The sequence below is a fragment of the Mercenaria mercenaria genome, chromosome 7 (genome assembly GCF_021730395.1).
Source record: "Mercenaria mercenaria strain notata chromosome 7, MADL_Memer_1, whole genome shotgun sequence".
NCBI classification, from domain to species: Eukaryota; Metazoa; Mollusca; class Bivalvia; order Venerida; family Veneridae; genus Mercenaria; species Mercenaria mercenaria.
The window spans coordinates 53,064,409-53,136,497 of NC_069367.1; the positions used below are offsets into that span (position 1 = coordinate 53,064,409).

The 72,089-nt window shown below is 34.9% G+C and overlaps 1 protein-coding gene across 2 annotated transcripts; it reads left to right on the forward strand.

Annotated features, from left to right (window-relative positions):
• Positions 1 to 9,699: 9,699 nt before the first annotated feature.
• LOC123554149 (major facilitator superfamily domain-containing protein 1-like) lies at positions 9,700 to 41,361 on the forward strand. Of its 2 annotated transcripts, none has more exons than XM_053548405.1 (13): positions 9,700 to 10,114; positions 12,708 to 12,916; positions 15,088 to 15,155; positions 15,333 to 15,441; positions 16,131 to 16,227; positions 20,414 to 20,525; positions 21,269 to 21,325; positions 21,618 to 21,774; positions 31,595 to 31,692; positions 32,728 to 32,840; positions 33,283 to 33,330; positions 33,642 to 33,730; positions 41,017 to 41,361. In XM_053548405.1, exons 1-13 carry the CDS (start codon positions 9,958 to 9,960, stop codon positions 41,017 to 41,019), a joined length of 1,317 nt encoding a protein of 438 aa, XP_053404380.1. In that variant the 5' UTR covers positions 9,700 to 9,957; the 3' UTR covers positions 41,020 to 41,361. The 2 variants fall into 2 exon arrangements, with proteins under 2 accessions (XP_053404380.1, XP_053404381.1); XM_053548406.1 differs by having other exon boundaries at positions 9,954 to 10,110.
• The last annotated feature ends 30,728 nt before the right edge of the window (positions 41,362 to 72,089 follow it).

Here is a 72,089-nt window from a genome sequence, read left to right on the forward strand (position 1 = left end):
AGCTACCATTAGATCTAACAAGAGAGGCCAATATGCTCAAATCTTGGGCTAGGTCAAGTCGCCTAGGTGAAGCATTGCCCATAAATAATACAATCAAAGCACAATTAAAAACGGTTACGCTGGTAACAAAGAACTCAGAATACAATCGTATTCTCGAGATGGTAACAGGTTACTAGATAAGTATCATATGTACGTAAATGTACAAGAGCCGGTGTTTACATATAATGCTGGGATTAAGGTCACGACCCCTGATTTAAGTCTTAAATGTTTTATTAATAAAAAAGAAGATGTCACTCTGGCCAAAGATGTAACAGAATCGCATATAATGAAGCATTACAGGTCACATCAGCGTATTTATACAGACGGAAGTAAAAAACCCCATCGAAAATAAAGCGGGCTCGGCCTTTGTTGTTTTTGATTCCTATTGCAAAGAAATTTGCTCGTCAACCCTCGAACTTGACCCCAGGGTCTCCATATTCACGTGTGAGGCAATAGCCTTTCAATTGGCACTGAAATCGATACCCGAAAACAGGCCCAATAACATAGCTGCATTCAGCGATAGTTTGTGCTTTCAATCAATAAGTACAGGCAGGTCACAAACAAGATCAGAAATAATAATCGATATCCTACATAAAATCAGCCATCTCTATAAGATAGTTATAAACGTTTCCCTAGTACGGATCCCGGGTCATATAGGCATTATGGGAAACGAAAGGGTCGATCATTTAGTAAAGCAAGGGTCTGAAAATGGAACCCAGCAGAAGGTCAAATTAGCAGTTTCAGAAGTTAATAGCATAATAAAGGCCAAATCGAGAGAGTTTTTAAGTAGAGATTGCTTCAACAAGACACAATGCGTTGCGCCCTTTCAGAAAACATTCCCAGTAAGATGCAAATTTACAGTACGAACTCCGGCCATGATAAGATCATAACTAGATTAAGGCTTGGGCGGAACGGTCTGGGCTGGGAGAACTACTCAGATAACTATCTATGCCCACACTGTCCAGAATACGAAACATTCAATCATGTATTCTTTGACATAAAGAGTGTACACGGAATGCCGAACACAAGTTGGAACTTGAATGTGGACTCCTGAAACTCGGGTTGGTCTGTATTGACAGAAAAACTCTCCTCTTCCCTCCAAAGGAAGTGGAGCAACAGGTCTACAGTCTCCTAATAAAATTCATCCCTAAAATAGGATATCTAAATAGGATATAAACAAAACATCAAATAACACATAACTGAGGCCTGACCGAGCAACTAATTTATTATATCTGGCCTTATTTCAATAACACAAAGTACCAGGGGGTTCGAATCTCTATATGCAGCTCGTCTGGGCGTACCATGTAAGGCTTACGGCACTGGTATAGGCAATAGAGGTGATATAACCTCAGGGGAAATTGTTAAAACATATAAAATATCCAAATTGAAAGCAAAAGTGATAACGCAATTATCAGTGGGGTTGAGCTCCTATATACACCTCGTCTAGGGGTACCATGTAAGGCTTGTGGCACTGGTATAGGCAATAGGTGCAATATATCCACAAAGTGAAGGGCGTTGTAAATTTAAGTTGTTGCGGTCGGGCCTCAGCTATGTGTACCGAAAACATAGTATCAGGAGCTGAAACTTAAGTGAACATAACGTTAGGGAGTAAATAGCCCGAAAGAGGTTTTATTACTATTGATTTCATTATGTTATTTTATCTTATTTGTTTAATATATGATAAATGTAAATATGTTTTCTTTACACTGTTTTAAAACACGAAATTAAAAGGCCTCAACTGCAAGTTATAACTTTATTAAACTTTTAGATTATACCTAATTTTAAACTTATACATAATTTTAAGCCATATAAAGGCTGATTTTAGATTACAATTTTAAAACTAGAATACATATCCTTGCACCTACTTTACATTTCGGCAAGGATGGTCACCTTTTTTTACTAAATTAGTTTAAAATATACTTTTAGAACAAAAATTTTAAAAAAAATATTTAGGCACAATAAAAGTCAGAAATCTGAGTCTTTGTGTTTTCGTTTTTCGGCAAAGACCGACTCTGATTTTATCAAATTTTATCAATTTTTACCAAATTTTACACATTTTTAACACATTCTAAACATGATAGAATCAAAGGTTATAACATTATTAATAATGGCTCCAAACGAACTTGAAATATAATATTTGTCACAAAATAAACTTAACAATAAAAGTTAGGCCAGCATTTATATATATGTGTGTTAGGGACCTATGGTGGCATACAGCGCACGGTCCAGATCAACAGCTATATGAAAGAGGCCACCATAGGAAATCCAGTAGTGAGGATATTTAATACACAACCAAGACGACGACAGACCAGTCAGTAAACAGGTAAATTTTAGTTTTATATTATATCGCGAAATTTAGGCGGCAGGTACTCAGAAAACGCGCGTAGAGCTTTTATCATTTAATATAATCGCTTCAAGCTTTCAACATTGCTAAAGAATAGATATAGCAAGATTTCTATTGCATTTTTAATAATAAACTAACATAATGTTAAGCAAAATTATATGAAAACGGCCGATTTTAAATAAAATTACCTGTAAATTTTGATACAGCGCGATCGTAAATAGCTATTTTGTTTTTTTTTTAAAGTAAACAAATGTAAACCGCTGCGATCATTATGTTAAGACTTTCTGCCAAAAAATACAAAAAGAAAAAGAGTAGAAAAATATATAATAATGAAAAAAACGACATCAATTTAAAAACAGAGTAAAACGGTATTGTCAAACATACTTAGTATGTTTAATAGGCGTGTAGTTTATAAATAAACCAGCTGTGTACGGACAAATATCGGTCGTAAATAAAGTGATTTAAAACTGCGTTTTACAAGTTTTAAATAATTAATGTTTTAAATGTATTATAATAAAAAGTAGAGCTTTGTATAGTTTTCCATGGTCATGGCACGTTTTTCACCTTGGATATTTTTGTGTAAAGCCAGGAGGGGAACCTCAGGTTTCTTTATAGATGTTTTTGTTAAATAATTACTATGAAAACACAACAATCATACATTTTGTATTACTTTATTTATTTAGCTTTTGGAAATTTAGACAAAATTGATAGGATAATAACAGATAAAACATTACAAAAAAAAAACAAAATTACAAAACCTCCACCAATACCCAGATATGTTCTAAAATAACACCTGGGCCTTGAATTAAGGCCCCCTTTTATACATGATACAGATATTACAATTTGGAACATATCCAGGCATGGACCTGTATTTGATATAAAGTCTCAAAATGCAAATTTCGCTGGGCCTACGATTGACTAGTCAAATAAAAATGAATAAAACAAAACAAAGAAAGTTGTCAATAGCAAGATGAACGCCATTGACTGCGCATCTCTCAACCAAAATATGGAATTTTACGAAAACCGGCTTATAAAGTTTGAAACCTATCCAAAACAGATGCTTCCTGATAAATATGAGCTGGCAAGTGCGGAGCTGTTTTACAGCAGAAAAGCGGACGTATGCGAATATTTCCGATGTCCCGTGAAGTTAGGCGCTTGTGAAAGAACGGACTGCGCCTTCAAAGAACATTATAAATGGTCTCCTAACTGCGAATATATCAAAATAGTGGACGCCCCTCAACAGAAACAAAGCGGATGTGGGTATAGTACCGTACTAGGCGGCTTGGGAATGACAAAGAGGCCATTTTGTGGGTTTGGAGCATTTTGTTCATCTACGACGGGTGTAAATTTGCTCCTAATAAAAACTTTAGAAATAATTCAACAGATCAATCGAATTAAATATGTTGACGTTTGTATATATTGCCGCGACTTTGTTAGATGATTGGTTTAGACACTATCAGTTTAGACGGGAATATCGTGAAGCTATGGAACAATTACTCGGCATTCTAGGACAATATTTAGAAGACACTAGAGTAACGCCTGCTTTGTACTCCACTGTATATGTTTTAATAACGTTGTAAAATACGTTTTGGTAAATGTTGTCAGTAAAAATATAACTAACTGAAAGCAGTATTTGTCTTTTTTATATTTTGACCCTGATTACTCGTGCGTAGAATACAACATTTATCCCTTATTCTTGGAACGACTACAGCGGCGTTTGGAATCAAATGAAAGGGTTTTACCAGCTCTAATTACATTTAAAAAATGTGCGGTCACTCATGCGTACAATCCATCGAAGTAAACTTACCTGATCCTTACACTTTGATATCCAGCATGGCAGTGAATGAATTCTCAGGCAACAGAGTCAAAGTAATGTTGCGATTGGCCCATATAATAAATAGCGTTAAAGCAGTATACTTATTGGTTTGTCATACGACGCATTCCGATTGGTCACTCACAAATCACACGCGTGTAACTCAAAAGTCAATTTGACAACACGGAAGCTGTTACGAGTTACTGCAAACACTGACAATTCCACCTCCTCCTCTTCGCAAAGAAAGCGTAACAATGGCTAACAAAACAGAATAAAGCAATGTTTTTTTATAAAAGTAATTCTACATCTGTCACACAAATGAATAGGTACCCTGTTTGCCATCAGTCATTCTCTAGGACTGACAACATGCGGATACATCGCAAAAGCAAAGAAGAATAAACGATGGAGGATAATAATGAAGGCGAACGAGAATCAGATGAAAATGAATAAATCTTGTAAGTATGATCGTCTTGCTTTAACTTTCACAACACTGAAACGGGCTCCATAGAGGTGTACGATTATAAACAGCAAAAATGAGTAGGGCATGTCCCGGACCCAGAGAAGTGGTATCAACATTTCAAAGATTTGAGGAACGGTTATGTCAAACCCGATCATAGAGGCCGTTACATTGTCGGTAGCGGTAATCACCTTAGAAAAGTGGCCGAGTTTGAAGAGAAACGAGAAAGGGATGCTATAAAACAAGAACAAAAAGGAGAATAACTTCCCGTAGTAAAACTAGTGACACCTGTAGCTCAAGCGGTTGATATCGCTATGTCGGAAATAAGACGGCGATCTGAAGCGACATAGGAACGAAATGGACAGAACTATGAGCTATGATTTGGACAGCTCACGACGTAAGAAATATCGCAAAAGCATGACGCAAGACACTATAGACTGGAACAAATATAGATTTTAAAAATGAATAACTATGAAGTCGAGGAAATGTTTAAAAAGTACCCCGTGATAATATGTGCTGTGGATCAACTTCAAATACGTAGGGGACAATACGTCATTTCAAATACCGACACGAGCCAAGGATCGGGAAAACACTTTTCCTAAGAGAGGACAGACAAATTTTTCGATTCACTGGGTAACAGACCAGAGCACTACAAAGTTCATTTTAACCAAGTGTTAAAGAGATCTTATTGGATGAACTTCTGTCAGATACAGGATACAGATTCAGATACATGCGGGTTGTATTGCATATATTACATCATGAACCGATTCTCGGGACAAAAAATGAAGGACATTTTAAAACCGTTTGATGTGCACCGTAAGAAGTCGAATGATGACTTTATTTTGTCTTATTTTAGTTGAAACACGTTGTCTGTATTAATAATACAAGCTTGGGCAATAAAAGATGTAAAGAAAAATATAGCTTTGTCATTTATCAAAACAAATGTTCTTTTAAATACCTTTCAGAAATAATTAAAATCGCAACCCTGGGGAATCCTGTATCCCCCAAGTCGCCGCAAAATTCATCAGCTCATCTGCGTCGGTGAAAGTATTCACAATATGTTCCATATTGACCGGTTCTAATGATAAAACGGCGCAAACTGGCAAAATAGCCTAAATTATCAAAACGAGACTGTCAGTTATTCTTTCATAGCACTGTGTTAACTAATACAAATCGAAAATGGTTACTTACTCTAACAAAATCCTGATCCAAAAATCGTTTTAATAATAAATTCTTAAATCGCAACGGTGAGCAATGTCTTTTAATCAAATGTAAACTCCCTTATATACTGTACAAAACCACGCCATTAAAATGTAAAAGTTGAATATTAAACTAACGCACTGGCATTTATAATTGTTTAAAAATAGGGGTACACTTTGCTAAGGATCAGTCCCTAAAGTTTGACGTTTATTGCTATTGTACCTAAACTTGTCGACTGAAGTTTATGGTCTTTTAAAAATGACATTTATATTTGTTTAAAAATGAGGCGTATTAATTGGAACGATTCCGAATTAATGTCTGACGTTTATCAATATTTTACAAGTCTAAAATTTCCCGCAGAAGTAAGTTTTGCTCGTTAAGAATCAATCTTACTAAGTAAAAGCGCTATATACGCGTCACATATATTGATATGTGTTAACAAAAATGGGTTAAGTGATTTGACGGTGTGTATTTGTCCGCAATAAAAAGAAATTTAGCAGTAGGGCATTTTGCCAAAAGACGTTTGTTGCGCTGTATCACTGTAACTTAGCATTACCGAGACAAGGTTAAAAAAAAACTTTAAATGTTCAGTGCCCGTTTATGGTGTTTACAACAGAATCGCTTAAATACAGCAAGGCACATTAAAATAAGAAGCTTGTTTAGTTATTTCATGAACAGGTGTAAATAAAAATAGAAATATTTCTATATAAGAACAAATATCAGAAGTATACCGAGTTCACCATTGTATTAACTATGAGTGTACAATGTATGAGGTCTATTTATTTAATACATGCAATAAATTTTTATATTACACCAATATATATATGTCATTCATGAATTGGTACACAAGTTAATATATTGTAAAAGTAGCTAAAAAGACACAAATTTCCACAAAAATAACATTTGTAGGGCCTGAATATATTAACCTCAAAAATTTATTTGTACGGCCTAAGTAAGGTAAAAAGGTTTCGTGTAACACGTAAAAACGCTTCAGAGATTTATAAATGCCTGGTGTAAACTACACACTGTCTGTATTGATATAACTGGATTACAGTATAGTTATTTTCCTGCCAAGTGATAAGGAAATATTACTACAATTGAATACAATAAAACTGTGATGACTTATTTAATGTACTCATTTTAACACTGAAAAAGCCTATGTTTTTCTTATATAACTGGTATATGCGCTGTAACATATTTGGTCGGTGTTGTGTATGGTACATGCATACCTACAAAACAAGGGCAACTTGTTGGAAATACTGACTGGCATTATGTGTAACAGGTTTTAAAGTAAAAACAACTTTACATATTGGGCTATCTAGTAGAACAGGTAATTTCTATTTGGTTGCTATTTGTAATAAATTTAGAATGCTTTTGTCTAAAAAGGGTATTTCTTGGTTATGCAAAAAAATAAAACGGTCAAAAGATCAGCGAAACTTTTTTTATAGACCATAAGAAAAATCATGTTTACATTATATGTCAGACATGGGCGTAACTGGATGATTTTCAACTTTACGCCAGATATGAGCAGCATAGCTACGGACACAGACACTTGGGGTCAGGACCACTCCACCCACCCCACTCGCCTCCGCCCCTGACCAAGTTTGACGAATATATTTTAGCATTTTAACATGTATTGAGCATATGTGACGATCATAAAACGCATTTTGTAGGCATAGGAAATAGAGATCAATATAATTGCACCTTTACTAATCCTACCAGGTGTTCTGTATTACAAAAGTGCTTCTATTGTGACATTTTGATACAAGCAAAACTGTATTATCTGCACTATCATTTACTTACAGGTACTTCATTTTATTATTGGCTTGTTAAAAGTTAATTTTTTACCATATGTAAGTTGACAGAATTATTGGAACCATGTTTTGAGGGGTAAATCAAACATAAATGAATAAATCCTAAATGTTTTTATTGTGCAAAATGGATGATATTGTGTCTAAAACAGCTTTCATTTTCCACTCAATTGTGTAATTGCAAGGGAAGTAAACTAATAGATATCTCTGCTTATAAGTACTAGCCCAAGGGAAGAGTTGTCATTCTTTGTGGATCACAACTTTAAATTAAAAATTAAAACTTCTGTTATTGATATTAACAAAACTATCATAAACTCCACATTTGTGAAATCATTTTTGGTTATTTCAAGGACTTGGAAATCAATTTCTAGACTTTATTTTATGTATTACTATTATTGAAAATTTTAGGGTCTATCTCCACATTTTGTAACATTTCAGCGTGTTTTAAAATAATGCATATTTAATGCCTGTATACCTTAATTGTGAACCTTACATTGCTTAATAAATCCAGTTGAATCTGGATTTAACCAGTAATAACACTTGAGTTCCATTATGGTGTACACTTCATAGAACGGATTAAATGCCAATGCAATAACAGAGTCATGTATGCAGGGAAAGTCGAAAAATGTGTCTTTGGATAAGTCATTTCATTAAAAAAATGATTATGTCATATACTGTAATGTAACAGATTAAGGGAGTTAATTTTGGTGTTCCCTACAAAAACATTCAAAAATATCCGTTGAGGAGCTTCTCTTTTTAATATAAATATATAGCCCTCATTATTACATGTATAACAGTTCATATTTAAACCAAATACAGCGTTACTATTTTCAAATGGATGTTAGAATGAAACTAGTACAGGATTGAAAACTGAATATTAAAAAAATGTGAAGCGGACTATTCATGTAAATATATATATTTTAACGATTGAAATAAATCAATTTGCCATTAGAATGAGATTGAATTTTTTTAAACAATTGCCCCTTTAAGGACCTCATATCATTTTTTCTGAGTCGTGTATTTTAAATGTCTATAAAATGTAATTGAATAACTTTTGTGTCAATGGTTATATTTGATCAAGGTCCTGAATTTACTTTTTGGAAATAGTTCTAGATATATTTGATTGAAATAAATAAAACGTAGTTCCCCTTTGGACCTCTTTTTTTGGTTGATTCAAGCAAACAAATCGTATATGTAATCCTTCCCTGATTCAGTATACTTTATAAAAATTAAATACAAACTTTAATGCTTTTTTCATAAGAAACCTATTTTCGCACTCGGTTTTGAAATTCTACATACAGTAAATATCTGATTACGTCCCTTTTTAGTGTGTATCTTGGGAAATAGAAGTATTTTGGGGTAAAGTTTGTATATTTGTCAATACCAACTAGTTGTCGCTCTGTGTCAGTAATATGTTATCAATGATTAGATAATATGAAACATTACTATATAGATAAATTCCATTTTAAAGGAAAAACTTTTTTCAAGACATTTTTACCTCCCGTTTCTAAATTGATTTAAAAGGAGGTTCCAGAGCAGACAGAGTGTATCTCCTCCTGTTGTAGGATTTGGGATCCCTTAATTAAAAGTAATTTAATGCAAACTCTTGTGCTTTCGTCACAAACGGGAACATCTTTGCCATTTTTGTTCCATATCGTATTCGCTAAAACATTTAAACAATGCGGTAAACTAAGCTTTGGGTACTGAGAAAATATATCGGGGGTTTTGCTCGTGAACTGCATGTCTTCCCTCGCGCATTATTAACTTTATTATTAAACATCAAACCCAAACGTAAGGTTAAAATTAACAAGCATCATGATGTTGCTAAAAAGATAAAGGGCTGCCAACAATGGTTGTGAAATATCATTTTTATCTGATTTTCTCTATAGTTACAAGTCAGTCGTTACTACAATTATAAACATGTATGACAGAAATTTCAAGGTATGTCTGTTTACAATATATGAATGATTTAATTGGCTTAATACGGGTAGATTGAAATGAGATACGTGTATTGATATGATTGTTATGACCTTGAATATGAACTACAAGTCGATAAGCAATTAAATCACTCATGTACAATATATCACTCAGTTTATCATCAAAAACACTTTCAACTCAAATATAGAAGTGATATATATTTGTCGTCGCTTAAACTACCCTAGCTACACAACTTATTGTACATTTGAGGATGAAATGCTAATTTCTGTAAAAAATTTAAAACTTATTGCAAGTATGTTGGATTATAGAAAACAAAAGAAAATACCAATGTAGGACAAAACATACGCGCGAAATCATGGACGATGAGACAGACACACAAGCCTTGCTGAATGAAACTGAAAGCAGTAGTTCTACCAGTGAGAATTTATCAACTAAACAATGCTCGCCTTGTGATCCTAGGACAGCACTTCATCGATACATAATTCTTGTATTTATATGTATTGTTGGGGTAGGTACGTATATATTTATGATAAATCATATCATGAACTTTAGCACGAAATATTTAGACAGAAAAACGATCTGAAGTTAATCTAACGATTATTCTAACTGTAGTGTACGCTTTACTGCAGAGTATATTGTATATTACTTTCTTATCTACCTAGCAGAGAAAGATATGTTTACCAGGATAGCAGATCACCTTGTTTTTTCCCAAGGGGAAATGTAACATTAATGTGTTTATTGACGTCATACATTGTATAATGGCGTCGTATTGTATGAGTTTCTTTTTTTATTTACAATATCTTTGAAATATTTAACAATGTTATTCACGGTAGACAAGAAATATGGTCTAATATGTCTGATTGAGTAAGGCATGTGTTTTCCCAACCCTCGAGACAGCATGGATAAAAAACTTCGCTAGCGCTCGGTTTTCCAATCCAGCTGTCCCTCGGCTTTTGCCTTACACGGGTAGTCTTATAAGATCATAATAAAGTCTTATAAGATCATTATAATGTTACACCAGATTTATATAGCGCCCTTTTCATGACAAACACGTACACATAAAGGCACCCACTCAATGCGCCATAGTGTTCAGTATACATTGACTTCTGTTTGAAGCACATAAAATATTTAACCAAATCTAATTTAAAATGTCAAGAAATAGTAAATCATTCCAATAATTCCATTTGTTTGGGATGTTTTCCATTACAAATTTCATGCTTTCTGTTCAACAAAATCAAGAACAAATATTTATACGATTTAAACGTTTGAAAGAAAACATGTTGACCAGATTGTTTAAAATAGTTCTGCACATTTGATTAACAGGAAATGATGGGGTAATGTCGTTTATCCGGAAAACATAGAATAATGACTGGTATTCGTTATAACAGAAGCATAAATGTTGTTGGAAAACTTTTATGTCCTGTGTATTAAGTGTTAAAAAGTCATCGCTAAAAGTCTTCCCTACGGTTAGTTCTGACAATAGATAGGTGCAAGATATAAAAAAAATAACATAAACTTAGCAGAAATATAAGAACTCAAATTGATTTATTGCGAATTTTGAAAACTAGGGGATACAGACCTATGGGATACAGACCTATGCATTCTATTTGGTTTCTTTGATTGAAAATATGTAAATCTACGTCTACAAAAAAAATGATTCATTGAAATGTACACTGTGGAATTTTTCTAAAGAAAATGGCATCAAAAGTGCTATTTTCCTATAGACGCCGATTGTGAAAATTGACTAAAGGACCAATATTTTCAAATTGGTCTGACAAGAAAAAAATACTACACAAGACCCTATCCTTTATATTGACTGAGTTTCCTTCTTTGAAAAACAGTATTGTTTACTAAATTCTACTTTGCAATTCAATATGAGCTTACGTGCACAATTACCTGAAAAGCAGTCGCGTTAAAATATATATGAAGTTCAAAATCGTTTTATGTTCACCACGCAAAAATCTAAGAATAGAACCTTCAAAAAATATCAGGAATAACCTATTTTACATTAGGTGGGAAAAAACTGAAAGAATACAATATGCTAAGATATCAACTGTCTGCATTAGATACAAGTACACACGTTGCTGCAAGATGCAGCAAAAGGAAACTCCGCGCCAAACAAAACAGTGTACGTAGTACTGATAGAACAGGAGATGATTTAACGATACTTGTGTCTTTGTGGTAGACCCTAGGCAAAAAGACAGTTTGATGGCGTTTCATGAATGCTGGCGAAAAAAAAACCATTGCCTTTGTAATGTGAGCAGGATTTGTATTGTTTTATTTAGTGACCTATATATTGACTGATCTTGACCCATATGCATAAGTTTCGGTATATGGAATGAAATGTATTGTATACACAAGGTTGTTCTTAAATTCAGACATACGTAGTTGTAAATCCGAAATGACTGAGTTTCAAACTTAGCTCAGATGTTATCAAGACCATATTGTACTGATAAATGTCTAATTAGGAATGCGGGCACTATATGATACTTTTCAAGTTAAATGTTGAATGAAACAAAACAGACATCATTTTATCCCGCCTAGGGGCGTGAAACTTACGGTTTAAAAGGAAATTGGTTATTTGCGCTGAGCGATTTACAAAACGCGCAGATTCGTTATTTGCGCGTAATATTTGCGCAAACGGTTATTATTACAACACACTAAACACAATATTTAGATATGCTTACATTTAAAATAAAATTGGTAAGCCATCAATATGTGCTTGAAAAATGCATGTTTTAGAGTTAACGGAAAAACACGCTTGTCAATACTATTTCTTTCTCGCGCATTCATCAGACTGTAAACGAAAGGAATTTTCCATGTGATGCTCTTTGATTTCTTTCCTGCTTCTTTTCTTCTAGTGGAACTTATTTTTCTCGTTTGTGTTTTTAAATCTGGTGCCATTATTATACGCCAGGTCTTACATTTAAAATAAAAAATGAAATTTTGCGAATCGAAAGGAAAAAAATTGTGATTTACCCATTTACCACATACATTGCACTCACACACAAAAACACATCACAAATTCTCCGGAGAATAATAGTATAATAGTTGAAATCGGTCTTAAATTATAATAGTCGTTTAATTAAATTAAATTTATTTCAGGAGATTATTTCTGCGCGGATAGTCCAGCTGCGCTACAAAATCATTTTCTGCGGGATCTGAATATATCAGAGACAAAGTTCATGACTTTTTTTTCAAACATACAATGGGCCAGTATAGTATCGGGTATATTTGGTGGCTTTTTGATTGACAGAATATTTGGAAACAGAGTTGGCATGACGTTGTTTTCGGGTTTGACCACGTGTGCTCATGTAAGACAGTCTTTATATATTTCCTTTATCCAAGAAGCCTCCGTGGCCGAATGGTTAAGATCAATGATTTTGAATCACTTTTATTTCACCGATGCGGCTTCAAGCATCGTTTTGGGCATTTAATTCTTCTTGTAAGGAAGCCATCCAGCTGGCTTACGGAAAGTCGGTGTTCTACCCAGGTGCCCGCCCGTGATGAAATAATACACAGGGTTGCTCCTTGGGTCTTCCTCAACAATTGAAAGCTGGAAAATTACCGTGTGACCTATAACTGTGTCGGTGTATTGTGTTAAACCCAACAAATCAAACCAGACCTGTGTCCATATTATAGTACGATCTTTTGTACACATAGAATGCAACCGGATAAATCAGAATCGATTTTATTTAGTCTGTTGAAATGCGAAAAATACAACACTTTTATATTTAAACAAAGAATTTGAATATTGATACTTGTTCGATCGTTTCACGTAGAAATTGATTGTATGTATCGTTTAAACACGTTTCGTACATTTTACTCTACTAGCTTTGACTTGTTTCCGTTGTTAATTTGTTAATCTTTTCAGAAATATGTAAGGCATTTAACTCCTTTCAGGAAATCAATTTTATACTTTACTGTGCTCTTTGCAAATAATTAATGTGCAACAAATGTAAACCAAACGCCAAATTTTCAGAGAGCGATTTTGTTTTATAGTTTGGATTTATTTCGGTTTTTCTATTAACAGGTAGATTTTAAACACACACACAAAACATATATACATATATCTGCGAAATTCAGTCAAAATCTGTATTTTAGGCAGCTCCAAGTCTAGAACTGCGACAAAAAAGTGACGCAAAGAGTGAAATCACATTAATGCTGGGTCTGAATGTACGTTGAAGAACGCATATAAATTTTAGATACATCATGCCTGAATTATCTACGACTCAAATATGGCGTAATAAAAGCGAATACTCTGGGTGACGATCTGTGTAAAATCATTATGCGTTTTCGAAAAATATATTTTTCAGAGTACATGCAGACCAAATTTCATTAATGTACAATGTACGTTACATTTTGGCTTTTTCTTCTAAGATCTAGTGACTCATTGGCGCAGATGTTACTTTTCTACATTAAGGTATTAGATCCATTATTAGCAATTAGATCCTGAAAAAAAACATAAATATGGAAAAAAATATTTAAAGAAACATTAAGTCATATTCATTTTCGTCCAGCCAATTTTTCAACTGAAATCCCTTAGTTTCCAAAATCTGCTAAATGTGAATACGCGATGCAAGGAATATTATAGATACCTCATTGTGTGATATGTAAAAATCAACCAAATTTGCTCTTTTCGGATTTAATAAAGCACATAAACTCTCCCTTGGCGGTGGTCGTTAGAACAAATGTAACATCTAACAGGAGTGCTATCTAAAATAAACTTTTATGAAAATGTCGAATAACTATAGGTTATTAGCTTTGTATCGGGAAATATGCACGAGTTCTGCAGCGGAAATATTGCGCAATATTCCTCCACTTAAGAACGAGTGCATATTTCCCGATGCATAGATAATAACATTTCTATTACATACGTATCTACACGTAAAAATGTAGATATTATGAATTTGTTCAACTGAATGAATAAAATTGACCATACTGAACTAAATAAAAGATTTAATGCATCGATACATATTAAATAACATCACGCACCGATATGAAATTCAGGCGTCACTGTATGGAAAATATTGACGTTTCCGGTTCCATTGTAAGTAAACGGGGAATAGAAATGGTTATGTAATAAAGATATATGCAACCAATTCAAGTTAATAAAATCAAAATTTCACCGTCAAATGTTTTAAAGAATCAGATTTCAAATTTGCTATAGCCAGATTTTGCATCCCTGCTCCCTGTGATAATCATGTTCAATATCTTAATCAATTTGTAAAAGAGAGAAAAATCCATGAAAAGTGATCATAGTATTGAAAGGCGATTTTCAGTGAATAATCTTAAAGCACCAATCTTAAAACATCTTGCTTCGCGGTATACGATAATTTAGTTCATTTCAGTTTAAATTTCAAAAATGAATATACTTTCTTTTTGTGATTTTCTTAGCAGTGATAAACCGTTCTACATAACTTTCAATAACCTACATATTGCAATCGTTAGGTCTTGAAGATTATTTAGATATATTTTACTTCAGGCAATGTTTTCTGGTGGAGCTATTTCGAACAGTTACTGGATGATGTTTGTGGCGAGAGCCATTTATGGGTAAGCACCTTAGGTAATTAGAACTGGAGTATTCCTTTAAATATGGTTAATGTTAAAAAGGAAAAACATATATTCAAATGATCAATAATTTTGACAAAAATTCTTTTGTCCGAACTGGAAAAGTTTGTTTAAGCAAGGCTTCTGCAAATTGTTAAGCAATGTTGTTCTTTATTTCAGGTTAGTAAATGGACCAATGTCGATTGCAAACCAAAATATGGCTGTCAAATGGTTTAAGACATCAAATATAAATTTTGCATTTGGTCTGAAAACCAGCATAGCTAGAACTGTAAGTACATGTTTATCTGTCTGACATTTTCCAAATATAATAGTCCGCGCGTTCCATGCACTAGTTGAGAAGGCTCAGTATTTGCACATGATACAAGTACCAAACCTAAATTCAGACAATACATGGATGTATTCAAACGGCGATATACACGGAACTTTAAATGATAGAGAGCAATCCCATGAAAAGCGGCGTATGGTCCCCGGTGAAAACAACAGACTAGTCCTAAACGAGAAAACAATGGGCAGAGCTAAATACTAGAATTTAGAGAGAATCTGGAGGTAAAGAGTCTGCGTATTACAAAAATCTGTCAAACACGAAAATAAAAAGCAGGCACCATATCTAAAGGGTGATGAAATAATATCAAACAACAGTGAAAGCGAGAGTATTTGAGACCACCAAAGCCAAAATGTTCAAGCTGTAAAACTGAACAGAACTATTAACACATCATAAATATGCTGAACAATTTGAAAAGATAAAAATATAACAGTCCTGTCTATTTATGTACGGGGAAACATTTAATGGCCGTAATATGGCACAAACAGCGCTTCCAAATTGTACTGAAACGCCAAATAATGTCAGTGAAAAGGCATATTTTGTCATGCTTTAGGAATTTTAGAGGTATTTTGCCACGGCGCAGATATGTCCAAAATGTATAATATGTCATAATATGTTGAAAATACTTTTTGCAGAGCAGTGTGGTTGTTATAAACGTGATGGATACCATTTATGACTATTTCGGAAAGCGTTCCCATGGGCATGTATGTTTAGGTATTACATTATTTACAGGTAAGCTATGACTGAATGTTGTGTTTCAAAGTTTATTTTAATATCAACCTGAGAGTTTGTCTAAACTTGAGCAAATAGTTGTAATGAAACTAGCAATGGAGCCATTTAGTTGGCATATTTCAATTATTTCTCAATCTGTGACTCTAGCTACCTCCGCTAATAGTCCTCACATCGGGTATTCGGCTACTTACTCATGTGTGCGATACCGTCCTCGTGTGATTTATATACATGTAGATGTACTGGATATTCACACCTAAAACAGTTGTTTATTCCGCATTTTACTGAAGATTTGAAAAGTTTTAATATCAAACCTTAACTATATCCATAACAAATTTCTATCTCATATGATATGAATTGTAAAAAAAATACTTTTTTTATGTCGCGAAAATGAAGATATTTTAAGGCAATGCTATCTATTTTCAAAGATAGTGGTATCATTTAGGATTATATTAGGAAATTTGTGTTAAGAAACTGAAAAGCAGGTATTCTGTGTGTTAGCCATTGCTTTCGTTTCACAAAATCTGGAAGCGCAGTAAAATTAGAGCGGTTTTTTCGAAGACATTGTGTAGAAAAATGGATACCTCTGACCATGTACCATGATACCATCCTCGTTGTTTCTGTCAGTCGAGCGGATACCGTCCTCGTTATTGAAATGAACATTACATTGACGCAGACCCCTTTTCTAAAATTGAGCGATAACATTCAATGACCAACCAAGATAAAGATAAAACTTGGGTCTTCAGTTACTGGAAGCAGCCTGTCCGAAGAAAACTTCTTCTCGCATAATTTCTTCTAATTTGCTTCCAAGATCCATCCACATAGACCTATTTTTATATGTACTTGGCAATTGCGACTTCAGAAGCAGCATAGTCTGTCAGTAAATGTTGTTTTGTCTTGTTTAAAGTATTAATCCATCAAGGAGAAGATATAAATTCGGCTGTTCCACTATTTCATTGCAGCGGTGTCTACAGATAAGTATTGCCTATAGACATTGTGACGCTCCCTTACTGGAGCTGTAAATTTGCTTTGGCAGGTTTTCTGTCCCTTTTGTTAATGTTTGCTACTTGAAATAACACCTAAAACTGACTTTTGTAGGTACAGTTTATATATTTCAAGTGCTCGTTCCAGTCAGACCCGATTTACGAGACACTCCAGCATCTACGATAAAATCACCATACAAGCATATTTACCAATGCAATCTTGCTTCATTTCAGTGTCAGCACTTGTAAATAAATCGCGTAATGAGCACTACCTTAATGGAGGGTGCGCCTATAAACAGGGACGAATATTACCCGATACGATGTAAGGCAAATTGATGTAGCCAAAGCCTCTCCCTATACGCATACATACGCAGATCAGGAGAGGGGATCCGAATTCCCTTTCGGGAAGAAAAGGCAGCTCTTACAGTACGCGCAGGTGCACGGTCCGTCCACAAGTTTTGTCGTTTTTAGAAAGAGACTGAAGGAAAAAAAGAAGTAGAACTTGAAGAAGACGAGAGGATAGAATGTGTAGGAGTGGAGGCTGGGTGTTAGGGAAGGGTTAATATTGGTGAAATACTGCAAACACGGTCCACTCTCACTTCTTTACATCTTACATTTAATAGTTTTATCATATAGGTCTACTAACGGTCGGGTTTCACATGATGTACTCTATCATCTAGTTCTTATAAATTACCAAGCTCCTCACAGCTGTTACCTTCCATTGCGTTCGTTTAGAGTACCGTAAGGGGAAGTTTTATAAATGTTCATTGACATAACGAGGGCGGTATCTTTGTGAAAACTTGTAGGTATATCTTTGTTTATTTTCATCCATCGTCAGAGATATCATCAAAAAGAGCGACAGGGTGCATATAATTACAATTTTATCAACAAAAATAAATTGCAGGTATAGGATCCGTACGTTTTGTAGATGAGTATGTATAGTTCTACCAAGAGTGGCAAATTCAGTTATCTGAACATTGAACAAAGAAAAATGCGTCTCAAAATGTCAAAAGTATATGAATTTCGATACATTTCTTCAAATTTTATAGTCATATCAATAATATTGATGACTGATATTTTCACCAGTACGAATACATGCATTGCCTCGGACGAGTCAGTCTATAAAATGTTCAACATCTTAAATATTTGTCATACGGTGGCATTGTTTTTATCTATCCTAAACAGCCTACATGAAAATAAATCACACGAGGACGGTATCGCTCACACGAGTAGGTAGCCGAATACCCGGTGTGGTCCTTCCACCTAGTAACAAGCAACGGCTATTACAAATCGGCGTAGTCGTGGGACTTCAACCTTCCAGACATGATTGTTAACACAGTGAGGATTTAATGACGAAAACGAAAGCAAATTTTCTCCACATGGTTTTGTGCAACACATGATGTGTAATGTCATAAGCATTTCGTAGTATTCTGAAAAAGTCACTCACTGACACACATCATTTGTTTGTTTTTCAACATTGATGACGTCACGTCCTTATATGTCACTGTAGCCGCATTTCATTCATACGTATCTGTGTCTGATAGCAGTTATTGGTAAGAACAACGTGTCAGGCAAATTCAAAGTACATCACCGTTGTTGCAGTTTTATTTTATAAGGAACTATTATTTACTGCCAGAAATTATAAAAACTACTTTTATGTAGAGATCTAGCTCCATAACTTATGATTTCTATTTGTCTGTTCTTTTACGAACGTCCCGTATAACTTTTTGTGGACAAATCGAGTCCGACTGTGCTAATTGCCGTACCGTATATTCATGCATATATTTTATAGCTGTTTGTTTTTCCTACAAATTTTATGCGGAATAAGCTAAAAGCACTTATCTAGACACATGTTAAGCAAATCAAAGGGTTTTTACTTGTTTCTTACATGATAACCCCAGTTTTCAGACGTGGCTGTGTTGGATGTAAAACTGATATTAATGAAATTGATAAATTACGTTACGAGTTGGACTAATTTTAATGCATACAATACTGTTTGTTTCATGTGTTATGTGTCTCTACAGTTGTATCGTTTGGTTTGATCATTATAATCATTTTTATGACAGTCACAATACAACTGTTTAACGCCTCTTTGCTATTTTAAAGAAAATGTACATATTTCAGGTGTGGTTGTTATGTTCCTGTCGTTTCTTTCCGCTGTTGTTGCGTCTGTTTTAGATCGAAGAGCTGAAAACATGACTGACGTCGTCTTCGAAAAGGAACATGTAAAAGATGGTATGAATTTTATCAAAGATAGGTTTAAGTGTGCTATATCCTGTCTTAATAAAAGGACTTATTGCTGAAAGCTGAGGACGGAATTTATAATAAAAAACAAAGACAAATATTAAACAGGGAATGCCACGTGCCAAAAACGCAGCCTCCCCTAAACGAAATCCACAGCACGCAGACGTGCACACCACAAACACACACACGCGCACACAAAGCCAACAAACGAGGACAAAACGAACAAACAAAAGAACACAGTGGGGCACCGCCTTAGAACGGTCAGTGACAAAAACACCACTGGGGAGCTTAAATCGATTTATGGTGCACTCTTACCCCCACCATATTCCAAAGACACGGGACAGTGTAAATAAAAGTAATCCCCTCCAGGTGAATCTCTAACACACGTAATGGAAACAAAAAGGCATGGCATGTAAAACACAAAAATGCTCGTGTATAAATATATAGAAAGCAAAACTTAAGAACCAAAAACATATGTGCTCAGTGCCTTTGCAGAAGACAGAGCAACAAGAGAAACACCCTTAAGGGCCAGAAGACATAAATCAAAACAGTTCAGTCCTGGTGGGATTTAAAAACTGCTTATCATAGAGTTCTCCCTCTCTTCCGTTAGACACAATCAAAGAGGGAAGCGTAGTGTCCAACTGTAAACGGGTTGAACACTAAACATGCGGTATGTCTCAAAACAGTTGGGTCGTTAACCTCTTTTAGTAAAACGTTTTATAATTTAACCAAATACAGTTGGAAAATTTCCATGACCCAAGATCTTACTATGTTTGTATACCACATCCCCATAAAAAACGGGTTTTGAAATACCTTCTCGCAGAAGTGTCTTTAAATTACTACTGAATTTTAAAACCACACCAGAATTACGATAGTAAAATTTAGACACTTGTAACATAAAATAAATTGGTCCTACTATTTGATAAACAATTTTATTGGTCTTCCTATTTGATATGTTTCAGATGTCGTAGTACGAGTTTCTGATATTAAAGACTTTCCTGCAACATTTTGGCTGATATCAATGACGACAGCATGCTACTACTCAGCGCTGTTTCCATTTGTAGGGCTCGGACAGTAAGCTATTACACAATGCACTTAGTCTAGTTAATGCACACTGGTGCTAAAGTTTCATCAGCACGACAAAATCGGTCATATTCACCAACACTAGTTACTGGAGAGCTGGATATTCCCATCAGTTACAACCAATTACAGATTATTATAGTAGTAGTACGGGATGTTTTAATTTTCGTTTCACAAGCCTATGGTATTATTTCATTGTTACAACGTCCGTTGTTATAGTTTAGAATTAAAAGTCTGTTCATGACAAGTAGTGAAATGTGCAAACCCCTGAACGCACTTTAACAAGGCCTGAAGCGGAACATGCATGTTTATACAGAAAAATGGACTCTTTGATCTCAAAGGACCATACGCTGTAACTACACTGGATGCATATTACTATTACACTTTGCATTTCTCGCATTAAATATTGTTCCATTGTTTTGCACTGGCATTGTTACAGCTCTTTAAATAAAAGGTAGTTTTGACGAAACGAATGCTTCATTTGATTTTGGTGGGTTAAACCTCACACTGACAAAATATTATAATACAGATTTAACAGCAGCTTTCTAAATTTAAGTGGTGGAGGAAAACCTTTAAAATAACGTGTGGACAATATACTGCACATGAATGTTTTCATATCGTTTTCATATCATGTCAATTGCGATTGTAACACAAGTTGTTTACATGTCAATTTTGACATGATTCAGATTTTTGAAATTGAAACACTACAGTACAGATATGATTAATTTAATTTTCAGAGTATTTTATGAAATGAAATATGATCGGGAACCTCAGGTAGCGGATAATGTAAACAGGTATGATTTTAAATGACACGTATTTGATATATTATGAATAGTCAACCATTGTCGCCCTAGACTGTTTACACTGAAATTATTTAATATATTCCGGTTGATTTGAAAGCAAACGGAAAAGTTTTCTTTCAGTACAAGTTTCACTCTTTCAGTTCTTTTTCTGAAGCATTTGATAATTCTCAGTCTAAATATTAGTAACATTGTAACGGTGACCTTGTATTGCTTTCCGCCAAACATTTATTCATTGCAATTGCTCTTGAAATTAATCGAAATTTGAAAACTTTCTTTTTTGCAGTATGGTGTATTTAATGGCTGCGATTACAACTCCAGTATTTGGTTTATTGATAGATAAACTAGGACGGAGTCTTTTCTGGATGTTTGCTGGCATTATTCTATCTACTGGAAGCCATTTCATCCTGGCTTTTACTTTCATAGAGCCATATATTGCTACTGTAAGCCATTTTAAAAATTATATATCATTTTGTGATTCTTCGTTGAATAAAATCATCGTTTGGAGTTCCGATGAGAAGGAATTATATCACGAGGGCGCATCCCGATTGATATAATAAAACGTATCTGAACGACACACAATGATTTTATTAAAGAGCAAATCAATGTTTTAGATATATTATTCCGATTCCAACAGGATACCAAAGATTTTTAAGTACTCCTTTACGACATCCATCAAATATTTGCATGTTTTCTGTTGGTTTCTTTTCCAGCGCGCCACTGTGCCGTTTGACGTTATGACGTAATTCAGTAAAAACTCCGAAAAATGGATCCTCCAAAAACCGGAATCCACTGAAAATCGGATGATTTTCAAAGTCCCAAGTTTTTCTCAATTTGTTCAATTAAAAAATCACTCTGAATACCAGAAACTCTGAATTCTGAAAACCGGACGGTTTTTCATGGCCACAAAGGAATATTATACATAAAATATCCTCTGAAAGCCGGACATTTAGTGTCAAAACTTACGTGTATTATCACTTTGAATTGATTTTCAAAACATAATCTCAAGCAGGTGACAACTTTTTGTATACCAACTCACAATCACAAATGTTACCTAAGTAAGAATGAGAAACATTTATCTGTATGTTTTTATTTTGTATATTAGCTATAAAAGATAAGCTTATAAAGTGCAAAACATTTTAATCTAATAGGGAAAAGTTAATTGATCTGTTGGTGTACAGGTGACTTTTCATAAAAAAATATTTTTTTTGGGGGGGAATATGAAAAAGATTCTTATTCTTATTAATTATTATTGGTATTGGTATTAATCATTAAATACCGATATTAACACGATGCATGTTCTATGATTTATAGGAGCTAGACTATTTATATCGCCACGATATGCAAAACATTCTTTTCATTATAAATAATCATATTAAGGTAGTTCGATACATTTTGTGCGCATGCGCGAATGATCTCGGTTTACGTAAAGTCGAAAAATTTAACTGTGTTGAATTTTACTTATTTCTTGCTTGCTTTCCAAGAGAATCTTCAATAATCGGTGTCTTAGTGGAAAAGGTAGAAGGAAATTATTCGTTGAGGCTTTAAATCTAAGTTTATCGCGGGATTTTTAACGACATTCCCCGGTTTCGTAAAGCGGTCGTTTGTTTTGGCGCAATGCGGAAGTGTCGTCTTGATGCAGCTTTTTGGCTAAAAAGTTGACGAATCTTCGTCTCACTACGTCTGTCATTTGTTTTACGTTTGCCATCAGCTTAAGGCAGTAACTGTTAGCTGTCAAGAGTACCGGAACAGACTGTGAAGTATTTCTATAGATGTAAATATGGTTCGTAAAAAAAGGACAGTTTGTGTGGCATTCGGAATTCCTACACTAGTGATCCATGAGGACTTTATCCAGTTTCCAGAATGCCAGGAAGGAAGGACTTATTGAATGGGACCACTTATCAAGGCAGCTTACAAAAGTCAGAAATTTAAAAGCAGCCACTCGGCGACAGTAAGCTTGTCTACATTTTCCATAAAATTTCCAAAATAAATACTGGAAAAAAACATGGAAATACATATGTCATCAACACAAAATAGCGCAGCACCAGAATGAATGCGGAAGTTGTCATGAGTGGTGTGGCATTGTTCCTGTTCATTTATGGTTTACAGATTCCAAAAGTCTGGTGAGTCATGTAAAATATATTGTATTGTCATTTGATAGTAGATCGTACTGTACTGTAATTGTTTATTAATTATTTTAGTTCATTCTAAAGCCCTCAACAGACGGTAGGTTTTTGTTGTACAATACCAATTAAATTTAAGATGTACAGCCAAATGTTATCGTGTGTACGATGCTATTCCTTGATTTCGTAAATCTTTCTTGACCTACAGATTAGGACATGTTCTATTTTGTATGATTTGAGCCGCGTCATGAGAAAACCAACATATTGCCTTTCCGACCAGCATCTGCGCAGTCTTGTCCATGCTGTTCGCTATGAAACGGTTTCACTAATTGCAATAGACTTTGAAAGCAAACATCATTGATCCTGATCAGACTGCGTGGATGTACAGGCTGGTCTTGATCCATGCTGGTCGCAAAGCCACTATGTTGGTTTTCTCATGGCGTGGCTCATTTGTGTCATGCAGAATCAAATTCATGGGATATTATTTTTTATTAAGAATGGTTAAATTCTTTTCAGTACCTAATGCACTATGTTTACTAGGTAAAGCTCTGTTATTTAAATGGGAGTGGAATACTGTCTGAATGTGAAAGATGTACAATTTTAAAATTGTACATCTTTGAGATAATTAGTGTTGTACAACTAGAACTTAATATCTGTTGAGGCCTTAAGGTTCTTTTATCTTTTCTGGAGTAATGGACCAGTGTGCTTTAATATGTTTTATCATGATGATTTATGAATGAATTAATAAAGACCTAGTATACATAATTTTAAAATATTTAATTATTAGTAATCAAGTTAGTATTCTGTAACAATGCGAATTGTATTGATTGTCAATTTTCAGAACCAGATATGATTATGTCTATTTTCAGAACCAGACATGAGTAGAGTACAGTTTGAGAAATGCCTTGGTAGAACAGATACTAAGGAAATAATAAAGAGCAGGACAGACCACATTTCTCCTTCTTATAACTGGTAAAGTTGCAAGTAAGGGCGAGTACAATAATGCAGCCCCAGTGAGAGTTCGTGATGAGGTGTCAACTGTAAATGTGTGGTCGTTAAATGATGTGCAGTCAGATTGACAAGTATTTGAAGTAACATTAAGTTATAAATTACCAATTCTGAGAAAAATTTTTGCTGAGCTTTGTGCAGGATACTCTTTAAAAAATACGTGAACCAGAATTTTATATTATAAGTACAATGTCAGATGTACTCCAGACTTCACACATATGTTGATGTTTATACATATGTGGTGATTAATTTGTCAAGTGAAGAAATTTTATGAATAATGTTAGTGTTGACAAAGTCAATTACAGAGGTCGACAACATGAGTTTAGGATACAGAAAAAATCCGGTGATTCTGACGAAACAACATACATAGAAAGATTATACTAGTAAAATGAAAACTTTTAGTGTATGGAAAAGTTTTGAAACAGGTTTACCATTGACAGAAGAGACAGTATTTACAGACTGGTCTAAGTTATTTTGATTTGACTTTTACACGGTGATTCCTCCAGTAAACAGCTAGTGATCTGAGAGAATTGTGTTCATTATATCATACAGGTTTAGAGTGAATGTAAAATTAATGTGTATTTAAATCAATCAAATTTTTTCAAAATTGGAGGTTGAAACTTTACAACTGTTAAGTATTTCAGTAATCAGTTAGGATTTTTGAGTGATTTCAATAAAGTACAAATGAAAAAAAAAAAGAATCACTATCAGCAAAGATGATGTGCTATTGTAAAAGATAGAAAGAAAATTCACAAGTCTCATTAACTTGGTAAAGGGGATTTTAACAGAATTAAACTATAATTGGTGAAGGATTCTGCATGTTGTATCAAATAGCTATAATGTATTTTGTAGTTCTTTGGATGTATCTTCTATCTATCTCTTTTCAAACTAAATTTTATCTCTTAAATCTATTGAAACTGCCATCAAAATAAAAATTTCTTTAAAAAACAATATATTTAACAATTAAAAGGTATATTCAACCACAGGCAATCGGCGTGTGACTTTGACTCCTTATGAATGATGGACCCCCCACCCTGTTCTCTACAACCCAGATCCCCAACAAAATAACAGAAAAACACATTTCCAAAAAAAAAAAAATGCTATATATAAAAAAAATAAAGGTATGGTACTTTACGGCAAAACATTAAGGAAAAAATGGAATGACCTCAGTAACGATCTCACTGCGTACACAATTTTCGGTCGATTTTTGAAAATCTGGTCTTAATCAACGCATAAAGCATAAATCTTAACGGTAAACATGCACTTTGGTCACAAGGCTGCATCATTTTGATGCAGCGAGACGCTATTCTTTGACAAAATCATCTCGTGCACGATGTGACCTAACCCGTATATTTCTCGGGCCAATAGACAAGTCAATGGCAGCCACCTATTCCCTTCGTTATTTCCAAGCACAATCGTGGCAAGCCTTTAGAAACAGAAATAATTAGTCGCTTACCTATAATTACTTCGTCCAGTTTCCGTCATTAACGATGCATCCAGTCAATTTCCCAACGCTGTATTTCTCTCAAAACATCAGCTGCCATGTTTAAACCAGCTCACGTGGAGAACACACCTCCAGAATCGACCAATGGCAAAAAGGCTACGTAGTAAAAACCAGTTCCGGGTCGCCGTATAAACATGGCAGCTGATGTTTTGAGAGAAATTTCCCAACGCTGGATGCATCGTTATTGACGGAAACTGGACGAAGTAATTATAGGTAAGCGACTAATTATTTATGTTTCTAAAGGCTGGCCACGATTGTGCTTGGAAATATCGAAGGGAATAGGTGGCTGCCATTGACTTGTCTATTGGCCCGAGAAATATACGGGTTAGGTCACATCGTGTACCAGATGATTTTGTCAAAGAATAGCGTCTCGCTGCATCAAAATGATGCAGCCTTGTGACCAAAGTGCATGTTTACCGTTAAGATTTATGCTTTATGCGTTGATTAAGACCAGATTTTCAAAAATCGACCGAAAATTGTGTACGCAGTGAGATCGTTACTGAGGCCATTCCATTTTTTCCTTAATGTTTTGCCGTAAAGTACCATACCTTTATTTTTTTATATATAGCATTTTTTTTTTTTTTTTTTTTGGAAATGTGTTTTTCTGTTATTATGTTGGGGATCTGGGGTGTAGAGAACAGGGTGGGGGGTCCATCATTCATAAGGGGTCAAAGTCACACGCCGATTGCCTGTGTATTCAACAAGCCAGTACTTTGTTACTAATCTTAGTCAGTGGAATTTATTTTTAGAATTGTCCTATTTTTTTTATTCAGTTTCTGGATCCCCATTTATTAGTTACTGTACACATTTTGGGATTCCAGCAAATTTCCACATCCTCATTACAAGGTAGTACTGATTTTTCATTGGTCCTGTGGTTAACTAATTTTAGCATAAAGTAAAACTGTTCTATTTATAGATTTTCAGAAAATCTGTTTGAGTATTTATAATATATTGTCCGTAAGTACTAATCCCCAACGATAACAAGGTTTCCGCCGAAACGCAAGGACGATTCTATTTCATGATAACCGATGAAATACCAACCCATAATGCTTACACATTACCTTCTAAGTAAATATTAGTATTTCTTTCATCTTAAATATACTATGATTACATGGAAACATAGCTCAGTCGGGTAAAACGCAGATAACAATTGAACATAAGCAAATCATTTTGTGGGTTCGAATCTTCGTGATTTTTTTTTTTTTCAATTTTTGTCTTTTTGTGTTTTTTTGTTTTTTTTCGTTTTCATTTTTACTTCCGTATTTTTGTTTCTTTCTTTGATGATTTGTATTAATAAACTTTGATAATGTGACAAATGACCTCAATACAATCGACGCTGTTAATTTTCCAAAACAAGTAACTAATAATTGCTTTGCAATATAGCTCCAAGATAATTTCATGATGGTTTATCTTTGAACACCTCTGGACTTATTGGACTCAACTACCACATTATGAAAGTTTATTAGTATCTGTATGTATGCCTTTATATAACACAACAGTATGTTTATTATTTGCATGGCTTAAATGCATGCATTTAGTCAACATCATCTTTAATATAATGCTAAACTTTTCTGATCTGCCATATCGGCTTAAGATACTTCTCTGTTGTGTCATAGTTTATGAAGCAATCTACATGTTTATAGAAATAAAAATCGATGCTGAGTTTCGAACCCACACGGCAAAAGATCTGTTTAACATGGACTGTATGCTTTACCACTGAGCTAATTTCCAATTGGTACAAAATCTAGAAATATTTAGACTGTAACATGTTAGAAAAATGTTGAATTCCCTATGTTCCATTTTAATCTATTTATAGTCATGTTTGTAAATATCAAGTTATCGTTGGGGCATAGTATTGACCTGGCACTCATGAATATTCCGTATGTTTCTGTAAATTAATTTTCGGTGTCCGAACCCAAACAACGATATAACTATTGAAAAGCCAATTATATACCGTCATATATCATGTGCAGATATAGCTGTGCGGACAAAGCGTTTTGCCAGTAAACTCAGGGTTGAGTGTTCGAGCCCTCTGTCTGCCCAAATTGTCTTTTTTTTATTTTATCTGTACAAGACGGAAACTTGTCACACTTACCATGATTCATCAACGAAATACTCTACTGCTGATTACCGTACGTTCTTCTACATACATAAAACAGTTATATAAAATGTCGTTTAAAATCTTCAGGACCGGACAAGCATTCACTCATTCATTCAACGGTCAATTCAAGTATTTTTTTATCGATACAAAATGCAATGTTTCATGAAAAAATATATAATCATAGATTCAAATACAAACACAAGGAATCATATTTCAAAAAATGGTTAGAAAAGAATTCGAACTCATGGTAACGTGTTTCCAAGTCGGAGAGCTTACCACTACACCACTGTGCCGTTGGTTCTCTAAATTGATTATTTTGATAAATCTAGATATTTTCAGGATACGAATATCACGTAAAATAACGAAAACACCCGAAAATATGGGCGAAGATTAATGAGTGCCAGGTCAATAGTTACGGACAATACCCAGTATACAAATTCATGACATGTACTTTTATTTGATTTGAACATTACTGTTTAATATTATCCTGAACAAATTACAGGTTTTCTTTCCTTTATATTAGAGAATTTTGGTAAATTTCATTGATGAAAGGTCCAAGGTACTTTTCTCAAATAGTCAATTAATAGAAATTTTCAAATATAATGTCTTGTGCAGTGAATTAAAAAGAAATTTATTTATTTCAGTACTAGTCAGTTCTGAACTTGGAAGATACTTTGATAGGTTTTTGGTCTACTACACACTTTATATATTTCTATGGCCTGATTAGAAGTAGCCTGTTGGTTTAATTCAGTAACTTACTATAGGAAGAATTATTTAGCTCAACACAACTTCTGGACATAATTTAAGGTAATTTATTATCATATATGATATAAGATAATTTTCATTGAGAGTCCTACATACCAGAACATTTTTGAGTGACAATTAGAAATATTTTAGATTACTTGGGGTGGTTCACTACCTGTTAGAAATATTTAAGGTGGTTAACTATCTGTTAGAAAATGATAATACGGTACGGTACTGGGACTTGTTTTTGTAGGCAATTATCACAATATGAAATTTTATAGGTGCTGAATTGAAGGTCATTTCCTCCATGGTTATTGTCGTGGTGTTTATAACTCCCCCGCCACAAGTGGTGGGGTTTATAGGAATGGTCTCTGTCCATCCTTCCCTACTTCCGTCCTTCCATCTCCCGTCCTTCCGTAACATTTTGTGTCCACTCTGTATCTCCTAAACGGTAAACCCCTTGAACATGTTGAAGGATTTTCATAAAACTTGGTTCAAATGATCACCTCATCAAGACAATGTGCAGAAGCCATGAGTCACCCATGTCGGTTCAAGGTCAAGGTCACAACTCAAAGCCTTCAATTTTATGTCTGCTCTGTATCTCCTAAACCCCTTCAAGTGTGCTGTTAACAGACAGCTTTTGTGATATATCAGGAGCACATAATTCCGGACAAGCTGGTCTAATCATACCCAAAATCGAGTTATTCCAAGAGCTTGTGCTCGTATACATTGCCATTAAATCTGATCAAAATTGTTATGAAAATGTTCAAACTAGAGCGTTAAAATTGTCAAATATTGTAACTTTTTATATAACAGGGACAGATAACTCTGGACTTGCTAGTCTGAAAATGCTTGAAATCTAGGTCTTGCAAGACCCATTGGCCGTACACATTATCTATTTTAGACAAGTTTCTAAGTTTATTCGAGATTTCTTTAAATAAAAATGATACAGTTGTAAAAAATTGGTAAATATTGCTATTTTTTACTATATCATGGGCACATTACTCTTGATATACTGGTCGGATCATCCCCATAATAAAACACATTCCAGATTATGTAGCCATACATATTGTTTTTATACTTCGGTGAAGATTGTTATAGTAATATTCATGCTGGAGTGTTAACAATGCTATACAATTCATACTTAACTTTAAAAAAGTGGGTGGGGTAATATTACATCTGTTTTTTTATGATGAAATGTCGATGTAAATGGTTTGGAACTATTTTGTTATTTAAAACTATGTTTTGCACACATGTTCATATTGTTTAGGTGTTTTTTTTTTCATGAAAATATTTGTTGCTATAGCTTATTTGCAAGCAAACCCAAATATTCTAAAATTTTGGTACTTTCATGATAAAATACAGAATATCTCTCTTATATGTTCGGTGACCCCCAATTTTTTTACCCTTATTTTGAAGCAATTTTGAGACACAATATATACAAAAAGTATTTCAAAAGTCTTAATTGTAGAAATAATGTTATGCTATCTTTAGACTGATACAAGTACTGGTCCCATTGGAAAAAAGTGGGTGGGGTAATTATATTGCCTTGTGAAAATGAGTAACAGTATTATGTGAAAATCATTAAAATTTCATACTGACTTCATAGCATATTCAAACTGAATTGTTAGAAATACAATTATTTTACAACTGATAAATATAGTTTGTGTTTTGAAATGTACCCTCAATTTTTCCAGGTTTTTCAAATTTCACTTTTGTCTTGACAGTGTGTGTAGAAAATGGCCGATATAATGAAAAGGAGTTCGGTGACCTACCGTTTTTTTGCTTTTATATGAAATAGATACTAAAGATCTTCAAACATGCAAAGTATGAAAAAATTCTTAATTGTAGAACAAATTGGCCTGAAATGTATCCAACATCCTTAAGTGATGATTTTCTGTTAGAAATAATTCAGTGTTAATATATAACAGAGACATACAATGCAGATTTGGGAAAAGAAAAAGCCTAAAAGACATTGAACATAATACAGTTAGATGAAATGAATATGAGTATGCATATATAAATCCCCTCAGAAATTTGTGCAAAATCCCCTAAAAACCGGAATCCTCTGAAAACCGGACTTTTGACTTGGTCCGGTTTTCGGAGTTTCTACTGTATTTGTGACGTCAGAAAAATGGATTGTTGTATATTAACACACAATCTTCAGCCTTCTTTCTTTAATAGGAAAAGGAATTGGGTCTTGTTAGAATTGGTTGTAGTGATTCTCACTACTTGAATAATGTAAAAGCTATAGTTTAGAAACTGTGTAGATCTACATTTAATTATCATACTTGCATTTTAACAGAACTATAATGATATGTTTTGGCTTTGACAAGTAAATATCTTTGTTACATTGTGTTCATGTCTACATTTCTTGAACTTAAAAAGAGCTTTTAATACTAGTTACGCATAAGAAGGGGACTCTGTAGCCCAGAAACCAGAACTTTTGTGTGCGTATTGCTTATAGTTAAGCGTTAGAACACACACAGAGGCTGTGCTCTTGTATAGTATCCCTTTATTATTACATTAAGTCAATATAAGAACTTCGTTAATCCATATATTTATATTGTAGATCATTAAACACGTTCTTGTGTGGAATCATTTGTTTGGTGTTTAAAGTCGCTGATTTTGAACAAACTGACTTTCAGCGTTGAAGACTTAATCTTGAGGTAATAATAAGAGGAAGCCATCACGTCTGCTTATTTTAATATTATATCTATTGTACGTCTAAACATGTTTCTTTTTAAACTGTTTTGTTTAGATTCATTTTGTCATTTCTCCAGGTTGCAATGGGACTTGGATTTTCTATCTTTACGGCTGCAATGTTGCCAATGGTTTCATTTATAATAGCCTTCAATCGTCTCGGAACTGCTTACGGCATGTACGTACAATTTGTAGGATACTAAAATTGTTTTAAATAAATATACATGTAAACTGTATTTGATGTGTGTTGTTTTAACTGTAATGCATATTATTCCCTGCATGAAAGATGCTCTATTAGTTCTTAATATCAGTTGGCTCTTATTTTGTTAAGCGTTTTATTAAACAGCTTTATTCAACATACCGTCCATTTTCAAATACATTTAATTGATTTTTAAGTAATGTGTAAGTCATACTATACCGTATAGCGTTAACGGACGTCCAACGTATAACACAATTTTCAATCCGTTCGTGTCCGTTCGCATGCGTTTCATTTCCGTTTCTTATGCGGCGCCTGCGCTCCTTGTCCGGCGAAGTCCGTTCCATCCGGTGGAAGGCTTTGAGCATGTTCAAAATTTGGAACGTACACCACCGGACAAAGTTGTCCGCTAGATGTACTGTAGCAATGCGCTGATATGCGTTTTGTTCGTTACTCGTACGTTCCTTATTCTGTACTTGTCCGGTTCGCATCCGTTTTTGTCCGGTTGACCTGATTCACGGCCGGACTACTACCGGACATGCAACGGATGTAACGTATGTCCAACGGACGATAACTGTCAATACATTCGTCAAACGTTCGAAGAACGTTTTGTCAGTTTCTCATGCGTTGCGCTTATATTTTACGCGGTACAAGTCCGTTACTAGTACGGTCAATTGAACGTTGTTCGTTCTGTATATGTGCGTTGATCTTGCGGCCATTGTCCGTTTTATGCGCCCCATACACCGATCGCGAGAGCACCGAGCAGCAGTGGGGGTGCCTTCCGTCACCGGATAACTTTCTGGCGCAATTTTTCTATACGTTGGGCGTCCGTTAACGCTATACGGTGTAGTGTGACTAACCCACAAAGAATGAAACTATAAATCTAATACAACTTGTTTTTCTACTTGTACCCATAAGATTACCATTAAGTAATACTGTGACTGACATGTAATATGATAATGCTATTCATTCCATAAACGGCTTTATCTTATTTCTATAATTTTTTTTTATCTTTAGAATGAACGCAATGATTGCCGTTTGTCAAGCTGGGACGGCATATTTTGCAGGTTATTTAGCAGATAATAACGGATATCTTGTCTTAGAGGTATTTTTCACCGCTTGTATGGCAGGTAGGCATATAAACATGGCATAACATGTTAATTTTTTGATAGAAAATGCTAATTCTGCAATTAAATGCCTGAATTTTGTCATTCTTTGTAGATTTTAACAACTACTGTTTACATTATATTGACAGTACATCTAGACGGGTTATATGGACAAGCTAAATGTACATAATAGGCAACAATCAATTAGATCATTTTTGCAACTGATGGACAAATATATCGGCATCATGCATGCGTTGGTAATAAATAAATATTTTTGTTTTGCATTTTTAATGTTTCTCGGATAGTACTAATGTACCTGTTTGAAAAGCAATCCTGTCAAGATGGTTTTCGCATTAAAACGAAAAATGTGTTTGTATTATTACAAAATGCATTTAACTCGGAAATATGATTTATCTCTTATCTTAAATATCTCTTACTACAAAGTGCTTTACTATATTCATGACAGGATCACTTATACTTGGAAGTCTGCTGTATATCACTGACCAGGCAAAAGGTATCATTTCATTTTATTCTCATAAAATGATCAATGTAAATAGCAATTAAAACATTGTCAGTATACCTTTATTCTTTTATTCTAAACATATATATGACTTGTGTTTCAACGATACAACATTATTATTTGCATAGTCCCGAATTCGTAATAGTAAATAATAATGTAATAACTATGTTATCATTATTATATAATAGATAATAATCAATTTAATATTATGAATACACACGTTCAAAACATAGGCGTACATATGCTATAAAGAACATTCAATACCTACAATTACTTATAAACAAGTAAATTTATTTTCAATTTAGGAGGTGAAGTAAATCTCAGTTCTACAGAGAGAAGGAATCGGGCAAATCTGAAGCAAGAAGGGAAGGAATTGGGCAGAGTTGGAGTAGAGGTGTGGAATTAGTTAATTTGTTCCTGCTAATTGCTACGTTGCAATAAGATTTTGGAAATAGATGCATCACTTTATTAACCTGAATGTCCATACAACCTGAACGTGCTCGGATCAGAATGTTCATACATATCATTTAGCGCATGGTCAGTGTTGTACATTAAGGTAATGAGTGTGTCACATTATGTACAAGTCGAAAGATTTCCTGCGGCCAGAAGTTATACAGACCAGAAATTGTTATGGATGTATTTTTGACCACTCAGCCTTAATATCGTGCTTGCTTCTATCACGCCATTACGCTTTAAAGTAGGAAATATTACTGTATTCTACATGTTTAACAAGTAAATCTATGAAATATGTAATTTCTTAAATCTGAAAGTTATTGTTTTGAGCAAAAATAACTATAATTCCCTTTCATGGATAACATAACATTTAGCTCAACTGATCACATTACTTGACTACTGAGATACTTTACTAGAGCTATCACAAATGTAATCCATGCCTTCTCGTGGACTTCGTTGACATACACAAGAAAACAACACAAGACCATAATCCAGGAGAAATTAAAGAACAAATCACAAACAATCCCTTATGCACAACTAGGTATCAATATTGATCATTGCTTGCTGAAAGTTTGAATAAATTATATGAAATAATGAATGAGGAATTCAGGTCACACTCATTTCTCTATATATCAAGTAGAGTGCCAGATATATTGCAAAAAAAAACGGCGTTCCATAAATGCGATAAGCCAATTGCATATCGGTAAAAAAATCACATGAAATCACCCAGTCCCCATGTGCTACACTACGTGTTGCTTTTCAATATACCTGAATGCCGCAGGTAATAATACAGAATTAAACCGTAAACCGACATGTATAAGTAAAACAGTTTTGATTATTATCAATTGTAGTTATTAGTTTAATAAAAAAAAAACAGCGTGATGAAGCCTTAGCCCAAGTCTTTAAAATGAATTAAGATGTCGCGGGTTCGATAATCTGGCCCGGTGCACTCTTGATGATTTGACTGACATCAATTGTGTTTGAAGTTAATCGCGTCCGCCTGTCTTCCATGTTCAGAAGTATTAAGTTGAAACAAGTAAGTACTGGCGCAAAATAAGGGTATCTGGCTGTCGTCGCATTACCGTTACACTTGACAAATGTAGCGTTCAGCATACGGATCTTTGGTTGAATATATCCCCTAAACAGAACCTGCTTGCTCCAAGGCATCAGACTGGGAGTGTCTTCAAAACAGGGTTTTTTAAGCTTGATTTTATTTTTTAATGACAAAATTTCTTATGTTTACTATTTATATTTTTTCTTTATTTTCAAGTGGTCTTCCTGTAATAACCTTTTTAACGAAGCAAATGAAACCTAAATCAGTTAAACAGTCAGAATTTTCGGTTAGTTCATTAGACAGAGCAAAAGACAATGAACAGAAAGATCGCATAATCGATGCCCGGGCGCTGTAAAATTTGACAGTGTGGCATTCGCTCTCCGACTCTGTGTTATACAGTTACATAGATAGAACAATGGTTTGTTAATTGACCTCCATTGTAAAACGGAAAAAAATGTGTTAAAGTCAGTAAAATATAAATCGGTTAAAAAGGTATGAAATATTTATGCTTTCTACATCTTCCAACAGGGCATATGTTACTCGATCTGTTTTCATCGGGTCAAATTTAGTAGGAACCGGCAACTATATTAAATTTATTTTGATACACTTTAGGATTTTGCCACTGGAATAGAGAAGTTATTAAAATGTGACAATGAAAAAATGATATTGTAAATAAAAGAAATACAAGGCAGTTCATGAAATGCTTACATAAAGGAATTAGGAGCTGAAAACTAAATAATTTTTTTATTATTTCAAAAGATAGCATTTTTAGGTAAATAGGAAAAATGTATAAAGAACTCATCCCTATCCTATTCTGCAGTAAATAATTAACGACTGCTAGAGATTTCCAGCGAGCACTGATTGGCTGAGTCTTTAGCTGTGTCCAAGTCACGCTGTCTATATTTAGAATATACTACTGTAGACGAAAAATAAATCATCATGAGCGCATGTAAGACAAGGGACGTAACATAGTCCAAGGGCATATTTTGTGACTGTCTCTTGTTTGTTAGAACAGTCTATAATTTTCGTGATTTTTTTACTTTATTGTCAAACTATGGGCCTTTCATTAGAAGATATATAATACAATTTGTCGAAATGTTTGGGTTACAGAAAATCTTTTGCATTGATTGTTTGAAAATGTGAAAAATATTGGCAGTGGCTACGATTACGGTACCGTAATCCTAGCCTCCGATTCTAGGATTTAAGTATTTAAGAGGCATCAAATGAATATTAGGACATGCATAAATGATGTTGTAAACTTACTTATTTCACTTAAATATGAGGGTCAAAGTTAGATATTAAATAAATATTTATACCTTAAGTTTTATGAGTTGATTTTGCTTGTCACTTGAGTTTTCCGCGAAGAAACAGGGGAAATCAACACCCACATACATACGTTTTTCTTTCCAAAACCATACTAAATATATATTTTTTTTTTTGAAAATCGGCAGACAAACGGCGAATTATATTGTTAATAATAGCTTAAAAGGATTCTAAAAATATTCTATACCTTTAATATAGATTTTTCCTGTCACTTTAGATTTCTGCGCATAGAATCGGGCGAAATCAACACCCGTATATGTTTTTGTATTTCGTTTTCGCTATTCTAAGTGAAAAAACAATATACCCCTCCTTCTTCGAAAGGGGTCATAATAAGTAAGTTTACAACATCAATTATGCATATCTTAAGACATATTTGATGCCTTTAAATACTTCCGTAATCCTACCCTATCATCATTGGGTTGTGTAGGAATACGGAACTTCCGTAATCCTAGAATCGGAGGCTAGGATTACGGTACCGTAATCGTAGTCACTGCCAAGATATTTGCCGTCGTAGATTTCCGTTCTTATTCGTGAGGATGCTGGCGCATGGGTTTCAGAACGAGACTCAGCGTGTGTTTTGTGAACAAAGAAAAAAGAATAAGATGGTAAGAGGGTTTTGGGGTAACTTTCATTAAGGATGCGGCGTTTTTCAGCCTTTCAACGGCATGCAAAACACCGCAATAGCAGTTATAGCTTTATTAGCCTTTTTTTCTTCAATCCAATCTTCAAAATATTAGCTGACAGCTTTCCGGCGACTTGATTTTATTTGTATTATATAATGTTACCTGGGAATGTGTCATAGGGTAAATCCATAACAATGTTATTACATAATTATATGTTTTGTATACTTTAATGTAACATAAATATATATATTACTATTCATAATAACAATACATAGCAATCAAATAGTAAATCTGAACACCAATTATACAGACCGTAGGCAGAGTAGTTCTAGGTCTATCAGTTTGTTATCAATATTTGCTTCCCTTACACCATCTAAAATACTGATTTTCCCCGCACGAGATATTAACCGATTGATATCCGTCGTAATTGTTTCAAAATGTAAACAAGCCAATTTTGTGCTGTAAACTATAAATAAATCTAAAGGTAATCATGTTTATATGAAACTTGAACATGTATTGTTTGTCATGCATTGCTTTTGACATGAATGTGTATTGTTAAACCCCTATTTTGACGTTTTATTTATATCGTTTTGTTTATATCCTGTATTACCGGAGCGTATCTGTCCATGACAGTTTACTCAAAATCTGTCGACCCATGTTGTTATCACTACCACTGAGCAGCCCGGCGACAAATGCGTTTTCTTCTAATAAAATTACTTTTTGATTGACTCGTGAACTTCTAATAAATGCATAATTCAAAAAGATGAGTTATTGAAAAGATATATATCAACAATATTGCGGAATTTGGTAAAGTGCATAGTAGTGTCTTGTTGTCGCAAACGGTACGATGCGAGACCTAACATTACGAAAATCAAAATGTCGTACGCCGTACCTTACATTCACGCCATGCGCACTAACTCCGTACCATATCGGCATTTTTGTAAAGGAAAAATTGTAGAACTTGAACCTATCCAGATCGTCGTCGTTTTATCACGAGCGGGGGACCACAAAGTATAGTTTAAAATACGTCCCGATTATGATATTGTAGTTTAATATGCTTTTATTTAAGTATTTCAAGTTCGTACAGTCAGTGCAATGTTGTACGGTAGTACAGAGGTGACATAGATATGTTTTATATTATTACGTGCACATGTATTAGTTATTACGTTCGCACGTACTTGTATAAAAAACATCAGCGGACATATAATGCGCACGTACTAATATAAAAAACATCTTCGCACGTATAAAGTAATACCTGCGCACGTAACAACTATTACGTGCACAAGTGAAAGTTATACGTGCGCAAATATTTTCATACCAATACGTGCACAGATATTTTTCAAACTTATAATGTGTGGTAATGTTTTTTTATACCAGTCCGTACGCAGATGTTTTTAAACTAATACTTGTACACGTATTAGGTATTACATGCCCCCATAATAAGTTATACGTGCGCACGTATTAGTATTAAAACACCTATTATTTCACCTGTGTCTTGAAAGAATTATTTTCCGCAAATAGATACGTACAGTGTCTAAATCTTTTTTTTCAAGCACATATGTTTAGATAAAATTGCATTTCGTCCGCTTAAGGTAGCATGAGTCAGCCAAAATTTTTCAACGGACTGTTATGAACTTTTTACAGATAAAATTTGACGATATTTCCGACAGTGTTGAATTTTTTAATCCTCTATTTTCTCCATTTTGCTTAAAACATGACAACTAACGACTAACGTAGCAGCTATTTTTCTTCAGTCTTTTTATCTGTTTAGCATCAAATTGTTGTCGTGCTACCCTCTCAGTTCGTAAACAAAATAATAATGACGCTAATTATTCGCTGAGCCACTGAGCCCTAACTTAAAAAGTCAATAAAACTCGTATTTTTGAAATGTTGTCTCATTAAAACACCATAACAATTTATGTTTCATTGTTTGTTTGACTGGGTTTTAAGTTTTCTTCAACGTTATTTCAAGTACTTAAAGGTGGTTAATTAACCTAATCCTAATCTGTGTTTGTGAATTCTCAGATACTTAGTACACAGCATGTAGCTAAAAACTTCTCAAAATGACTTGAAGGTGGAAGAAGAATTACATAAGACACACTGTAATCTGCCAAATCATTAAGGAGAACATACACCGTTCTCGGGTATCGAAGTCAAGGTTTTCTTGATGCAAAGTATTGTACTCAACCTTCTGAAGTAGGCAGGTGGGCTTACAAAACACACTGTAGTAGCATATACTTGAACTACAGAACAAGGTAGCAGTTCAAACATTCTCCCATTTTTATAAAAAGAGCATCATTATGTGTATGATTCCACTTCCTTATCGCGATAACTGCTGAGAACTTAATAATTGCTGGGAAGAAATAATGTGACTTTTATATAAATGCATTGTATATATGTCTCATACAAAGCACGAACGAAGGTTGGTTTTCAGGTCTGATGAGTATTCGCTCGTACGATTAATTTGATACCCACAGAAAGAATAGAATTCATACGGTTATTATTGTTATTCGTAATAATTAAGTTGATAGTTGTATTGCCAACCAGTACTTTAACTGTCTCAGCCTCTAAAACTGTTTCAAGTCACCAATGCTCTCCGCTTGAAGCACACATCTGTACTGTTCAAATGATATCATACATAAATTAGGGAACAAAATTGAACCAAATGAATAGTTCACGTACATTGTTGCAGAACGGAATATCTAAATGATGATTTTCTGAACCAATTTAGGACTTAATGGATTCGTTCGCAGTTTTCTTACTTTGGTAATTTCCTAGCGTCAGTTTGTTTTGATTTGTTTAAAATAACACCATCACCATTTCGGTCATTTACCAATTTCCATGATTAAATGGTGGGGAAAAGTCCACCGATCCTCCTCTAGCAAACTGTTAGCTTTCTAGCAGGAATAGAGGTAGCAAGTATTCCAATCTGACTAAAGTTCTCGATCTTCCTAAAAGTTAGATCTGAAGACAGCCAATTAAAACTTACTTTCTGTATAATCGGATTTCCAATATTGCTTTTTTTATTTCCACCAATCTATTTCTATTAAAACTAATCAGACGACTTGTTCCAACTAGTGTTTGGCTAAAAGGGACTGGACTCAAATTTTGGCTAAAATATTTTTTCTTTAGACTGAATAAAAGTTTTGTCATATTATGAACATAAAAACGTGAAATTGTGTTTTCTAAAATTATCTTTAGAAAAAGTGAAATCAAGAGAAAATCACGCCTGAGGCGGGAATCGAACACGAGCAGCTGCGGCAATAAATATTACCCTGCGTACTTGACCAATACACCATAGAAGAACATGTAGTTATCGATGATTGAATATAAAGCTTTATAATTAATGCAGTTTGCCTCCGGTATCATTTACACACGCTTTTCAATTATGAGTGGAAAAATAGGAAACACAACTAATTCTCGTGCGTTTATATAAGCTTACTTATTAGAATTATAAACCCGTACGTGATAATCACATATCGAAAACTGGAATCTCAGGTTAAATATACATTTTTCTATAAACTGTTACTTTCACTTTCAAAATGTTGAAAGCAAGGCTCTAATTAGTGAAGGAGTGCTCAATAGCCTGTCCTCAGATCGAAGGTGCGTAACATTAATTGGAGATGATTTTAATCAGATTGCAAGTATTCCTGCATTGTGTCGATCCCTCCGCGGTAAGGGGCAAAGGCAACAGAGGCCAATATAGAAAAACATGTCTCACTAACTGTTACGTGTAACAAATATTGCTTACGTACTTTTTGACTGTTGTATGTATCGTTTGATTAAAACGGCACGTGAAGTACAAATTAACATTCAACTTTATAGTGTTCTGTTAACGTGTATGTTTCGTAGGAGGGGCGGGTAGGGGTTTAAAGTACACCATCAAAGCTTAAGTCATGTAATTTTCTAGGTTCATAGTAAAGAGAGAAAGAGAGAGAGATAGATAGATAGAGAGAGATACGAGGTACCTCTATATGCATTGTTTCGGGCAAGGACGGGTACTTAACGTCATTTAGCAGGCAAGCTGGAAATTCTTCTCACATGGCGATCGGTGCAGGGTTCCAACCCACAGAGATGTTTCCAGTGATTGTATTCAGCGACCTTAACCACTCAGTCAAGGAGAATCATGTAATATTCAGATGGAAATTTCCTTCTGCCTGCTTTCCTGTTACCTGTACCATACATATATAAACACTGTATTATAACGGTTTTCTTTTTTCCTTTCAGTAAAGCGGTAAAGATAGAGGACGCACCTTTGACAGCGGCTGGACGGGTTATATGAGACTAAAAGACAGAATTTAAAATTTGATATAAAACAAAAGCAGTGCATCTGGAAGCAAAGTGTAGTAATGTGATATGTGTATATATGGAATATTACACTAATGTCACGTGCACTTGAGGGTGATAGTAATAGTGTGAACATGAATGGAATATCATCTGAGACAATAAAACACAAATGAACACACATGTTGTCGGTTAATCAAAGTGGATTAGTTCTTTTCGATAATAATAAGGAAAGAAAACCATGTAAAACATTTCATGCTTTTGAATTATGAGTTGATAAGGTATCCTAGTGTACATTTTTATTTCATTGAGAATGATTTATTTGTCTACACTTTTTCTAAACTGATTCATTTATGAAATAAATTATAAAATACAAATTATAGGCATGCTTTTGCACTACTTAAAACTTTATTTCAAAATAGAACATTTATTGTCTATTGTCTGCTTTGCTGAGCAAAAGCTCCACAGTATTTTGCGCACAACCACATTATTTTCATTTATTCAGAGAATAACTCTATGTGGGTATACAAATATGCTCTCATTCACAAGACATAAACTATTCTTTGTTTAACTTCTATGTTACAACCGGGATTTATGTTAACATTTATTCCTGTCTGGTTTTGTTAAATTACCATGTGGCCTTTTTCCAAATCGTATGTTGATTAGAACAAATAATACTTGAACCTAATATTTCAAAGTTTTAATTTTCTCCGCGCATTTAAAAAAAAAACTACACATTCTTTGGGCTGATAGCAAACTCCATTATTCAAATTAGTTTTAAACAGACTCTCATAAATCATTCTTTAGATTCTTCCCTTGTGTTAATGTGATTAGTTGGTTTGTCGTAGCAATTCTAATTCAGATTTTGTGGCGCTATCAAGTCTTCCTAAGCTCTTTAATATTTATTTTCCGAATAAATGGAATCTATGCTCTTTTAAACGATATTGATGACGGGTTTTAATTTCAAGTTTTGTGGCAGTTTTGCAGCTTGAACAATACCGAACAAAAACTTGTTCTTTATTCTTTATCTAACAGAGAAGAATTCTATAAGACTTGTCTTTTATTCTTATCCTTTCCTCTTTTGTCTTCACTACAGTGTGTCATATGTACCAATATATGTACTCTATTTTGGGAATAAATATGTTTAAACTAATCTAACAGAATACATGATTACTTGAATAATGGTACGATTTTATATAATATTTTGTAACGATTTCATATATTTTGCAAGTTCGAAAACGACTTATAAAATATTAACGACATAAATTTTTTACTTTCACTTGAAATTTTTTCAGGGCTCTGCATTGTTCATTTGTATAATTTGTGAATGCAGTAGTTGGGATCAGAGCTGCCTGGCAAATTTGGTGGATTGAGTTTAATGACTTATTTTTGTGTCGTAGAGCCATAATTATCAAAAATCTATATTAATATGGCTACTCCCAACACAAGGGTTTTTGCCCCTCATAGGCTATGTTTTCAACTTTTTTTATATGGTCAAGTTCTCGTTTTATCAGCAAAGTCTATAAACTGTAGGTCTTATGTATATCCCAATGATATGTATGTACAGAACATTACCAACAGTCTCTTGTAATTCTTCGTAAGATCTTGGGTCATGGTAATTTTCCAAATGTATTTGTTAAAATTATAAAACGTTTTATAAAAAGAGGTTACGACCCAACTGTTTTGAGACATACCGCATGTTTAGTGTTCAACCCGTTTACAGTTGGACACTACACTTCCCTCTTTGATTGTGTCTGACGGAAGAGGGGGAGGACTCTATGATGAGCAGTTTTCAAATCCTACCAGGACTGAACTGTTCTGATATCTGTCTTCTGGCCTGTTTCGTCGGGCCCTTAAGGGTGTTTCTCCTGTTGCTCTGTCTTCTGAAAAGGCATTGAGTACATACGTTTTTGGTTCTAAAGGTTTGCTTTTTATATATTTATACACGAGCATTTTTGTGTTTTACATGCCATGCCTTTTTGTTTCCATTACGTGTGTTAGAGATTCACCTGGAGGGGATAACTTTTATTTACACTTTCCCGTGTCTTTGGAACATGGTGGGGGTAAGAGTGAGGTTGGGTGCGCACCATAAACCGGTTTAAGCTCCCCAGTGGTGTTTTTGCCACTGACCGTTCCAAGGCGGTGCCCCACTGTGTTCCTTTGTTTGTTCGTTTTGTCCTATTGTGTTGGCTTTGTGTGTGTGCGCGCGTGTATGTGTATGTGTTTGTGGTGTACGCGTCTGCGTGCTGTGGGTTTCGTTTTGGGGAGGCTGCGTTTTTGGTACGTGGCATTCCTTGTTTGATATTTGTCTTTGTTTTTTTACAGAATGACCATTAATCATTATAAACAATTAGTGTATTTTAAAATGTATTGTATAATTGCATGCAACTAATTGTATATGGACTTAATTAAATGAATGAACTATTCGTATGGGCGTTTTGATACGTATGGCTCTAGAACACAAAAATTAGTCATTAAACTCAATCCACTCATGTGCCGGGCCCCTTTGGTTGGGACTTTATCTTAATACAAAAATGAACTTATGAAAGAGTTATAAGATAATAGTTCTATTTAACTTACATTATGGCGGGGAATTGATATTTTAAGACTCGTTGTTATTTACATCAGAACGTACACAAAGAAAAAACAAAAATCATATTAATTAATAACTGGAGAGGATATGCGTTTTCTTTCACAACTAAGATATCGATCCGTCAGTGCAAATGGAGAAAAACGATATTTTCACGAAAGGGTAGCATGACATACAGAATGCTAATAGCTAAAAATTAGGTCGATATTTCTGGAACTATTGTACGTACCTACCAACTTTATTCATGCGCTAGAAATCACCATGAGAAATGCACAGCTATGGAGAATGTTGGTTGTAATGCCCCTTAAATTAGTTCAACACCATCTTATTACAAAATATATAACTATGCAACGCAACAATTCTCTTTACAAGTTTAACTTGATGTTTACAAGTATCAGTCACAAGTGGTTTGACGAGACCGTCAATTGTATATCGGAAACTGACGCTTAAAGGCATTTAACCCCTATTATGCTGGGCACGATTGATTCTGCCTTTGCGACCAGTGTAGATCATGAACATCCTGCACATCTGCACCGTTCACCACTCAGTAAGCACTCTTTTTAACAGTAAATGGTACTGTCCAATTTGAAAGATGGACGAATTCACTATAGAAATTTATCAGGGAAAGGGATTACAAGAGTTTGTTTTAAGCATTTTTATAGCAGATTTTGATCGGAGATGGATTGTTATTAATTCAGTCTATGGAACTGATGTCTGTATTCTGAATCAAGCAGCGTTATAGCATGTAGATTTAACCCAGGCGTAACTTTTACTTGAGTAGGATAGGAACCCGCATTGCAACTGCACTTCACATACTTGGACTGTTGGTATGTTCTGGTCCTTTAGGATCATGAAGAACATTCCTTTTTACTATGATAGAATTCCGTTTACGCTGGTGCTAGGGCCAGGGACATGGGGATTGTTGCAAATTTCATTACCTCTCGCGCACGGACTTGAATCAAACAGTTTGTTTTTATGTTACTTGGTTACGTTATATGCTTCAAAGTGTTATTTTCACATATTTTATTAACTATTTACAATAGCAGTCTTTAAGTTCTGTATCGTGGTTGTAAAAGTATCCCCGTACTTGGTCTCTAGTGTTGTTATAGTTTATGGTCTATTGGGTTTTTGGAGTCCATTCAATATCTGTGTAATATAATTCCATTTAAGCCGGTGTATGGGGGCGTGAGAGAGGCTGCACTTTGCATTACGTCTCATGAACAGACTCAATCAAACCGTGTCTGCTATTATTTAGCTTGGCTGCATTCTATGCTTCCAAAGATTAGACTAGGACTTTTTAACAAACTAATCAATACTTAAAAAAAATTGTTTTTACATCTGCATGTATGTTAATTATTCATTCAACTGATAACACATCAGGCTGTTTTCACTGCTGGTGCCGGTAAAACATTAGCCTCCATAAATAAATATACAGATAGCCAAAACTACTGCCTCTAGCCTTTAATACATAACAAGAACAGATTAATACATTGAATGTTGTTGAACAAAATCAAAGAAATATTTACAGCAATTCCAAATATGGAAAAAATGCCGAGGAGTTTTTTTTCAGTTTTACATTTGGGTTGCTGGAAATTTTACAACCATCTGCTCGTGAATACATTACTTCGCAAAATTGTCAGTTTGGTGTGAAATCATTTTGTCACGCAAAATGTACAGTATTGTGTCACTACTTCGTTGCGTTCAATGCTTCCAAAAGATCCTTTCCCAGATTTAATTCCGATTATCTTCACTTTGCAGCAATCTTATAATGTCTAACGTTAAATAAATGAAAAGTTTAAAACGCCAAGATTAATATTACCTTTCCTTCTTTGCAGGTTATCAATACTAGCTGTCAATACACCAGTGCTAGGTTGAAAAGAAGACTCATTAAATACACTTGCTGCAGTTTCTTGTGTGAGAGATGGGGCAAAGATTTCCCAATTCTATACGAACACAGTTTCATGTTAGAAACAGAAAAATGCAAAAACACTCATAGGTCACCGTGTTTGTTTAGGAGTTATCTGCCCTTAAAGCTGGATTTTCTTCAGATTTGCATATCCAAGGGCAGATAGCTGCTGAACAAGCATGGTTACCTTTCTTTCATAATGCAGTTTCTAACATGGCACTGTGTTCATATACAAACTTTGAACAAATTCTATTATTGGGGGAAGATGTTACTTAAAGGCGGTGCCCCACTGTGTTTCTTTGTTTGTTCGTTTTGTCCTAATGTGTTGGCTTTGTGTGTGTGCGCGTGTATGTGTATATGTGTGTGTGTGTGTTTGTGGTGTACGCGTCTGCGTGCTGTGGGTTTCGTTTTGGGGAGGCTGCGTTTTTGGTACGTGGCATTCCCTGTTTGATATTTGTCTTTGTTTTTTAAAACTGCCGCATGCGTCCTTAAGACCGATGGGTGGAAAAAAACAAAGAAAATTATCAAACAGGGAATGCCACGCACCAAAAACGTAGCCTCCTCAAAACGAAACCCCCAGCACGCAGAAGCGTGCACCACACACACATACACACACACACACACTCCCAAAGCCAACACATAAGGACAAAACGAACAACACACACGCACACATAAGACGAAACGAACAAACAAAGGAACACAGTGGGGCACCGCCTTGGAACGGTCAGTGGCAAAAACACCACTGGGGAGCTTAAACCGGTTTATGGTGCACCTAACCTCACTCTTACCCCCACCATGTTCCAAAGACATGGGACAGTGTAAATAAAAGTTATCCCCTCCAGGTGAATCTCTTACACACGTAATGGAAACAAAAAGGCATGGCATGTAAAACACAAAAATGCTCGTGTATAAATATATAAAAAACAAACCTTAAGAACCAAAAACGTATGTACTCAATGCCTTTTCAGAAGACAGAGCAACAAGAGAAACACCCTTAAGGGCCCGACGAAACAGGCCAGAAGACAAATATCAAAACAGTTCAGTCCTGGTAGGATTTAAAAACTGCTTATCATAGAGTCCTCCCCCTCTTCCGTCAGACGCAATCAAAGAGGGAAGCGTAGTGTCCAACTGTAAACGGGTTGAACACTAAACATGCGGTATGTCTCAAAACAGTTGGGTCGTAACCTTTTTTAATAAAACGTTTGATAATCTTTCCAAATACATTTGGAAAATTACCGTGACCCAAGATCTTACGAAGTTTGTAAACCACATCCCCATAAAAAACGGGTTTAGAAATACCTTCTCGCAGAAGTGTCTTTAAATTACTATTGAATTTTAAAACTAAATCAGAATTACGATAATAAAATTTAGCAAAATGTTTACGCAATTTGTAATAACGGTAGCCTTGCTGAAGAAGTTTACCTGTAATATATTGATTACGTTCATTGAAATGCTTGACATGACTACACGCTCTGGCAAACCGAATTAATTGAGAAATATATACCCCATAAGATGTAGCCTGAGGTACATCCCCATCCAAATGGGGAAAATTTACAATACTAAAATTAAAATCATCCCTCTTGTCATAAATTTTGGTATGTATAAAATTGTCATAAATATCCACTTCGATAAGAAACAATAACATTTTTTGGCAGTGAAATTTGAAATTCATCTGTCTCAGACGTTCATGAATTTCATCGAGGACATTTTAATAAAGTAGGTTTATTAACACTAGTTATTGAAAAAAGTAACAAGATACTTTAGCACATGGATGACCATTACCTGTTGCTTTCTTTAAGTGTAAATTCATTTTTGATTAGATTAAATGACATCATACCTTCTCTTCGTTATAATACAAGATTTACATGCGTGCAGTTTCGGATAAGATGAAGAACAAGGGACATTACTGTTTTAACTAATCTGAAAATAATGCTTGAGTTTTATAACTGTATTAGAACTTGGCTGTAAGTGATATTTTGTTGTTTTAACAGATAGAAATACTTGAAAACCTTTCTGTATTAAATAATTGTCCGCGAGCATTAACATGGTTATCAATTCATGTAGACCTGAGAAGTTATTAAATTACAATGATAAATTATTGCAGTAATTTGTAACTATCAATTGAAAAATGTTAAGGTTTCTTCTCATTAGAAATCTGTCAAGTGTAATCGTAACGTATTGTTCCAGTAGAAATACGTTATTGTACAGTAATTATTATTATCAAATTTGTCTAGTATCTAAAGTAAGGCACAAAGGAAATAACACGGAAGATGGGCAGTGCGATGTAAATTATATTCTACTTGTTTTTGTTAACTCAAATTATGTATCTTAATCATTTGGTTTTTAATTTGATACCAACTGCATAATAATGATAAGTGTAATACAACGTTTGGACATGAAAATATCAGCACCGCCTTTACAACTTGCGGGAAACTTTAATGAAAACTATTTCACAGCACAGCTATGTGGACCGTTACTAATTACTTGTTGAATAAAATCTAAATTCATTATGTATACCAAAAAACAAGAAAGAATATCCAACAGGGAAAGCCACATTCTAAAAACGCAGCCTTCCCAAACACGCACACGATCAAAACACGCACACCACACACACAAAGCAAACACACATGGACGGACAAAACAAATAAAGGAAAACAACTGGGCACTGCCTTGGAACGGTCAGTGGCAAAACCACCACTGGGCAGCTTAAACCGGTTTATGGTGCACCTAACCTCAAGACATCTTTGAAACTTTCATTATAAAAAATTGTCGGAGAGTATTTCATTGCAATGTATGTCAGCAGCATAGTTCAGAACAAACTTGTAATGGAGTGCCTGGTGTAATTTCTTTTCTACAAAGTCATCGATTGTATACCTTAAAATTATTTTGTTGGCAAGAAATCTTCGCGCTATAGTGCTCTTTACAGGCATTTTGTTACATCTGATACTTTAGAAATACAACTAACAACGTCTTTGTTACAATAAAAGTATTTATTTGCTCTCTTTCCTTTGGTTTAGAAATGATTATTACCTTACGTTAGTTTATCGTGGAATTTATGGTGGTTTGGAGTTGAGATGCGTGGCAGTTAAACTACATTAGCCAGAGTGGTTTAATAACAAACATCTTAACAACAAATTACCACACTTTCCACGAAAACAACGTTAAGGCACTTATCATTTCGATTCTAACATGTTTTATTATGGTCCGTGGTCTGACTATTGTCGTTACTACATTTCGTGGCCCATCGCTGCTGTCAGATCGGTAGCAATAAAACTTAACACTTTTTCTTTTCTCTTTTCATTTTTGTGTCTTTCAAATAAGCCCAAAATGTGTTATCTGAAAGAAAGAAGTCACAACAAATGATAGGAAAATTTATAAAAGTTTATAACTGAAACGAGATTAGTAAGCTGGTCAAGATAAATGTATAGCGGCTATTATGCTGGCAGGGAGTGAACATTTTCCTCGGATTAATTAAAATTTTAAGGAAGGCAAAACTTTCTTCTGAAAGAATTTTGAATTAAACATTAACTAATAGTGCTAGAGGCAATGTGACCTATGAGCATGTGCAATACACAACTGTCGCAGTTTTTAGGCATGTGTATGATGATATTCCAGCAACTAGTGCTGGTGTTAGGCTGGATGCTTGAAGTAACTGTTGCTAAACCACCTTGCTCAGATTCTTGTTGGATATCTCATGGTCTTGCCATAACTGCAGATTCTAATGCAGTCCCCGAAATCACATATTTGTTCTTTTGCCTAATGAAAGATCTAGCATATTACAGACATGAATTTTTTTTGATGCAGTAGTAAAGTTTTTAATAATGTAATTTGCGACTAGTTCAGACTACATTAACTTTACTTTAATATTGCGACATGACTTGCTTCACTTTCCAATATTAACTGAAAAAGGACATGTGCATTTTATGGCAAAAACTGCAACTGTGCAAGGAATTCGCAAGCAAGCAATGGGTCCAGGACCTGAATATTACATTTTTGCGCTACCATTTTTTTTGGCAAAAAGCAAATACAAAAACAAATACTGGCAATATTGTTCTGTCATTCTGAACGGACACCTGGGAGTTTTGAGAATTTTCCCATTTTTCATTTTCCGCTGAAATATTGCGAGTTTAAGAATTGAATTCTGGTCATTTGGATATCAAATATGCTGAACTTCTTTATCCAGAGAGTAATGAACTAAATGTCATGTGGCAATTTTACATAATGATTGATGTTATAACATTGTCACAGGTGCGCATGTTAAGTTTTTTTTTTTTTCTGAGAATGATGCATTGTTGTCTTACTTTGTTGTTTATTGACGAACAGGTCAATCCGTGTTAGGATTTTAGTACCATTAATTTAGATACAAGCAAATAATTTCTCAAACTAATTGTTCTCAAATTTTAAAAACAATCGTAATTAAATCATTTTAGGATGTAATATTTAAACATGCTATTGCCCAGTTTTATTCTTTTATTTTTGAAATTCAGTTTTCTCTATTATAATAGTACTTGCTGTATATAGAAAGAGGTATATTATCTATAAAATGATTAAAAAACAAAGAAAAATATCGAACAGGGAATGCCACGCACCAAAAACGTAGCCTCCTCAAAACGAAACCCCCATCACGCAGACGCGTGCACCACACACACATACACACACACCCAAAGCCAACACATAAGGACAAAACGAACAACACACACGAACACAAAGCCAACACATAAGACGAAACGAACAAACAAAGGAACACAGTGGGGCACCGCCTTGGAACGGTCAGTGGCAAAAACACCACTGGGGAGCTTAAACCGGTTTATGGTGCACCTAACCTCACTCTTACCCCCACCATGTTCCAAAGACATGGGACAGTGTAAATAAAAGTAATCCCCTCCAGGTGAATCTCTTACACACGTAATGGAAACAAAAAGGCATGGCATGTAAAACACAAAAATGCTCGTGTATAAATATATAAAAAAAACAAACCTTAAGAACCAAAAACGTATGTACTCAATGCCTTTTCAGAAGACAGAGCAACATGAGAAACACCCTTAAGGGCCCGACGAAACAGGCCAGAAGACAAATATCAAAACAGTTCAGTCCTGGTAGGATTTAAAAACTGCTTATCATAGAGTCTTCCCCCTCTTCCGTCAGACGCAATCAAGACTGGTCAAATGTCAGAAGAAGTGAATAAGTATGGTTCAATTTTATGTCCATAAAACAGGAAGTCCTTCGTTGTATATTCTTTGACAAACAACAGTTAATACGCAGACCGATAAGACAACTTCATGACGCCAATAATGTCACCAAAGGCCAAATGACATCCGATTTGCGTACCGGATTATATGTCATGAAAAAAAACAAGGCTAATTATCAAACAGGGAATGCCACGTTCCAAAAACGCAGTCTCCCCAAAACGAAAAAAACGCAAATGTGTACACTTCCGACACACATACAAAGCAAACACACGAGGACAAAACGAACAAATAAAGGAACACACTGGGACACCGAATTGGAACGGTCACCTGAGGAAATAATTAATGAAGGTCTGCATAACTTTTATTGTCATGCTTTGATGCTCTGGTTCATTATTTAAATTCCACGATATTTAACTGCTCGCTAAATGCCGTTGTGACTTAGTATCTACACATCTTAACTTTGTGCATATTGTTTGGGAAAAGCAAGTGAAGTCTGAAAAATTGCCATTGCATAATAATATGTTAAAAATCGATGATACATTTTTAGTAGTTTTACTGCCAACTTTGTCTGTGTGTTGTTTTCTCGGTGTTTTGTAATCATAAAATGTTGAAAGAAACGTGCTGCTGCTTTAAAATAGTTTAGGCCTTTTTTCAAAACTGACGTGTGTCCGCAAAAGAACCGGTGACTGGGTCAGGTATTGTAATTCCCTTGACTGTTATAGTGTCATGGAGGATGTCCCTTGTAGCATTCTCAATGTTGCTTGTAGCATTCTCAACTTGGCATAGTCTTGGTCTGATATTTCATAATGAAGACAGCTCATATTCCCCGCACAAATACCAGAGACTCGAGTGAGAAACTCATTCAGTGCCTTGTAAGTTGAAGTTCATTTTTCAAACTCTTTCAATGTAAAACCACTCTTGGTGGTGGTCCCAAAATACAATAATTGTACATCATATTTGCAGAAAACTAGACCATCATAATGGTAATCAATAACCATCCACTCTTAACTCATAAACAGTACCTTCCTTAATCATGTCAGCTATGTTTACTATTTTGCAGAGGAACTGTTAGTGCAGTTCTACAAATCTAGGTCAAAATACTTCTTGTTTTTATGACGTGACCTAGTTTTTCATATGAAATTATAAATGTACGTTAGGGTTGAAATGATAGCAGGTACTTGCTGGGTTGCTTCATATTTTTGTTACTGTGCTTCGTTGTTTATCGTATATGTTACCGAGATGTGAATGTGCAGTCATAACATGTTTGAAATAAGAGATAGTTGAAATATATAACGTGTAATTTGGGTCGTTTCATTTAATTTTTAAAAAACGTCGGAAATGTCTTTTTCTTGTTGGGTTAAATGTCGCACCGAAACCATTTAGATGAAAACCCTATGTGCCCCTCCGAGTTTTATTTCACGTACAGGCGGACACCTGGTGGAACAAACGACCTTCCATAATCTAGCTGTATGACTGGTTCTAAGTCCTCGACCATAAAGGCCCGCCCTCACAAATAATATATCAAGTTGATATTTCCTTTAATTTAAAAATGTAGTTAGGCGGTTTGTCCAAGTAATTTGGCGCATATAGTTTAGATCAACATCAAACCGATCACCTATAAATGACGTCAAACAGTAGAGAGACAACAAAAACTAGAAGCAAAGAAATATAAATTATTATAGTATTTACTGACTTTCTGTCTGACTTTCAGAGAAGATAATACCTCATTATTACATACTTGCTTAATGGCTGACCTTAAAAGAGGATACAATGTAGTGATTGGCCCATCTACAGTTAGTCGATACGTTTTCCTTTTTGGTGGTGCGGTGACTACTAAAGTGTAAGACTCCGTAATGCTTTTCTCCTAAATCCTACACACACAAAAATCGGACAGAGGGATTGAACTTGTGTGTAATTATACCGCAGATTGACCCTAGTTATGTTTTATTTTACATAAACAGGAATTTTGCCACTGATATAAAAGCTTTTCTCAGTGGGGAGATTTTTTATATTAACTCTGTCTTGTATAACTTGTTGAAGATAGAGTGAGCATGCCCTTGACGCATCTGAACACCGAATTCCTTTATTTAGGTTTCTGAACGTTCCAAAGCGGTCCCCCTATTTTAAACTTGTTATGCCATCTTTCTCGTATTTTATGTTACCTATGTTATCTTGTTTGGCTTTGGGGTTCATATACGTCCCCTCTCATTTTACTATGAGTTAGTTCAGCTGCCGACCATGTTTGGCCACCGGCTGTCCCCAGCTTGTTTGTGTTTGCTCTGTGTATGTTTGCGCGTGTATGTCTAGGGCGGTGTCCAGCTGTGTTGGTTGTCTTTCCCTGCTTGTCTCTATTTACCCTCTATGTGTGTGGGTGGTAGGGTGTGTTTTTTCGTGACAATGCGTGTTTGCGCTGCAGTGATTTGCGATGTAGGGAGACTGTGTGGAGTGTGACTTTCCCTGTTGAATATTCCTCCTAGTTTTTCCACTTTTCCCAACACGCCCACACATTTTACCCCATACCCATTTTTGTACTTTGCATACAATTAAAGTGTACTTCTTGTGGATTTCGAAGCTACACGTCTGCTATATGTTTCAGTAACATTTTGTTGTGGGCCTACTTTGCGATGCATAGCTCTCGGGCTGAGTTTGGGGTGTTCTATGCTTCTGGGAAATCTACCCTTGCCTTTTATTTGTTACAGATAAGTGTTAAGCATTTTATTGCTCTTGTAAGTCCTGTAATAATGTGAAGAAGTTAGTCAGAAAATGGGAAAAACACACAAGTTGGTGCATAGTAGCTTTAGGCCGAATTAAACAATAGCATGAGATCAACTTCAAAAATTCCAGTATGGCGGAAAAAAGTCCAAAATGGCCAAGATACTAAAAACGATACATTTGTACAGAAACAGAAATTTAGTACGCGCTGACATTTTGTTGATGAGAGGGTACTCTTCTAAATCTTCCCTTGATTAAAGCTTTATGTTTTAGAGACAAGGTTGTGTCATCCGTATGGCCGGAACAAATGAAATTATTTCATCAAAGTTGTAATCAATCGTTGGTAACTGAATAAAAACAAGGAAGAATATCCAACAGGGAAAACCACGTTCTAAAAACGCAGCCTCCCCAAACGCAAACGCGCACACGATCAACACACACACAAGCAAGCACACGCACGCACGCACACAGACACACACACACAAAACAAACACACAAGGACAAAACAAACAAATAAAGGAACACAGTGAAAACCTATTAAGACATCCTTTGGAAGCATAGAATACAAATAAGTAAAATAACAGCAGACCAGACACGGCTGGATTAAATCACTTCACAAGATGTTACAAAATATGCAAATCATCTCAATTTTTATCTAAAATGACCTAAAATGTCGTTAATTATAGCGGCACACCGGTATTTTTGTGCCAACCACATATACACTTTAATATTTATGTAGACATTTTTCTCTGAAATTGTCACATATCCAGTAATTATCTGGCAAGTGGCAAACTTCCGTGTTATCTTAATAATTATGTTAACAGGACAAAACTGTCTCTTGACAGTGGTATTAGATGTTTAATCTTTATGTGTCTTGAACAATGAAATGAGTTCAAACACTAAGGTGACTTTGTCTTAGACTAGTAGACAAACTGAAATTTTATGTCCTTTGTTAACACACAAAACCGGGGAGACCTATCCATCTCATATACAGTGTTCCTATGGCTAGCTAGCCTAATTGATTCTTATACCAATGATTTTCAAAGGATTCTGATTATGAGCTCAATAATTTCAGATATCAATAGTTTAAACTTTCAACACACAAGAAATAAATGATGTTCAGCATAACCTCCTAAAGGCTAGAGCTAAAATTTGAGTGCCATTATGTTGAAATTTCTGTCAGACGCTGTCTTTAAATCAACGACCTGCTAGTTCTATCATATGGGTATTCAGCCCAAGATTTCTGAATAAACGCTAAAATTCATATGTATGCCCTGACTCCTTGAAGTTTGTTTGTTTGGTTGGTTGGTTGCTCGTCTTTCAACAGTATTTAAGTTATGTAACGGGCGAATTCTGTACCAGTATAAACCTGTTCTCCGTAAGTAACTGCAAACTTCCCAACATGTATGAATTAGAGGTTGAAGACGAATTATTCAAGACACAATGCTTTTATCAAAAATCGTCACAGTAGACAGTAGATACTATTTTTTTTTTTGTTTTAAGTGATGACAGATTTTATTTACTTGTATAACGTCTCTATAAAATAAAACCACCATACAAAATATCATTTGCACGTCAAACTAATCGGAGATAAGACTTTGAAAAAGCAAAACATATTTACTCTTTCTCATCAGGTATCTTGAAATATTATCATAGCGCAGAGTGGCAATGCAAATGCCTTATTGTTAAATTTCTATCTCTGCGTGTTCAACAAATTGTCTGAACCTTAAGTAAGATATATTTCATGGCACAGGAGAAATAAAGCAGACAATTTAAGAGATTATGATAGAAATTATACCTAACGTGGTTTTCGTAATTACTGATTGCAATTGTCGGGAAAATTGCACGTAAATTTCTGGCCTAGTTGTATCCTTGGAATATAATTGATCTTGCTTTGAAACAGTTTGAACTCGTAATGTATGAAAACTGTGATAAATAGGTAATGTGTTGCTAAGAATATAATGCCTGGTGTAAAAGTTTGTAAAAAGTCGTTGATTTGCATTCCGATGCTCATTGCTGCTCTTCTCCAAAAAATCCAAAATTGCATTTAATATTTGTTTTTACTCTTTGACAGTGTACCCAACATAGATTATAATTACAAGCAAATATGTCTCAGTTTTATTTTACTGTTTACTACTAGGCAAGTTTGTATTGACACTGTTTTTTTTAAATTTTATTTCGTATTGAACAGGATACATATTTATGCTCATTTTAGAGAAGACTGTGATAAAGTTATTGTTATGAATCTGTTCCAGTTCCATACATGTGCGTATTGTGGAATATATGTGTTAGACTGTGCTTATATAAAATGTTCGAAAAAAAAAACAACATGGTTTAAAATACGACGTGTAATTTTGTTTTTTCTCACAAATTTTATTAGATTCGATCAATTTTAAAAAACGTCAGTAATTAGATAACATTAAATTCACTTTGATAATGTCACTAAATCATTTGTCTTAATGGATTGAAAGATTTATTTTCCGGTCTAAGAGCAATTTTGCCTCATAAAAATACAGCTTCACGTAAAAGTTGTGCCTTGTATAATGTTGATCTTGCGTCAATAAATATAGCGCTACCAGAACACAACAGATATAATTACAGTGTTGTCAGGTTTTCAGTGCAAACATTTGGAGAGTGCAATAAATCAAGAGAGATTAGAATCAATTTAATATAATTCTGCAAGTTTCGGATCAAAACCTCTTCAATACCGAGGTGACAGAAATGCTGCCTTTCGTGTTGTGGCCTCGACAATATCGCATCACAGATACTGTTCTGGTTGTCTTCAGGATTCCGACCCTGTTAATACAGTACCTTTCCTCGTCGGGGAGCCATTTGTGGCCGGGGTCATGTATATAAACGAAATACAGCCTCAGGAGTTCAATGTTTCTTTATCTATATAAGGTGGTAAACAGTAAACGATTACTGTAAGAGCCTGTAACAATGATAACACTTATAAAAATACTGACACAAAAATCATATAAAATTCTAAATGCATGCATTCGATTATCATTAATCGATTACAGGAAATCGAAATTACTACAATTTGATACGAGAATAAAGATATAACAATAATTACCAGACATATGATTACCTTATAACTATAAAGAATTTATTTCAATCGGACTGATTATGAAATCAGTCCGTCCACTCAGTCAGAACAGCTGTAGAAGAATTCCGAGGCGGGAATTAGATATTTCGCGGGATTAGCAAGGTTTTGTGGGGTCAGGCACGTGAAATTTAGTGAACCCTCACTCACAATTCTTTTCTTTCATACCGCGCTCGACCCCTGATAATAATAACACAGGCAAATACAACGGTTCGGCAGACAAATACATATCAAGGACTACACATTATTCACAAGGACGGATATAGGATGGTGCGCCGCGTAGCATGTATCTAAAAGAATACAATGGTTGATCTACCATTAAAAAGCAAAGTTCAATCATAATACAAGAGGGTCATGATGACCCTGGATCACTCACCTGAGTAATATGAGCTACATTTTTCAAATGTCAAACTGATGCTAAAATATTAAGAAAGTAGGTCAGTAGGTCACATTCATGGTCACTGAAGGTCAGTGTTAAGATCGGTGTGCAAAACTGTACATGTCATCCAAATTTCAAGGCCATATCTTAAAAAAACAAGAAAGTAGGTCAGTAGGTCAAGGTCACAGTCAAGTGACCCCTTATTACTTGGGGTCATCAGGTAATAATTATAATTAAACAGTCTAGGAAATATGACCAGATAATTTTTGAAGTATTTTTCCTATGTAAATCATTTACAAGAAAGTAGGTCAGTAGGTCACATTCATGGTCACTGAAAGTCAGTTTTAAGATCGGTATGCAAAACTGTACATGTCATCCAAATTTCAAAGCTGTATCTTAAAAAAACCAAGAAAGTGGGTCAGTAGGTCACATTCAAGGTCACTGAAAATCAGTTTTCAAATTGGGGTGCAAAACTGTACATGTTATCCAAATTTCAAGGCTGTACCTAAAAAACAAGAAAGTAGGTTAGTAGGTCACATTCATGGTCACTGAAAGCCAATATTAAGATCTGTATGCAAAACTACATGTCATCCACATTTCAAGGCTGTATCTTAAAAACCAAGAAAGTAGGTCAGTAGGTCACATTCATGGTTAAGATCGGTGTGCGAAACTGTACATTTCATCCAAATTTCAAGGCTGTATCTTAAAAATAAGAATGTAGGTCAGTAGGTCAAGGTCAAGTGACCCCTAATCACTTGGGATCATCAGGTAATTATAATTAAACAGTCTAGGAAATATGATCTGATAATGTTTAAGTATTTCTTTCCTAAATAACTTATGAATTATACATATAAGAAGTGACCCCCGGGGCGGGGCCTAATTTCACCCCAAGGGCATAATTCGAACAATAGTGTTAGAGATCAACTAGGCAATGATACATACCAAATATCAAAGGCCTAGACTTTGAAAATTCAGACAAGAAGATTTTTTCCTTATATAAGTCTATGTAAAACTTGGGACCCCCAGGGTTGGGCCTATTTCAACTAAGGGCCATAATTTGAATAATCTTGGTAGAGGACCACTAGGCAATGCAACATACTAAATATCAAAAGCCTGTGCTTTCCAGTTTCAGAGCAGAAGATTTTTAAATTTTTTCAGATACAAGTCTATATAAACCATATGACCCGGGCCTGGGCGGGGCCATATTTGACCCTAGGGATATTTTGAACAATATTGGTAGAGGACCACTAGATGATGCTACATAAAAATATCAAAGCCCTAGGCCCTGTGATTTAAGACAACATTTTCAAAGATTTTCCCTATATAAGTCTATATTAACCATGTGACCCCAAGGGCGGGGCAATATTTGACCCTAGGGGGATAACTTGAACAGATTGGTAGAGAACCACTAGATGATGCTACATTACAAATATCAAAGCCCTAGGCCCTGAGGTTTTGGACAAGAAGATTTTCAAGGTTTTTCCCTATATAAGTCTATATAAACCATTTGACCCCCGGTGCGGGGCCATATTTAACCCCAGTCGGATAATTTGAACAATCTTAGTAGAAGACCACTAGATGATGCTACATTACAAATATCAAAGTCCTAGGCTTTGTGGTTTTGGACAAGAAGATTTTCCCTAAATTAGTCTATGTAAAACATGTGACCCCCAGGGCGGGGCAATATTTGATCTAGGGGGATAATTTGAACAGTCTTAGTAGAGGACCACAAGATAATGTCACATACAAAATATCAAAGCCCTAGGCCCTGTGGTTTTGGATAAAAAGATTTTCAAAGATTTTCCCTGTATAAGTCTATATAAACCATGTGACACCCGGGGCGGAGCCATATTTGACCCTAGGGGGATATTTCGAACAAACTTGGTAGATAACCACTAGATGATGCTACATTACAAATATCAAAGTCCTAGGCTTTGTGGTTTTGGACAGGAAGATTTGTAAACCATGTGACCCCAAGGACGAGGCCATATTTGACCTTGGGGGACAATTTGAACAATCTTAGTACAGGACCACAAGATAATGTCACATACAAAATATCAAAGCCCTAAGCCCTGTGGTTTTAGACAAAAAGATTTTCAAAGTTTTTCCCTATATAAATCTATATAAAACATGTGACCCCTGGGGCGGGGTCATATTTGACCCTAGGGAAATATTTTGAACAATCTCGGTAGAGGACCACTAGATGGTGCTACACACCAAATATCAAAACCCTAGGCCCTGTGGTTTTGGACAAGAAGATTTTCAAAGTTTTTCCCTATATAAATCTATGTAAACCATGTGACCGCCCCCGCCCTGAGGGGGGCGGGGTCGTATTTGACCCTAGGGGATTGATTTAGTAGAGGACCATTAGGAAATGCCACGTACCAAATATCAAAGCCCTAGCTACTGTGGTTTTGGACAAGAAGAGTTTTAAAGTTTTTCCTTTCGGTTGCCATGGCAACCAGAGTTCTGTATGGAATTCATTTCTTTGACTTATTTTGATGAGGATCATGCAAGGAACATTCCTGTGAAGTTTCATAAAAATTGGACTGGTGGTTTAGGCTGGGAGATGTTGACGGACGACGACGGACAATCACTGACCACAAAGCTCACCCTTGAGCAATTCGTGCTCAGGTGAGCTAATAACCACATCATTTACAATTAATAATCTTATAAATGGGACAAACTCACACTTTTCAATTTCAATTTCTCTCAAAAATCTATAAAAGATGAGTACTCTCAAAGCGACTAGTGGTACAAACTTACTGACATGAGATTTTTGCTAAATATTCTTATAAATAACCAAAAAACTGTGCGAAAGGTAGTAAACCGTTGCAACGCTTTTGAAATAATGCAAATATTTTACATTCTTCTTGCATTTTTACCAATATCTAGATTTTATTTTCACCCAATTTATCATTTTTTCAGTGTCATATATACATTATTCACACCAACTGTGCGCGAGTAGCTTTAAGCTCTAAAAACTTTGAAAGTTGTCATAATGGGAGTCTAAGAGAAAATCACAATTTAGGTGACATTTTGCCCTCTGTTATAGTGGAATGTCAATGACATTTGTGACAAATGTAGATGAGTACCACAAATTGTGGACCACGTCATTGTTTTTTAGAAGTACTTAATGGTCATCTACGTCAGTTGTAAATAGAACAAGTGCAAATATGTCAATAACCGGTTTAATGTCTGAAATCGTTTCGTCTATTTATACTACGAAGACAAGTACTGCGGTCATCAATTATTACGTCCGAAATGCCCTTTCCTATTATATAATTATATAAGGAATTCTATACATACATAAATCATATCAATCTTGTCTGACAGTAGAACAAACTATCTGGAATTAAATCAGACAAAACACGAAAAGACAAGATTTGCAATGTGTCTGAAATAAAACACACAGGGCATCTGTTTGATTGATTTCTTACTGAACGGACATTTTTTTTTTGATTCAGTATAAGATCGATATACCTTTTACGGGCAATAACATTGCTGACCTGAATAACGAAATTTTTGTGAATTCAAAACATGAATATAAAAATATAGATATAACATCAATAATTTACAAAAATAATAAAAATATATATGTTGTAGGATTACTAATTTATATATACAATTTTCTTGCCAACTTATATTGGGAAGACAAAATTATACATATAGGAAATCATGTTATCATTTCTCTAGGGAGAAGATAAGCTCATGCGCAAATCGACGTGATATGACGTTGTAGTGTAAAAGCATATTTAACTTACAATTCAACGGTAGGAAAGAATAAATATTTTACATTACTACTAGTTCTGGCTGTCATAACTTAACTGACGCTATTTTTATTTTCTGATTGTCGCGTTCATTAAATTATGGCGTAACCCCATTGGATTACTACCTTACCATTGTCGAACCGCAACATCTTGCACAGGCTTCAGTGAAAAATTGATGAAGTCATGCAAAGTTAATAGCTCATGGTCATTTTTTAAAATCAAGATCAACATTTTGTATATTTTTGAATTTTATTGAATTATAAATGTTATGATTTTCAACAAAGTCGTGATCAATAAACGACGGTTTTATAGGGTCTACATGTATTTGTTTTCAAAATAAAGAGTACCCTTATAAGCCACAACTGCATTGGCGGCCAAATTATTGTAGACAGCGATACGCATTTTTAAAGGTGTGTTTAATTTGTGCTCAGAATGTTTTGCATGTTTTATTTTATGTCAGATCAGAAGAAAAATTAATAAGAAATATTTTAACGTAAAAGTTGAGTCATTTGCACTTCATTGGAGGAAATTATAGCGTGAAAGACTTCTGGCACGGATTCTGGTTTAGTTTCATTAAGGGATTCGTTTCAGCTCAGAGATCTATGACAGCATATAAACATGTCGGAGCTGAAATGTTTTAGATACATGATTGCCTGAATAAGGCAGGTGTTTTCCCAACCTTCGTGAATGCGTGGTAAATAAAACCTCGCCTACGCTGGTTTTCCATTCCATACTGCCCCTTGCGGGAAAACCATGTCTTATCCAGGCAGTCAAACAAGATCCTCATAAAGTAAGTCCGTAAACGAAATGCTTTATGACAGACTTTAAAAGTAGTACATTTTCTATGAGAAGGAGTCCCATAGGCTGTTGCATGTAGTAGTGTACACAGAGCTCCGACCGCCATACTTTACGTTACACGTAACGACGTACTGTCATTTGATCTTATATTCTTAGTTGGCCGCTTGATAAACGCCGGGAAATGGGCATGGAGAGACAGAGGTGTACATCAGCATATTAATTTTTTATCAGTGATATATATTGGCTTGTTATTGCAATTAAAAACACATTTTATTTACAGAATCATAGCAAAAGCTTTAAAAGGTTTCTGTTAATTACAAATAGATGGTTAAATCTCTTGCATAAATGTTTTAATGGATTTTAAATGGATGTTTGGCCTTCACGTCCCTTAAATCTTCAACAGGTTTTACACCATACACAAGTTTGCTTTGCCCCTAAAATAAAGACACGAGCGATATTTGTTGTTCGTATCAATAAGGTTTTTATACGTGCTCTAGACCGCTCTGTCTAAGATTTTTCATCGTTTATGGTTACTTAATATGATAACAAAAATACCCACAAAAAATGAAGAAAATTGTCTATTCTAGTGGAAGAAAGATAATAACTAATTTCCCGGTAAGGTAGTTTCTTCTTTGAAATCTGAAATTGTTTTCGTAGAGCATTGTCCCAGTGGAAATGCTTTATTGTTCAATTACCATCCCTATATTTTTGACAAATTTGTCTACAGCAAGATGACTATTAGGCACAAAGGAAATAAAGAGGTAAATTAAGGGGAGTGCGGTAGAGATGATATTTCGCTTGTCATTCGTAAACATGAACTTTGTATATAAATCATCGGATCATTAATATTATACAATCAATACAAAATGTCAGACTAATACAAGTGAAAGAGATGGAAAAATATTAATATGGAAACGTTAACTGTTAAGGTTCTTGCAAATTTTTTAGACATTCAAATCTCATTTGTGCGTATCGCACTGTATTATTTATCATTATTGATTGTTTCATATGTTTGTAAATCATTTCTTGCAACTTATGCTAAGCATACTGACTCCGTAGCAAAGATTGGAACAAACTAAAAATGCTATTAAAGTGTTCAAATAAAATCCCTGTTGCTATTCCCCAGTAGGAAACAGTGACTAGTAATCAGTGGCATTAATCTGTTCTTCGTAGTTTTTCCTTCTCAATAACTGCATTTTATTTGTTATAACAATTTTTTATACCAGACTTAGGTTGGGTAGATTTACTGAAAGCACAGAGTACCGCAAAAAAAAACAACATTTATGCAACGGCTGCATTTTCCCTTTTTGGGGTTTAAACTTTGTAATATCATTGCTAATGACATCATGGTATTCGCATAAGAGTCAAGACGATGTAAGAAAAACGGTTTCATACCTCAAGTTATAGGTAATATTTTGTTTTGGAAATTATGTTTTTGAATCTTATCTGTATTAGTGCAAAAATGTCTTTAAACTGCACCTATGTAAGTGTGATATGGACAAGTTTTTTTTATAAAAAAAATACATTCAATCAAATTAATTCTATCACACACTAGGAACTAGGAAGGTGGCATTTTTTTAAACAATCAGCTATGTAATTTTTAAATGACGTGTACACTGTTTTATTATCCAACTGTAATTTTGCTGTATTGAAATATAACCAAACGTTTAGGAAATCCACTGATGAATGTTTATCTGGTAGTTAATCAATACGGAGAAAACAACAGCAATAAGCACTGGTATATTGTCAAAGTCAGAGAGCGCAATGATTTAACAAGTACGTCATTGCAGTTATTTTCAGAAACTTATCATTAATTACAGCTTCATTGTCACCTGCTGATAGCATCGGCATTTTGTCGGTTGTAGTCAAGAATGCAAAATGTAAACTCATGTGCTGGTCGGTATGAAATCTTCCAAGATAAAGATGTACATGATCTCAACTATTAGTATAGAAAATACGTCATATTCTAAATTAGATCAATTAAGGTCTTGGAATTTTACCTAACATATCAATTTTAGAAAACGCATTTTGCGCGTTAAAGTTAATTTGAGAGAAATGTATTTCTACACAGAAATGAATCATCCTAGAAATCTATCATACTAATATCATTGTAAAACGGAATGAAATACATAAATATATCACATCAATCATTTTATTTTTCATTTCCTGTCAGTCTGTATTACAAAATAGCTATATAGAGAAACAAAGTAGACAAAATAACGGATGAGAATAAAACTGCCAATACCGTGCATCTGTATAATATGCAGTATTAACCAGGAGTGACATAGCAACGAGCTGAAGTGTACGATCTAGTGCTCACAAGACATATATTTTGACTTTTACACATATAACAAAAATGCTCCCTTTTGGTGTCATGTCTTTGTGATATTTGTAATCGGCCGGGATGAACCCTTTTCATCTTTGTATGTTTTCTAATTGAGACTGTCTAGTCCTCTAGAACAAAAATAGGTGATGTGTTTTTGTTTGTTTAGTATTTTTTCTTGTTTGTGTTAGATTTTGTGTCACAGTAACACGATTTTGTTCATATGGCGACTTTTTGTTTAGCTTTTAATGGTGGAGGAAGCCCAGACATTGTTTAAAGCATTTGCGATCACCAGGATATAAGCATCGGCCTTTAGTAAGCCATCTGGATGGCTTCCATACATGAAAATTTCTGCACCACAAGTTTCAAACCTACATCGATGAAGGACAAGTAGCTCAAAGTGAGCGGCTATAACCATTCGGAACAACCAGCTTAACTTAATAGGGAGATCACAGGGCCATAAGTTTGGTTCCCGGTTGAGGTGGATGTCCTCATTGACGCTTTGATAAGAAATAGTGTGATTGAAGTTCGTCCTCTATCTCTGATTCGTTTTGGGGAGTTGGCAGTTACTTGCAGAGAACGGGTTTGTACTGGTAGAGAATCCATGAACACTGGTTAGGTTACCCCCACCCCCACCCCTCGTTACATAACTGAAATTCTGCATTAAACTCCAAACAAACAAACACACATACTTGACCACTCGACCACGAAGACCACTTCAAAAATAGTTTTTTTTTCTTGAAGATGGCAAAACATTTCTCTCCCGTGCGGATTTGAGATAAGATGTCCTATGTTCAAAATAATATTTAAGGTGATTGAGATTAAATGTCGTGCGACTGAAATAAGATGTACTGCGCTCGTGGTAAGATATCGAGTGTCCGAAATAATAACATAACATGTTATATTTAGACGAGCACTTGAGAGCCTTTTCCTACAAACAAGATGTCACTGTGGTTCTAAATCATCTGCCTGAGTTTCAAAGCTCCGGTAGATTTATGCAAAATAACAAGGATAAATATTAAACAGGGAATGCCACGTTCAAAAACCGCAGATTCCCCAAAGCAGGCAGATGTGCACACTGCCACCACACACGCTCACATGCAAAGCAAACATGCGAGGACAAAACAAACAGATAAAGAAACATAGTGAGACACCGCCATTGAACGGTAGCGGTGCTTACCTAACCCCAATCTTACCCCAACCTTGTTCCAAAGTCACGGGACAGTGTAAATAAAAGTAATCCCCGCCGGGTGAATCGCTAACATACGCAATGAAAACAAAAGGCATGGCATGTAAAACACAAAACTATTCCTGTATAATTATATAAAAAGCAAACCTCAAGAACCAAAAACGTATGTACTCGATGTCTTTGCAGAAGACAGAGCATCAATAGAAACACCCTTAAGGGCCTGACGAAAGAGGCCAGGAGACAGGAATCAAAACTACGGAATCCTGTTTGGGCCATTTATAGTGTCACCGTCGCGTTTGTGGGGTCGACACACGACAACGCGAAGTGATAGAGCGACATTACGAAGTGACACCCGACAATCGCAAACGACGGCGACAATCCCAAACGACAATGTCGCGATATCCACATTGAAATGTCGCCTTTCAAAAGCACGATATATCGCGATGTCGCTTCGCGTTGTCGAGCGTCATATCGCATTGTCGCTATGTCACTTCGTAATGTCGCGATGTCACTTCGCGTTGTCGTGTGTCGACCCTGCAAACGCGACGGCGACATTATCAAACGACATGCGATAATCTCAAACGACGCTCGAAAACACGAAGCGACATTTTCCTAGACATTTCGGCACTCTGGGTCGGGTCAGCTTAGTCTTGGCCAGCACACTACCGCATATAACAAGTTAAATCATTTTCTGATACCTGTCCTGAGCTCTGATGGCATCATATGGACTTAGTAAGTAGCTTAAATGTAAAGCCAAGTCATCTACGAACATATTCATATATATATATATATATAGTATAAGTAGGTACCTGGGGTGTAGAGACTCGAACAAGGGTCAAAATCTAACAAAGTGTCATTTTCAACTGAAATTCAGTATAAATTACAATAATAATAATTTAAAAAATAGGACAGGTATCAGAAAATGATCAGACTTGTTATATGCGGTAAGGTACTGGTTAAGACTAAGCTGACCCGACCCAGGGAGCCGCGAGAATTGCTCCAATGGTGTCATTGGACTCAGTGAAGGTAGTGCTTGTGTTTTCGGGACGTCTTGACTGCTCTGACAAGTTCATATTTTGAGAATATTACCGGAATTTGACCTATGACCTTGACCCCTAGCCGACCGGGTTCGAACCTGACGTGGCCTCTTTTCTCTAGGTACTGACTTGTCCTTTGCAACAAGGTATCATTTATTAAAATCGAACATCGGGTTTTGAAGATATGGCTTCTCAGACAAGGACCACCCCTTTATTTAATATATGAAGAAGTATGCATATTTTCACGAAAACTGATACATTTTGAGACGGTCCTCCGACGAAACCGTAGGCGGTAAAATTATACTAGTAACATATCCGTTTAGACAATGTTTAAATTTAATTTATAAAAGTTATTTCATTAAAATATCTTGTGTTTGGAACATTCTACAATTATTTGAAATTAATGAAAAACACGGACATTTTCCGTACGGAAAAGTACGGAAATACAGCTTTTATCTTTAATTACGTACAGACGGACGAACAGATGTTGTCTTTTTTGTCACAAACATTCAGATTTTGTCATTTTCTATCAAAACAAGTTTTTATTTGCAGTTATTTACCCAAAATAAATATTTTATAAGCACTTTTTCCTTATTTTACTGCTAACAGTTTAAGCCAAAAATGACAAAGTTCAGCAAATGTTCCCGACGGCGTGCCCGTCGGGGAAGAACATTGTTTTTAATATTCGATTAGGCAATACTACTTATTATTAATAAAGAAATTTCACTTTGATACCTTACTTTTAACGCTTTTAATAATAAAATGAAATTGATGAATTTTTCGAAAAAATGCGACCAAGATTAGCCGGTATTTATTCAAGTGAACACCGGTCGACGCACGACAATGCGATACGACATTATGAAAATGTCGCTTCGTATTGTCGAGAGCCACTTCGCGTGTCGTGTATCGTCACTTCGTGTTGTCGAGCGTCGTTTGAGATTATCGCATGTCGTTTGATAATAGAGTTTGAGATTTCAAACTTCGCCTTCCCCTTCAACGTCTCTCATATATATTTTGGGTAAAACGTCACCGACATGCGTGTATTTTATTTAAATCACACGTTGCTACTAAAGTTTTCAATGTAATATCACGTAAGCCTAAGACTTCGCTTTATTACTATGCGAAATAAAAAGCTTAGTTTCAGGATTTCTGCTTATTAAGTTATTTGATTATCCATATATATAATTAGACTAAATTTGATGCGAAACACTATCAATAGGTATAAGAATAATGAAGTTTTGTATGGCTAATGATTTTAACTAAATGCATTGAATTGAACCTGGAAGTTTAAAGTTATCAACTGATTTTGAGAAACTTTGAGATTTTGTTCGAACTTTAACTTCTACGGCATATTTGTGTCCCCAGGCGGTATCGATTATACCAGATGGGCCTTTTTGTCGTACGAAGTGAAGTTTTGAACGTCCGAAGATGTGATATCACGAAAGTTGAAACTTCATTCTTTTAACATCTACTCTGTCCACATACTCGGCATCAAAGACTGAAATCTGGATGGAGGCACATGGCATGACAGTTATTTTACTTGAAAAATAAGTAATTACGCGCGATTATCATTTGGTGGAACATTTTATTTTCACATCCAAATAAAATCAATCTGTTTCTGTCGGACACTTAATACGACAATTGCGTTTTAATTATAAACATAAAATGGTACTAGTAAGACGGAAAATTCTTTTGAAGTATCAGACAATTTCAGATTTATGATATCATGATGAGAGACTTTTCCTGTTAGCCGTATGGGATAACTCCATTTTTTAAATGCACGAAACCAGAGCCTGGCAGAGAGACATTGTGGGTTAATTCCCCCTTTAATTCTTACATTTTACAAAGAAAGTCAGTCTTGAAACTCGGTGTGACCCTACCCTACCCCTACCCCCCCCCCCCCCCCCCCCCCCCCCCTGAAATGGGTGACCCCCCTCTTTAATGTTGGTGTCCCTCTAACAAAAAGTCCTGGATCCGCAGATGCCTTACTTATAAAATAGTATATTAAAACCATATTGTGCTGTCTGAGAGTTTGGCCTTATACAGAGTCATACAGAGTGTCATTATCACTTTGATATGATCATAATAGGCTATTAACTTTGTATGCGGATATACGACGAGTTCTGCAACGATAATATTGCGCGACTTTAGGAGCGCAATATTGTCCGCGAAAGAACGAGTGCATATATCCACATACAAAGTTGATAACCTTTTTATTACATAACAACTATCAAATGATTAATTTATATCTAAATTATCGTTCTGTCACGAAAGACAGGAAAAAATACGGAAAAAAATCTCCGAAAATGCAATAAACAAATCAAACTGACGCGCATTAATATTTTCCGCGAAAATGACGTCAACTTGTTGTCGCAACGTGCGCGTGGACGCCATGGACGTCACGCGATTCTTTCCATTACAACGTTAAGAAAACATTCCACGTCCTATATTAATCCAACTCATGACGTAATTAAAACTTTCATCTCATTTCAGTCTGATAAATTACTACGTGCCAGTATCTAATAGGTCAGATAAATCAAAGTGTAAAAGTAAACAAAATGTTGCATAAATTACAAATTAAACAAATACACAATAGCAAAAAAAATCTAACGAAACGTCATTCGCAATGGACGGACCGTCAGGGGAGGTAACTAGAGTCACGGATTGGGACTAGTCCGATATGAAAGCGTTCAACGTCATGATATGGAAAAATATTGCATGATCGCGGTCCATTGAAACCCAATGGAAAATAACTTTAGGTATGTAATAATCATTTTTATTTCCTCTCGTGTATGATTTACAATCGTGCATTGTATACTGACTATACTGACTTAATTTTATATAAAATGTTTGGAGCAACACTAACGAGTTTTTACATTGTTCACATTGTTTTATCGTGTTTATTTTTTTATTTTTTATTTTTTTTTTGTTGTTGTTTTTTTAGGTAATCGCTCTAATATCTATGCGATGATTATATTAATTGAAATGTTTTTTTTTCTTTTAATTTTCATTCTTTTCATTTTTAAAACCTCTTGTAAAATTCCTGCCCTTTCGGACAATTGGTATCAAAATGCACGAAAAAAACGATCATAATTACGGATAAATTGAATGGGCGGATTAAAAGAAGTAAGGTTCATTCTAATGTTTGAAATCTCAAGGAATTTTAATCGAACTTCAACTTCATACGTTAACTTCGCAAGAGACGTTGAAGGGGAAGGCGAAGGTTGAAATCTCAAACTCTCTATTGTCGCCGTTGCGTTTGCAGGGTCGACACACGACAACGTGAAGTGACATCGCGACATTACGAAGTGACATAGTGACAATGCGATATGACGCTCGACAACGCGAAGTGACATCGCGATATATCGTGCTTTTGAAAGGCGACATTTCAGTCCTAGATTTAAAAACTGATTATCTTAGAGTCCTCTCCCTCTTCCGTCAGACACAATCAAAGAGGGGAAGCGTACAGTCCAACTGTAAATGTGTTGAACACTAAACATGCGGTGTGTCTCAAAATAGCTGTGTCGTAACCTCTTTTAATAAAACGTTTTATTATTTTACCAAACACAGCTGGAAACTTACCTTGAACCAAAATCTTACGAATTTTGTAAACCACATCCCCATAAAAATCAGGTTTTGAAATACCTTCTCGCAGAAAAAATTACTACTGAATTTTAAAACCAAATCTGAATTATGATAGTAAAATTTAGCAAAATGTTGACGCAATTTGTAATAACGGTAGCCCTGCTGAAGAAGTTTATTTGTAATACATGTACACGTATATTGATTACCTTCATTGAAATCCACAAGACCACACGCTCTGACTAACCGAATTAATTGAGAAATATATACCCAAGAAGATGTAGACTGAGGTACAAAATTTCACAAAGTAAAATATAATGAGAAAGCTACTGCTGGAAAGAGATTAATCTCCACTTACTATATATGTGCGTCAAAGTAAGGGGAAAATATCTAGAAATGAAAACAAATTCAACACTTAGATGACTGTGTTATACTGTATATCAGGTAACTTAGATAGATTATTGTTCCATTGCACTGATTAACATGGGCAAGAGTAGGACTGACAAATGGTGTTCACTCAACAATTTCATTCTATAAACCAACAGTTTGTTTAGGGTAAGTCTCTACCTTAGGCGGTCTCTATAAGATATATGTAGTACAACTGTTGGTGAGGGAACAATTTCTGCTCATTATATATATGCGTCAAAGTCTAGGAAAAATAAAGAGAACACTTTGTAAGTCTTCTCGTATGAGAAATGGCTTGTTCTATATCCGAATGATTAATTAAATCGTTAAATGTATGCCTTTCACTTCGTGTTGATTTGTTATAAAGCACTGTCGCCATAAACGTTGCTTATTTTTCTTAAAATATATTTCTTGGCAAAATAATATACCGTAAGAGATTCTTATTAAGGCTTTTTACACATTTTGAATCGCATTTAAACATGGCTGCTATCGGTCGTCATTGTTTAATAGGTGCTTAAAGCTGCAAATCTCCAGAGACAAAAGTATTTTATATCTGGAGTCAAAACAAGATCACAAGGACAACGGATACAAACACGTGTTAGAAACCACCAAATGGCCACTTGTTCTTCCTGATATGCAATAAAATTTAATCAGGTCAGGATATTTTCTTTTAAATATCTAGTAGGCAAATGTTGTAATTGGGTAAAGAAAGGTTAAAAATAGCCGCTTGGTCAAATCATAGAAGGCATGTTTTCACTTTGGTCTAAACGAAAACTAGACAAAACGTTTATCTTGGCAAAAACAAGATTAGGTTTTAAACTGGATTACAAAGGTAACAAGATGAAATCACAGCAATATCTTGTTAAATTTCAAGAGACCGCGTATTATGATAACTGAAATCAATTATTATTACGAAATTATGGGAACAGTACGATTGTCTTACATGATTGCTTAATTGTACCTACTTGTATTTTATCTGTGCATACACGTAAAATATTATTTGCACATATGATTATTAGTTTTAAACAGGCAAATATTAAATTGCTGCACTAACTGAGGAAAGAAAATATTTCATTGTAAATAAGACTGTTTAACGTTAGAAGTCTGGAACTGTCCCAACAGAAATGTGTTATTTTACCATTACTATACCGCTGTGATTTGCGCCAATTTTTCTTTGACTCAAGCAAGGCATACTATTAGGCATAATGGAGATAATACGCACAATTTAGTGGATAGTGGTGTGAATAATTTTTCACTTGTTTTCCGCAAGCATCATTCTTTGAATTATATGCAATCCATTCAAACATTCTGTGATGAAAATGGAAAAATAAGCGTCATCACCTTGTCACATCCCACCGAGACTCCATTGAACTGAGATGTGTTCAGTTTGTTATTAAACACTTTGAAACCAAACTTTCTGAGACAAAATGCGACGGATTTTTTTTTCGAAATTTGTACAGTGGTGTTCATGTTCTGAGCATTACAAATATCTTATAGATAGATGAACGTTGGTTCGAACATTTCTTAGGCTTACCCGCAAAAATCATAGGATATAGTGCTTGCATGAGCTTCCAAATATCGACCTTTCAAATAATAGTATGAAAAAGTGGCAAGTGAGCTCGAACGTAATATTTTTTGAAGCAGATTACAATAATATATTCGTCAAAATTATTATTGGGTTACAGTATAATAGAAATAATATCAGTGGAATTCATGGAACATTCCATAAAGAGATCTACTACGGCTATACATATTGCTAGTCAATCGCTCACTCGTTTGATAACGTTAATCAGCACAATGACAAGTGTCATTCACTAAAAACGTTTAATGTAAAGAAATTGATATAATTTCTTTCTGTGGAACGAAAACACATCCTCCTTATACTTTTTCATAAGGAAACTAACACTTTTCCTACAAAAAGGCAAGACGAAACAAATTAAAATCTAGGTTAATTAATAAGTGCGTCAGTATAGAAAAATATGTTGTTTTTCTCGCGAAGTGCACATAAAATGCCCCTAAAACAATTAGTC

Bases quoted from the DNA above. Each gene is read 5' to 3' on its own strand.
- LOC123554149 (XM_053548405.1), top strand. From the start codon at position 9,958: ATGGACGATGAGACAGACACACAAGCCTTGCTGAATGAAACTGAAAGC. The intron at 15,156-15,332 runs GTAAGCACCTTA...TCTTTATTTCAG, and splicing joins GTGGCGAGAGCCATTTATGG to GTTAGTAAATGGACCAATGT. The intron at 16,228-20,413 runs GTAAGCTATGAC...GATATGTTTCAG, and splicing joins AGGTATTACATTATTTACAG to ATGTCGTAGTACGAGTTTCT.